Genomic DNA, 72,089 nt, shown 5'->3' on the forward strand with positions numbered 1-72,089 from the left:
CCATTTGAAAAATGGGTGATTGATTTTGTTGGGCCAATTTAGCCCCCAGTAAAGAAGACAGGTGTGCACTACATCATCACTGTAACGGAGTATCTAACTAGATGGGTAGAGGAACAAATGGTTATGTATTGTACAGGGGCCAAAACAGTGAAGTTTTTGTTTGAGTATGTCTTAACCAGATTTGGCTGCCCGAAACTGTTGATGAGTGATCAAGATACGCACTTCCTAAACAAGGCGATCAATGCGCTAATGGAAGAATTCCAGGTTTATCATCAGAAGATCACTCTGTATCACCCACAGGCGAATGGAACTGTTGAGGCCATCAATAATATTTTGGAGAATGTGTTGACGAAGATTTGAAACACACAATGAAATGATTGGGATATGCGCATACCTACAGTAATATGGGCATATAGGACTACTTGCAAGAAGTTGATAGGACAAACACTATTCATATTGGTCTATGGTGTAGAAGATGTGATTCCAATGGAGTATATCGTGCCTAGTCTGCACATAGCAGTTCCCATAGGTATGGCAGATTGTGAAGCCTTGGAAGAATGGCTCGCGCAACTGTTGGAGCTTGAAGAGGACTGATTCTTGGCTGGATTCCATCAGCAAGTATAGAATGAACGTGAAAACTCCTATCATGATCGTAACATCAAGCTTTGCACATTCAAGGTCAATGATCTCGTATTGATATATGATAGTAAGTTCACTAAATTTTTGGGTAAATTTCAAATGCATTGGTTAGGGCCATATATTATCAAAGAAATTAGAGATGGAGGCACAATTCAGCTCACAAAGTTGAATGGAGAACCTTTCTAGGAAGAGTAAACAGGATTCCATTGAAGTTGTATACAGGGGATCCTACATAATGACTATATGACAACAAGACAATCTTAGTTCTCCAGGCAGTTGCAAGGGAGCGCAGGACGATAAACTACACTGCCAGGATCGAAGGACTATGCAGTAGGTGGGTTGCGCAGAAGATGGTGGGGTTGCAATATATGAAACTGCATGAAGGAAGCTGTGCTATGGATGGAGACATTGCGTAGCACAATAGAAAAATGACCGTTGGAGTCACTGTTCATGATTTGACATCCAGAAGACGGTTAAGAGGACCGGACTAGTTGCATTTAAGGCCAAAATCTTTGAATATTTGCCGCCAAAACAACAATAATGGTTGAAATTTGGGGGGAATGGTCATATTTTAATTCAAGAACCCCTATAAATTATGCGTGCCAATCCAACAGAGAACAATTTGCACACTTGGAGATTTTGCTAATATTTTTTGTCTTTTACCTATGAGCTGATCATTTTGGGAGGAATTCTTTGCCCACATAGATGTTTCCTTGGAAGCCCGTGAGCTATTTATGGAGAGGATGAATTCCACCAACCCCGTATAAGCTTTTAGTTTGAAAGCCATTGTATGCACAACCCAGGCCTTGAAATAACCAGTGCTTAAGCTACACCTGCAGTGCCCACGACGCCGAGGTCGCCAAGGCTTAAACAATCCATGGAAAAGGAGAAGCAAAAGAAGCTGATATAGATATGCACTTCCCTAGGGAAGCATACCGCGACACCAGCAAAGAAAAAAGACAAGTAGCCGACAAAAGGAAAAGAGAAGGTTGTAGACCTGGAGGCAGAAGAAGGCCAGGGAATAAAATATGTTGATTCCGAAGTAGCAAAGCCCCTCACAAAGCTCCTTCAGTATATCCCTCCAAGGAAGGGAGAGACGAAGATTACAAAAGACTCAAACTTTGAAAATTTTATCATTTCCACACCCCCTGCTACCTAGGAAGGTGCCTTTTGAATGTCCACGGCTTGTGCAACTCCTGTTATTGAAGATGGAGGACTGGAACATAACAGATCACGCTAAGTTCCCACACTTAGCAGCAAAGAACTTTATGAAATGAGTATATTATGAATGCATGGGTGTGACAACGATGGAAACAGAGGAATGAGCCCTTGGTGTTGAGAAATCTGGGCTACTCAACTTGCTTTGGGTGCCACATTAGCACCGCACCCCAATTAGCACAACTTGCATACGCCAGCTGCTCACTCTAGTGCATGATGGGTGTTTATGGCTAGGAGTTCCTATACCCATCACACATATGCCTATCCATAGGATTACCCATATGCCTCATGAAGGTCTAAATCCGGTGAAGGAGTTTGGCAGAAAGATAAGAGAGAAGGAGTTTGATTAGCGCATGAAAAAAGATTATGAACTTGTGAAGAAGGCGCGAGGGTATTCCATCCTGTCAATAAATGACCATGTAGTTCAATTGGCTGTGCAAATATTGGGTGGCAAGGTGATGAGGAAGTGTCGCACGGATGAAGTTATTACACCCATCATTTCTCTAACAGCTCAGTGCCTGAAAGGTGTACTATTCAATTGGTCTAGAATCTATGCCAAGAATTCCTTGCAAATTGTCACGAAGCCCAGGATGAAACCAAGTTGTTCCATTACGCTTGGTTGTTGCTCTCCATTGTGTTGGTTTCATGGGAGTTGTCGGAGGACAACCAATTTCCTCCGTTGGAAAAAGGATTGTTGGAGGTGTGCAGTTCGCCTCCCTATCGGATATGAAGGACCCCACGTGCGTTATAGTGAATAAGATTTTTTAGGTCTTGATGGAAGCAAGTCTCTGTATGGCAGTTAACCAGTGTCCAAGGTTTTCCCCAACCTTGTACACGCAGTTGTCATCTTATGCAGCATTCACGACTGACTTCCATCGGGTCTATATCGAGCCTCGGAAGGATCTCACACAGAAGTGGTATGACTTTCCCTATTTGGTAATAGAGTCTGATGTGAAGGGGGTAGTGTCGTGCTAGCCAGCTGAGTGGCACGCCCCTTTAGATCTAGATGATGGGCATAGCAGAGGTGCATAGAGTGTGGCAGCAAAGAAAAGGAAGGAGGCAACCATGAAGGTTGGGTAGAACATGGCTACACAGAAGAAGAAAGATGATGCAGAAAAGGGTCAGGTCGAGAAAGAACACGCTGCCAAGGAGAAGGCAAAACATGAGCAACGTGAGACCCAAAAACATGACAAGTCACCCTCAATAACAACGAAAACATAAACAGGGCAAGGCAGTGGAGGCGAGAAAGGGCAGCGCACCCCGTTGATTGTGAAAAGGTGAGAATTGGAACAACAAGTTAGATTGAGGAAAAAAAAGAAGGCTCAGAAGACACAGGTTGACCCTGTGGTTCTCACAAAAGGCGATATCGATGAGATTGGTGATAAAGTCAGGGATGTTGCAACATGAGTACTAAAACAGTTGGAACAATAGTACATATGAACTTTAGGTGGAGTTCAGAAGGATCTTTGAGAGTTGCAGATTCGAGTAACCTAGATCCAAGTAGATGTTGGAAAAGTGAGCGCACAATAGGTAGTTTGGCATAGGGAAAAACTATGGATGCAGAGATAATTCCATGGCCATCGATGGATGTACGAGTCTTCCCCCTGCTTGTAGGTTCAGTCCACACCAACATCAAGGAGCAACATTCCCTCCTTGATAGGGTCCCAAATATGGACATAAACCTTGTCGGGATGCAACTAGATTCATTGCATGCACTATTACAGGGAGTCGTGGAGGAGCTTCACCTTCGGGAACAACGTGAAATTAGTGTTGTCAGCAAGATCAAGATTAGTAATTAGTAGTCGTTCACTGAGAAGACATAAATTTTGGAAGAAAAGGAGGTGCTCTAGGCACATAGTTCACGATTGGAGTCAGCATTCATGGGGTCATGAAGAACTGTGCCTGAACTCCATATTTGCGAGGATGCACAATTAGAAGCAAAGATTAGGAAATTAGCTGCTGGTGTGTGTGAGGAAAAATTTGATCTTTGTCAAGTTAAATTTCAACTCAATATGAAGATATCCAAGCTACAATTGAAGATGCAACCATCGACTCCATCGGAGGTCTGAGAGCAGAGCGGAGCTACGATCAAGGAAGGCCTGACAACTATGGATACCATAGTTACAAACTACACAACAGTATTTGAGCAGGCCATGGAATTGGTCACTAGTATGAAGGAGGTTCCAAACCTGTAGATACTGAATACTGAGATTAGGGAGCTGCAAAAGCAGTACGATGAAGTCAGGGAAATGACATACTCCATTTCACCAGCGCAGTGCCCAGCTAAGTTGTAGGAGGGGAAGCAACTCCTTGCGTAGGTAGAAGCATCACATAAAAAGGAGGCCTTTCTTAAGGCCAAGTTGGAGCCTTCATTGGAATAATATTATCAGATCATGACAAACATGCAAGATAGGCTCAGGGGTTTGAAACAGACACAACATATGATGATGTTGGATGCAGAAGGACCAGCTATAGAGCACTTAGTGGAAGAATTAAAGTAGGTAACTACGTAGAGCGCTACTGAGGTTATTGTAGTTCAGGTGGAGCTGGGGGATCTTCGCAGCAATATTGCAACACAAGCTGAGTGACTCGAGGGCGAGACATGATCTTTGTGTTGGGGGCTTGTTGGGATGGGGTCCCCTGGGTCATTTTTTGGGTTAAAAACCCAATTTTTGATGTAATTGTTGTCAATGATGTAAAGTCTCCACGATATGTGGATGTAGAGTGCATAGATGGTTAGGAGTCAAAGGGTGTTTAGCCCCTTGTTTATGTAAAAGTTGAGTTGGTTTTGAGATCCATCCATGGTCTACGGACCATGGGATTGTACGTAAAAAGCTATAAGTAGGTGTGTGTTAGAGAGTCTAAGGGAGATATCTAATGTAATGATGGATGTAATGGGTGAATACAAAAGGAGTCTTAGTGCAGAGAAGTGGGTCAGATAAGAGAGAAAGGATATGCAGCTGAGTGTGCAAAGGCCTAGGTAGAGTCTACGGGTGAGTGTGTGGACCCTTGCAGCTGAGTGGGTAGGGAAGTTTTGAGTCTGTATTATGAACTGGAAATTAATAAAGAATCTGTTTCTATAGAATATTGTGTATTACTATTTACTGATGTTTATAACTTATGTTGTTGATGAAATAACATGTTTATGAAATATTGATCTAATGATGTGCGATTCTATTGAATAATTGTTAGGTGATGTACGCAAGCATGTTTATGTAATTCCGTAAATACTTTGATGAATTATCAAATGTTTATTAATAACCCGAACTTATCTATGTGACCCCTAATCTAGAGTAGTTCTCTGGTGCGCGTAAGTGGATAGATAGACTATTAAGGTTTCGCAAGGATTGATCATGGACCTTCATGAGCCTCATAAATGGGTAATTATATGGGCTCATTTTACCTCCTAACCTAGTCAAATGAACCATTCTCTTAGCTTATTGTATGATTTTTTATTATATTTAATCTTAAGAGTGAGTTGAGTTAGTTATGATGCCATGTGGTATAATATGTGTTTAGTGCAGATTATTATTGAATTTTGAGGTCAAAGTCAAGGATCGAGTGGAAAAAAGGCAGCAATAACTCAAAGTGGACAAAAGAGAGGAATTATAGGAGGGAGTCCCCCTCATTTATTACTCCTCACTTCGAATTCCCCTTCATTCAGCTCAGTTTACAAGCAGCCAAGTCATGCACTAGAAGGCAGCCGAGCAAGTGGAGGATGTTTGATGATTATCTTGAGTTTCGGGAACCAAGCCTCCCTAATTTTAAGGAATCTATTGGTAGCTTAATTTGTATAAGTAGAAAGGCCTAGGTACTCACTAGGGTTGGATTTTTTTTGGAATTTTGTTGTACTTTTACTTATGTAAAATCTGTTCAACTTTGAGCTTATTATTTTTTACAGTTCCATGTAATATTGTTATTGTTTTGGAAATAAAGATGGAATTCTTTTTGAGTTAGCACTGAGTTACCTCAGAGGGCTAAATATCTTGGGTTAGGGCCCAATCCAAGAAGCCAAGCTCCTCTTTACTTGTATTTGTATGTTTTATTTCAGTTGTAGATTAAGTTGTTGTTAGATGTATCTCTTTTATGGTTAAGAATAGGTTGCTTTTGATGATTCAATAGTTTGCTTCCATTTGTGCTTTCTATAGAAAGTTAAACAATGGTAAAGAAAAGATTCAAAACACTAGAAATAGTTCCTTGGCCTCTCTTCCTCCATTTGGGACCATGATTTGAGGCAAACACCCTCTTGCTGCCCCAAAAACACAGATTTTCCTCATTCATAGGACTTCTAGTGTTTGCAGCTTTTTAATGGTTAATAGTCTAGTTTTTCTTTCCTTTAGAACTTCTTCATCATGCTCACTTCTTTATTTACAATAGTCTTATTTCATGCTTTCATTTCTTGCAGTATTTCTGAGCATTTCCTTTCATAGATCATAGTTGAGACTAGTTCGATGCAAAACTCTATTTTCCGAGATGCACTTATTTCATTGCTTTCCTGATCTTATCGATTGATTGTCAGTTGTTTATGCAGAAAATATCTTCTACCAGTAGGCTACCTTATCAACCATACCATCCTCCATCTGATCCATGCCCTACAGGTTGCCCAAGTCTCCCCTCAATTCTGCCTTAGTTTCCTGCATTTTGCATAGAATTTCTTCCTCTCTCCTTGAGCAAATCCAATCATATTTCTCTCTCCTGATGGTTCTTGGTAGACCCTAGGTGCCCTAAAACATCATTCCAACTCTCATCTACATTTTTCACCCACTCTCACACCCTCAAAATAGCCAAAACTGCTCTCGGCATCCTCCTATAGGCCTCCTGTAGAACGTTGTTTTTCCTCTTGTAGATTTCCCATGTCCTCCTGTAGATTTCCCTGTAGGATTTCTTTTGAAGGATGAGTGTGGGAAAAGCCTCTAGAAGGCCACCTAAGACCTCCTAGGATCCATCTACACCATCCTACATCCTCTCAAGTCCCAAAACCACACTCCAACACCACCTATTCGCTGCCACATTCACAAACAATAAATTACATGCATGTCAAATTCACATAAAGATACATAAAAATCCAAAAATATGTTTTTTTCTCATTTACTTCTAGAAATAGCTTAGTTAGATGTTCTTTACTTATTTGAATAGATAATGGCATTCTTTTCATGGTTTTCATAGTGCTTTCTACAAAATTAGGGTTAGTTGGTTAATTAGGATTTACTTGGTTTGCTTTACATTTCAGTCTTTCTACTTTCTGCAGTTAGAGTAGTATTTTTCTCCTTTCATCACGTTTAGAGCTTCTTCTGGAATCCATAGAATTTTTCTTGAGTTTCTAGTGATCTTGTGCCGGCCGACCATGTGAAAACCTGCAGTAAGAACTAGTACTTGTGCATACAACACTGCCACTTCCAAGTTTGTTACTAACTACCTGGTTGATAAGAGTAAAGTAGGCAGCCCCAGGAGTTGCAACATTATTACTGCAATATTAGTGCTCACCACTTTTTGGTGCCACTGCCAGGGAAGTGTCAGAATATTTTTTGATTACTGCTTTCTTCTATTTTCTTCTTGCAACATTCTGCTAATAGTTTATTTCAGCGAAAGTAGACTAGTCTTTTCTCTTCCTTCAATTTTGAATTTCCTTGCTTTCCTTTTGAATTCTGTAAATTTCATTTCAGCAAGAGTAGACTAGTCACTCTTTTCTTTCAAGTTTTGTTTTTCCTTGCTTTCCTTTTCAATTCTGCAAATTTCATTTCAGCAAGTTCACTTTAGCTAGTTGCAATTTGTTTTGTTCAATCAATTTCAGATTTGCAGGAACTATTAGTGTGGGAAAAAAGAAACAAAAACCAACCAAAAATATTTCCTTTCATGCTTCGTAGGAATAGAGATAACTCAGGAAAAATTTTTCCCAACACCCCCACTGCTTCACACAGCCAACCTTCTCTCTTCTTCGGTGGTTGCGATCAAGAAGAACCCTTAGGTGAACAACCAGACATATTTGAAGAACCTATAGGGGAGGAAGAAGAAGAAAACATTCCTTTGGAGCCAATGGCTAAACACAGAAATGCTAGGGGGAATGGAGAAAAAATAGAGGGTACCTTTCCCATTCGAGAGACCAATGGGACATCAAAATGAATAATATAAGCCCTTCTGCCCTACCTCATTTCCATGGTCCGACTACAGAAGATCTTGACACCTTTCTGTTTGAGTTTTTTGTTATTTGTCGAACCTATGACTATGCAGAATATGAGCAAAAGTTGAAATTGTTCCCTTATACTTTGAAGGATGCAGCATTGCTGGTTCATGAGATTACCTGGAAATAGCATCACAACTTGGGCTCAGATGCAACAAGCCTTTAACAACAAGTAACAAGACTATTGTAGGTCAAAAGATACTAAAGAAGAAATTTTCCGAATGCCTATAGGAAGTGATGAGTCCCTAGAAGACTACGAGGAGAGGTTCCAGCTCAGTTACAAAAGGGTTGGGTGTACACTTGACCTTGAGTCTCTGAAGTTGGTCCTGCTCAGGGGGATTCGAGAAGATCTTTTAGACACCCTCCATCTACTGGCTGGGGGAAACATTTACCAACTATCCTATGAGCACATAAAGAATATTTTTAGAAACCATTCTAGAGCAGCTAGAAAGAAAGGTAGTGGGAGTCAACCCATAACCAGTACCTCTTCCTCTAACTCATCCATTAAAGGGGAAATTGGAAACATGCTGGAAGACTGAGTGAGATGCTACAGACACTTGCCATGCAAATGGATACCTTGCATATCAGAAAGAAACAAGAGGAAGCAGGGAGGGCTTTGGCCATTTTTCTCCCTAGGTGCACCAGGAGGCATCCTAGGAATGAATGCCCATTAACTCTATAGAAGTTTGTTTAGTCTGTGAAGAAAATCATTCTACAGAAAAGTGTCCTTCCTTACCCAGACTTAAAGTTGTATATCAAGGGGTTGAGGGAGTCACTGAACAACTCTATTACATAAACCAAAGGAGGTCGCATGGACCTAGACCATATCAGCAGGGGATGCAAGGGACATCTCAGGCATACTACAACCCCAACCAAGTCACTTCCATACCTTCTTGGGGCCCCCCTACTCATCCTTCCTAGTCCACACCTCCTCCTTGGTCCTTCACATCTACATATCATGCCCAACTAGCCACCCATTCATTTCAATCCAATGCTCAGCCACAACCTTAGTGGAATGCATCTCATCCAGGGTGGAGGCCCCAATACAAATCTCCTCCCACTCTTTTGCCTCCACCACCTACCCAACCACAACCGTTACCTCCTGCTCCACTAAGGCAACCCCAAATGCCTGCCCAGCAAAATCAAAACTCGAACAATAGACATGATCAACAAGTGTATAGTGGGGAACCATCATGCCCAACTTATGCTTTGGAGATTTAGGAAATTAACTTGTGATCTAGGAAAGTTCTCCCGGATAGCCAGCCTCCACCTAGGGAGGTTGAGGAAGATAAAGAGGAAAGTGAACCTAAATCAATTCCACCCTTTCCTGAGAGACTATCCATGACAGTCCAGCCTACCCTAGAAGAAACTGAACTCTAAGGGGAATTGAAACATTTAAGTGTGAAGATACCACTTCTTCAAGCCATAAAAGATGTGCCTATCTACAATAGGTTGATCAAAGAGAAGTGCTTTATGCATCCAGGAAGGTGCAAGAGAGATGCCCCAACCATCAATGTCATAGGGCAACTGTCTGACCTGATGTTGGGTTAGGTAATATATCCAAAGTATCTGGACCCTGGAAGCCCAGTAGTTGATGTCCACATCAATGGCACCATGATCCCACACACCTTGATTGATCTGGGAGCTACCATTAATGTGATGACAAAGGACACAATGCTCAAACTCAACCTCCAGGGTTCCTTGAGGAAGACCACGACTATGCTACAGTTAGTAGACCGCTCCACCATGACCCCTGAGGGGATTGTGAATGATGTGATGGTATCCATTGATTCTTTGGAGTACCCTGTTGATTTCTTAGTTCTCCAACCAAAGGAAAATCTCACTAGGTATGCTTTCATTCTGGGAAGGCCCTGGTTGGCTACGGTCGATGCCTACATCAATTGTTGAGCTGGGAACATGACCATAAAGAATGGGCATATGTCCAAGTAGTTAATCCTATATCCTCCTGCCCAACCCTTGTTAGAACATGATCTGCCTCTCTGGTTGAAGGAGGAAGAGGAGGATGAAGTCTATTATGTACTGCTTTGTGCATTAGGAATGGCCATCGGGGCAAAACAACAAGATGAGGATGATATGATTGAAAATCTGATTCAAAATCCACCTCCCAGTGTATCACCATTAGAGGACATAGTAAGACAAACAAAAAAAAAAACCCTCAACTGATCTCTGTGCGGCAGACCCCACCTCTCTCTGTGTTAAGAATATAGAGTTTGGCCCAGAAAGAACCTTGAAAATCAATCCATCCCTATCCACTTCCCTAAAGAGGGAACAGTGTAGCTTGCTGAGAAAACACCTAGATGCCTTCGCGTGGAGTTATAAGGAGATGAAGGGAGTGCACCCTTCAGTATGTACTCATCATTTATACATCAAGGAGGATTGCAAGACAGTCAGGCAGCTTCAAAGGAGGATGAATCCAACACTTAAAGATATTGTTAAGGAAGAACTACAGAAATTGGTTGATGCAATATTCATCTATCCCATCTCAGATAGTGAATGGGTCTCTCCTTTGTTGCTAGTCCCAAAGAAAAATTATAAGTGGAGAATCTGTGTCAACTATCGGGAATTGAACAAAGCTACTAAAAAGGACCATTTTCCTTTACCTTTCATAGATCAAGTGTTCGACGGTCTGGTAGGGAAAAAGTTTTTCTCTTTCCTAGATGGGTTTAGCAAGTACAATCAGATTCAAATGAGCTTGGGGGACCAAGACAAGACCACTTTCTCTTGCCCTTGGGGTACCTTTGCACACTGGGTCCTTCCTTTTCGTTTGTGTAATGCTCCTGCCACTTTCCAAAGAGGGGTATTGAGTATATTCTTTGAATTAGTTCATGATGCAGCAGAGATATACATGGATGACTTTACTCCTTATGGCATTGACTTTCAAGAAGCCTTATCTAATCTAGGAAAAGTTCTAGACAAGTGTATTGAGATGAACATGTCCCTTAGTCTGGAAAAATGTGAATTTTTTATGACTGAAGGGAGCATGCTAGGTCATGAAATATCTCAACAAGGATTGCAGGTGGACCCCAACAAAATTTCCATCATCGAAAGGGTCCCACCTCCTCAAAAAGTGAAAGATGTCAGAAGTTTCCTAGGCTTAGCTGGGTATTACCAGAGATTCATTAAAGATTTTAGCAAGCTATCCTCTCCTTTGTTTGGCTTCTTAGGTAAAGATGTCAAGTTTATATGGTCGGAAAACTATCAAGAAGCCCTAGATACCTTGAAGAGAAAGCTTGTGACTGCCCCAATTCTGAGAGGCCCAAACTGGGCCCTACCGTTCCACATTCACACAGATGCCTCGAATAAAGCAATAGGAGCAGCCTTGGGACAAATTGATGAAAATTTGCCTTATGCCTTATATTTTATAAGCAAAAACTTGTCAAAGGCCAAGTTAAACTATACGGTGACCGAGAAGGAACTCCTAGCTATCGTGCATTCTTTAAACAAATTCAGACATTATATCACAGGTTATCAAACCTTTGTGCACACTGATCATGCTGTAATTAGATATTTAATGAACAAACCAGATGTGAATGCTCGCATTATTAGATGGTTGCTTTTACTGTAGCAGTTTGATTTGACCATTATTGATCAGCCTGGTAAAGAAAATGTTGTTGTTGACTTTTTATCTAGAGTAAATTTTCCTGCAGGTGAAGAAGGAATGGTAGATGACCAAATGCCAGATGAACACCTGTTTTCTATCTCAGTACTCTCTCCATGGTTTGATGATATAGAAAACTACTTGGTTTCATCATAGTTTCCACCACACCTGTCCTCAAAAGAGAAGAGCAAGATCGTAAAGAAAAGTGCCCCTTTCACCTGGATTGGGTGCAATCTCTTCAAACTTGGCCCAGATCAGATCTTGGGGAGATGTGTTAGGGAGGAGGAAGTCTTTGATATCCTCCTGACCTGTCATGATCGTCCTTGTGGAGGTGATTTTTCAACAAAAAGAACTGCCTTCAAGATACTTCAAGAAGGCTACTACTGGCCCACTCTTCATCATGATGTGAGGAGATATACTAGCCAGTGTGATAGGTGTTAGAGGATGGGGAAACCTACTCCAAAGTATGAGATGCCCATGAAACCTCAAGTGAGCTTTGAGCCATTTGAGAAGTGGGGCATGGAATTTGTGGGGCCTATCATCCCTCCTTCAAAGCAGAAGAAATACATCATTGTGTGCACTGATTACCTGACAAAGTGGGCAGAGACAAAAGAAATCAAAGCAACGACAAAGGAAAAAGTAGCTGAATTTTTGAGAGAGAACATATTCTACAAGTTCGGGTATCCAAGGGAATTGGTCACAGATCAAGGTAGTCAGCTTACTTCCAATCTAATTAAAGACCTGCTCACACATCAAAGAATCAAGCACAGGACTTCAACCCCCTACCATCCACAAGCCAATGGGAAGGTGGAGGTCACTAACAGAGCAGTGGAAGGGATCTTGACAAAGGTAGTGAGCAGCAGCAAAAGAGACTGTGCTGACAAATTAGTTGAGGCCACTTGGGCCTACAAAACAACATGGAAGACCACTATAGGGTTCACACCCTATGAGTTTTTCTATCGAAAGAAGGCTTTGTTGTCAATAGAATTTGAATTCAATAACCTGAGGATGGCAGCTCAGCTAGACCTAGACCTCAACCATGCACAGAAAGAAAGATTACTTCAGCTCAATGGATTGGATGAACACAGAATGTAAGCCCTTCTCCATACAAAGGTAGTTTAGCTTCAAAGAAAGATATGGCATGAAAAAGATATCAAGGAGAAGCAATTCCAAGAGGGAGATTGGGCACTACTCTATGATTCAAGATATAAAGGTTTCAAGGGCAGGCTAAGGACAAGATGTTTGGAACCCTACACTGTGGAGAAATGCGATGACAATGGTTTAGTTCTAATCAGAACCATTGATGATGAAGCCATCCCCATGCTTGTCAATGGACATCGGTTGAAAGTCTACAAGAAACCCCTCTCCAAGTGAGAGTTCATTGAGGATTTAAATAAGACGATGATGGCGGTGGAGCATGTCTTAGCCTCCACTTCACCCACTCACTAAAGACAAAAGAAAAATAAAAAATAAATAAGGACTCAAGTGAAAACCTCCATGAGGCGCTTGAGTCCCATAATTGGGTTGAAAACCTCTTCTGAGGCAGCCAAATGATGTCAAAAAAAAATAAAAAAAGAGAGATAAAAATAAGATCCCTAGGTGAAAACCTCCCTTGGAGGCACCCAAGGCAAGCAATTAAGGTGAAAACCTCCCTAAGGTGCCCTAGTTGTTTAAAAAAAAAAAAAGAAGAAGAAGAAGAGAAAAATGAATTTTCAGTTGCATTGTAGGTCTGCAGGAGGACTACAGGGAGCAGCAGAAGGTGCCAAGGGAGCCCTGAAACCAACCCCAGCACCTATCCTACCTTCCCACACCTTTCTCCATCATTCTTGGCATTTTTTTCACCTCACTGTGCTTCTTTTTCAAAAACTGTGTTTTTTATAGGAGGCTCTGTGTTTTCTACAAGAGGATCTTGTAGGAATTACAGAGAGCCAGAAATGGATATAAAAGGTAGTTTGAGGGATAGGGAAGCTTCATAAAAAAAAATCTATAAATCCTCCTACAATCTCCAAACCTCCTTGCCATCATTTCCAAGCCTGCATCACACCCCAAGCATCATTCTTCTTCCTGTCCAAGAAAAATACAGGAAAACAGTTCTTCAGGAAAAGAAAAGAAAAAAACAAAAATAAGAATAGGGAACAACACCATCAACCTCACCTAAAGCCCACCTATTACCACTCCATCTCTATATACATCTCTGGAATCATCCTCACAGCTCCAAGCATAGAAAGAAGCTAAAGTTTTGAAGGGAGAAGCAGCTAAAGGAGCTCTTGTAGGAATTCTTGTAGCAGCTGATCCCATTAAAATCTAGCATCAGCAGCAAGAGGGTGAAAATATGAAGTTTGAAGAAGACACCTGAAGCTCAGATCTAGCAAGAGGAGAACCTGCACAAGGCACAGCCACACAGTAGCAAGCAAACAACATGCAGCAAAAGAAACAAAGGCATGTAGCAGAGAGAGAGAGCCACAACACCTCACAGCAAATGCATTCAGATCCCAGGTAAGTAACTAACCTGCTCCTCTGTTTGCATTTGTGTAATTAGAAGGCATGCAATAACAACGCAATGTTTGAGGTTGAACGAGGGAAATGTGGCCAGTTAACTTGTCCACCTTCATCTAGTTGACTCCACTCATCCGAAGATGTCACCCACACGTGCGCACAGTCAACTCAAGAAAGATGTCAAGGACAGGTAGTGGAGGAAGTGTGAACTCTGATGTAGTCATGAGGGATGATTACGAGGAAAGGGCTATGATGACAAGGCAGGTGAGGACCAATGGTTTGAATATGTCCAATGTACACTTTGCCATCTCACCCTCCATCACCAGAAATATCCATAAAAAGTAATAAATACTCCTCCCCGAGCACTCTCACCAACTTTTCCTTCATTCTCTCCTCGAAACTCCACTCCTGCAAACATCCTCGTGCCCCCATAGCCTCATAACCATAATTCTCCATTGATCTCTCCCATATTCCTACTCTCGGTGTTCTCTACAGGAGCACTTACAGGAATTCTACAGGAGGACAGATCAGTCTTCTACAGGAGGGCCAGTGAGTTGTTTTGAAGGGGGAAAATATGGGTTTGAGCACAATTCTCGGGCTAAGGAGATAGCTTCCATGCATACCTCCATTGAATATCAAAATATGCAAGAAATGGTTTAAATTTGAGGGTGAAATCAAGCCTTTAGGTGGAGGAAATAAAAGAAGAAAATTTCTACTTATTTCTTTAAAAAAAAACACAGTCTCTCTGTTTCTTTGTTTTTCTTCAAAAATTGTTGTCTCCTTCTCCACATTTGGTTTCCCAAAGAAACATAAACAAAATGAAAAGAGGTTTTATGATGAAGGAGCCCACCAACTCCTCCAAGCTCCATGCACATCCTCAAGTAGTGGACATATTCACAAGAGAAAATTGGATGAATTTTTTTGAGAAATTTCGAGGGTTTGATGAGGATATTGCTCAAGAATTTTCCCACTCGTTGGTCCCTCACACCAGAACACATGCCACTGTCACCTTTAGAGGTCTTTCTATGGATATAACCCCTAAAATTATTAGTAGGGTCAGTACCCTTCCTCTTCGGCTGCCTTGGAGTAAGGATGAGAAACCGATTGGCCAGGCTGCTAAGAAAAACTTTTGCCAAAACAATGAAACCCTTGTAGAGGATAAAAATGGAATTAGAAGGACTAGCATACCATATCCTTGGGACGGGGTTAGCTACTAAATAATAAAATATATTTCCTATGAGGGGAGGTACAACATTCTCTACGGTTACCATTTTAGAATCCTTCATGAACTAAGGTATGGCATGGACACTCCAGCCCCTCAGAAGCTCAGCATCCCCTACTTCCTCCTGCAATCTCTCATTGACTCCAACACTAAAGTTCAAGCAGGAAATTCAAAGTAGCTAGCTCACCATGGTTTAATGAAAATTTTAGTGGAAGAAGCCCTTCATACATTTACACTCCCTATAGCATGGGAAATGTTCCGAAACATGACAGTCGAGGATGACATAAAGAACCTAACCTATGATATCAATCCTACTGGCAGTGACGAGGAAGAGTAGTAACGGGGAGAAGGTGAAGCAACTGGTGACTTAGCAGAATAAGAAGGGAAGAAGGAAGAAACTAAGATAGAGGAGGAGAAAGCTGAAGAAACAGAGCAGGAGGAAAGAAAGTAAACCAAGATAGAAAGAGAGGCAAAAAGGATAGAACAAGAAGAAGTGTCCCCTAAGACTCTAGGAAGAGAGGCAACAATTACTCTCACTGGCCTTAGCACCCCCATCAAGCCAAAACAGAAGAGGAAAAGGTAGGCCTCCATGTATTTTAGGGCTAGGAAGAGCACAAGAATCAAAACAGGAAAACCCCAACCTTCTTCAAAAGTGCCAATTATAATTTAAGATTCACCCTCTACCCAAGGAAAGGAATCCCCTTCTAAGGCACCTATTACATATGAAAGGGGGACTCCTAGATCTCCCACATGGAAAGAAAGTGTAGAACTAAAGGACCCAAAAACAATCCTACAAGAGGCACAGACAGTTCTATAGGAGACAATGTCAAAACTACAGGAGACCCAAAATCTTGAGAAAAGGGTAGAGGGATAGCCAAAGGGAAAGGAGGAAGAGATAGAGCTACAAGAACCCAATGCCCAGCCTAGTATTGGTTCCTACTACAATCTTCTTGAGGGAGGAAGAATAATTCCACAAAAATTATCAATTCCACTATTCTTTGAATTAGAGAAAGAGAGAATAAGAACACACAGGTGGATGCAAATAGCCAAATCCAAGGGATTTGAGGATATTGGCCATATGGAGAGCAAACTCAGAGAAATGGGTAGAGAGTTGAGTGATATCAGACGTAGAGAAGCAATTACAAGAAGCCAAATTGAAACAGAAAATGAATTGTTAATAAGGAAGCTGCAAGAGAAGAGACCCAACTTGCATGCATGGCTAGCTGGAGGCATTGCAATGTAGAACACCAGCAAAATCCTATGGCCTATATCTCAAGGACCAATGGTTGCAATTTCAGATAAATACTTTGGCACAAAGAGGCACAATGCCTTTCCAAGATTACAAGCAATTTATGGACCTATGTGACCAAAGCACCTCAGAAGATAAGGAAAAGATGGCAGAATTCTACCTACATAACATGGCCCTCACAGACATGAATGTGTGGGACCCCAATGCTAGGCTAGGGGACCTGCAACTAATGGCCATGGCCTCATGGATGAACCATGAAGAGTTAACGGTAGAAAAAATAATAGGGTTGATGATAAAGGACCAGAATGAGCCATTAATGATCAGAGTTGAGCCATTAGACCACATGGCACTCATCAGCACACATAAGCTGATTGCCAATAATCCTCAGATTGCCCCTAGATATAAAAGTGATCAGGCACAGGCCATAGCACACTTTGAGGATATGGAAAGGTTACTAGGGGATCACAGTGTGCATGCATGTATGAGGAGATGGAACACCGTACCACACAGTTTGCAGATTAGGGAATATCATTCCCCAATGAGGATGAAGGAGGCATTAAGGAGAGTGCCAATGTACAAGCGCTCCATGCAGAGGCTAAAGGTCAGTTGGATTGGCCTCAAATTGAGTCCCCCACTGCTACTAGGCATGCTGGAAGGTAGAAGAGAAGAACAAGAGCAGGAATAGTGGGAAGAGATAGACAAGAAGGAAGGATTCTATGACAAGGAAGAGGAGACCACATCAGAAGCATGGGATGTTAGGGAGGCCACGAGGGCCATAAAAGATGAGGAGATGGACTAAGTTGCTCAGAGGATGAGAAACAATTTCAGTAGGGGGTGATGATGAGCCTCATAAATGGGTAATTATATGGGCTCATTTTACCTCCTAACCTAGTCAAATCAACCATTCTCTTAGCTTATTGTATGATTTTATGATTATATTTATGCTTATAGAGTGAGTTGAGTTAGTTATGATGCCATGTGCTCTAATATGTGTTTAACGCGGATTATTATTGAATTTTGAGGTCAAAGTCAAGGATCCAATGGAAAAATGGAAGCAATAACTCAAAGTGGACAAAGGAGAGGACTTATAGGAGGGAATCCCCCTCATTTATTACTCCTCACTTCACATTTCCCTTCATTCAGCTCGGAGTGCGAGCAGCCAAGTCATGCACTAGAAGGTAGTTGAGTAAGTGGAAGATGTTTGATGATTATCTCAAGTTTTGGAAGCCAAGCCTCCCTGATTTTAAGGAAGCTATTGGTAGCTTCATTTGTATAAGTAGAGAGGCCTAGGGCCTCATTAGGTTCAGATTTTTGTTGTATTTTTGTTGTACTTTTTCTTATGTAAACTCTGGTCAACTTCGAGCTTATTATTTTTTACAGTTCCATGTAATATTGTTATTGTTTTGGAGATAAAGATGGAATCCTTTTTGAGTTAGCACTGAGTTACCTTAGAGGGTTGAAGCTCTTGGGTTAGGGCCCAATCCAAGCAGCCAAGCTCCTCTTTACTTGTATTTTTATGTTTTATTTCAATTGTAGATTAGGTTGTTGTTAGATGTATCTCTTTTATGGTTAAGAATAGGTTTCTTTTAATGACTCAATAGTTTGCTTCCATTTGTGGTTTCTATAGCAGGTTAAACAGTGGTAAAGAAATGATTCAAAAGGCTAGAAATAGTGCCTTGGCCTCTCTTCCTCCCTTTGGGACCATGATTTGAGGCAAACACCCTCTTCCTGCCACAAAAACACAAATTTTCCTCATTCATAGGACTTGTAGTGTTTGTAGCTTTTTAGTGGTTAATAGTCTAGTTTTCCTTTGCTTCAAAACTTCTTCATCATGCTCACTTATTTATTTACAATAGTCTTCTTTCATGCTTTCCTTTCTTGCAGCATTTCTCAGCATTTTCTTTCATAGATCATAGTTTAGACTAGTTTGATGCAAAACTCTGTTTTCCTAGATGCACTTATTTCATTGCTTGCTTGATCTTATCGATTGACTGTCAGTTGTTTATATAATAGATCTCTTCTAGCAGCATCGCAGCCTATCATCCATCCCATCCTCCATCTGATCCATGCCCTATAGGTCACCCAAGTCTCCCCTCAATTTTGCCTTAGTTTCCTGCATTTTCCATCGAATTTCTTCCTCTCTCCTTGAGCAAATCCAATCATATTTCTCTCTCCTAATGGTTCTTGGTAGACCCTAGGTGCCATAACACCTCATTCCAACTCTCATATACATTTTTCACCCACTCTCACACCCTCAAAATAGCCAAAACTCCTCTCGGCCTCCTCCTGTAGACTTCCTATAGAACGTTGTTTTTCCTCCTGTAGATTTTCCTGTAGGCTTTCTTTTGAAGGCCGAGTGTGGGAAAAGCCTCCAAAAGACCACCTGAGACCTCCTAGGACCCATCCGCACCATCCTACATCCTCTAAAGTCCCAAAAGCACACTCCAACGCCACCTATTCGCTGCCACATTCAAAAACAATAAATTACATGCATGTCAAATTCACATAAAAATACATCAAAATCCAAAAATATGTTTTTTTCTCATTTACTTCAAGAAATAGATTAGTTAGATGTTGTTTACTTCTTTGAATAGATAATGGCATTCTTTTCATGGTTTTCATAGTGCTTTCTGCAAAAGTAGGGTTAGTTGGTTAATTAGGATTTACTTGGTTTGCTTTACATTTGAGTTTGCTTTACATTTCAGTCTTTCTCCTTTCTGCAGTTAGAGTAGTATCTGTAGAGTAGTCTTTCTCTCCTTTCATCACATTTAGAGCTTCTTTTGGAATCCATAGAAGTTGGCTTGAGCTCCTAGTGATCTTGCACCGACTGACCAAGTGACAACCTGCAGTAAGAGCTAGTACTAGTGCATACAGCACCATCACTTCCAAGTTTGTTACGAACTATTGGGTTGATAAGAGTAAAGTAGGCAACCCCAGGAGTTGTAGCATTATTTCTGCAATAATGGTGCTCACCAAAACTTCATGAAGGTTTGAAGGCCGTTTTAGTAGAATTGCAGTATCAAGCCCTAGGGGCTTATAGATCTGTGCGAAGGTAGATCTAGGGCACTAAAAGACATCACACTCGTCTCTAGATGCAGAAACTTGGTTCTTGCATCCCCCCATACTGCTTTGGGTGAGATTGAAGCATGCACTAAGTGGGTTGTTTTCGAAAGGGCCAGTAGTGTAGGGATTGGTTGGCTAGCATAATTAACTCTTAACCTAGGTTAGGACCTACAAATAAAACAATTCTTGTGTTTTCTGATTCGATGTTGGGATGTAGATCGTCATATCTTCATCATCAAGAAAATCTTTCTACCGATTACTACTTTGGTAGATATTTATTTCATGATTGGATTGGTACCTCGTGGGGAGGTATAGTCATATCCCTTGAGGGCTAGTGGATATTCGCAGTTAGGAAGAGGTAGAGGGCCACTATGGGCCCAACCCTTATGATAAGGGCTGCATCTGAGTTTTGCTATCAGGGAACTCACTGACTAGGTAGCGCTCGTGATGATTATGCATCCGACAAGATCATAATCCCCTCACCGGGTATTGGGGCCCGAGATTGCAGTATTTTAGAGGCTCCAAACGGGGCACTTTTTTGACTGGGTTAGGTTTGTATATCGAGGGATGGCATCCTAGTTGATAAAGGCTCAACTGGCAGGGGCTCAAAGCTTCCTCTATGCGAGCATTCTCTGCAGTATTTTGTATGAGTGGGTCATGATGCTACGATATTTTTTTAGTGGTTCAACTAGGTCTTGTTAGGGACCTACAGATGTGACGATGGACACCAGTGATGCCACAGGATGGTGGCGGTGCTGTAGGTTGTTATTGGAATGACTAGGTGGAGGGTTTGTTCATTTCCAACCCTCAGATGATACTTGAGTACCATATCACAGAGTGGACTTCAAGGGCTATCTGGATATGGGGCTTCCTCCTAGTGATGCTTGGGGGCCCACAAGTATGTGATTTATGATTTCTGCATGTTTTGTGTTTCTTTACATGTATATTTATGATGAATATTTATGTAGGATGTCGATATCATGTATGTTTTCTTGCAAATGTGGGGCCCAGAAGACTACCATTGTCCTACCTAGTAGGAAATGATCCACGACGTATGGGTTTGGTCGGCGTGCCTGCTATACCACAACGATAGAGGGATGTTGAGGAGAAGGCAGGACCTAAGAGGCCATTACAGCGCCACAAGTTTGAGATTAGTGGTCCTTCTAGATGAGATGACCAGATTGTGATGAGCATGTTGAGTTGGTTGAGGCATGATCAACAACGTTGGAGGCGCAGTTGAGGGACTATGTGGACACCTGGGATTGGACAACCACCTTCATAAGGGGGATGCCTGAGGAGGCATGGGCTGGAATGGGGGAGGTGGTGGTGGAGACGGTGATGGCTCATGACAGGGCACTATGATTAATTCTTCGGTGCCTTATGATGGTAGTGGATGTGTTGCATCCCATTCTAGCTCCAGATGAGGTAGTGGATCATCAAGTGAGAGGTGGAGGGGCACAACCCTAGATAGACCTTATATGCATGTACCAGGGAAAGCACATGCTCCCCTTTCTTGATGACCTATTTTTCTTGGCCTTGAGTCAGTGGATGTATATTCATTTTTTGTACTCATATACACATTATACATATGTATCTAAGATGTGATTTTTGCGGCTTATAATGATGTGTCTTTTATGATATTCTTATACACATGTGATGTATTTCTAGATTTATGTGATGGATATTCAATTGATAATTCATGTTTCTTGATGGTGATATATATGTGAGACATGCTAGTCTAGGATTTGATTAGCTATGCGGTCAGCTATATGATTTTGAATTCTTGGGATATGTGTAAATGTGATATGATCAAAAATTCTGGCTAACATTTTTGCATGAAGATATTTTTGAAAGAGGGATGGATTATGAACCTTCAACACTCCATTCAACTATGATATGATAAGCTGTGAATCAAGGAATACATGTAGGTGACTGATACCTAGATGGAAAGCAATAGCCAAGAGGCCTGTGACAATTTCGACTTAGATTGATTGTTGGTTTCCAACCCTATACATAGTCCATTGGTGAGACATGGTGTGTGGTGGGGAGAGTATATGGCCCAGGCTACTGTTATAAGGTTTTGCAACCATCGACAAGCACCACTAGCGAACCCGTGGTGATAGGCTAGTGGATGATCCATCTATGACCGAATGAAAGAAGGATTTCAAAGTGAATCCATTATGAATTGGATATCATAAAAAAAAATCATGGTACATACATTATCATATTAGGGCTAGTTGCAATTTTATGAATGAAACTTCTTAATATAGAGCCCATTAACGAGATCTTTGAGAAAGGTCCCATTGGGCTCTGCTAAGATGTATGCCCCCTTGAGGAGGTAATGTTTAACAATGTAAGAGCATTTCCATAATGTCTCAAAATTCCCTAGTCCCAATGCTTCTTTAGTGACATTTTAACCAAGAACTAATTCCCCCTCAGTAAAGGACTGAGAGGTGACATTACGGTCAAAGGTGGATTTAGTACGGTTTTTGTGTGCTTTGTTATGATGGAGAGATCCTCGTCGACTCTCGTCAATGTGTTCCAAATGGATCAACCTTTTTTCTAAAGGTCAAGTGTCAGTGATAAGTTCGATGAATGAGTGCAAGGTAGGTGTCTCGTACTCAATGGGGAGGACTATGTCAGCCCCATAGACTAATTGTAAAGGCGTGAAACCTGTGGATCCTTTGAATGTCGTGTTGTATGACCGCAGGGATGAAAACACCATGTGATGCCAGTCTATTTTATGGTTGTTCACCATATGTTGCAACATAATTTTGAGGACTTTATTGATAATTACTTCCTGAGCATTACACTGGGGGTAGTATGGGGAATTGAAATCGTGAGAGAAACCAAGGTGTTGGGATAACTCCTAATTTTATTTATTTATTTATTTTTATTTTTTTTATTTATTTATTTTTATTTTTATTTTTATTACTTTTTATTATATATATATATATATATATATATATATATATATATATTTTTCTGAAATGTTTTCCGCGATCAGATACCAATTCCTTGGGAAAAATGAACGGTGTTATGATATGGTTCAATGAAAATCATGCAATGGTTTCTACAGTCTTATTGTATGTGGGCATGGTCTCTGCCCATTTGGTGAAATAGTTTATGGCAACCACAATTTACTTTTGGTTGTCGGATGATGGGGGGTTGAAACACATGAAGTCTATGCCCCATTTCCAGAAGGGGCTAGCAATGATTACCGGGTGTAGGGGAGCTAGTGGGGCTGGTGTCTTATGAGTGTTTCTTTGGCACTGCTCACATCTCTTGACTGCTTGAATATAGTCATGGAAAAGTGTGGGCTAGAAATAACCAACATGAAGGAAATTTTGACATGTGGCCCCACAAGCCCCATTGTGGAAATAATTTAATACCTATTTGGCTTTTTCGTAAGTAAGGCATCAGTGAAGTATGGTGTCATTGCCTATTCAATAGACGACATCCCCCAGAAGAAGGTACCATGGGGCCTGGTGGACTATATGCCTTCATTCGTAATGAGTAAGCTAAGGTTTGAACTTCTGAGTTCGTAAGAAGAGGAGTATGTTGTCGTCCTAGGTCTCATATGTTGATACTAATAACAAATGTTTATCGGGGAATGCATCATTAACGGGGGATTCTTGGGTCTCTGTGGGGAGATCAGTGATGAAATAAACAAAGATAAGGGCCTTCTTGCTCTTAGGGGAGGAAAACGGAACATCAAATTCTTGTAGAATAATGATCCATTGAGCATGTTTTTGGTTCATCATACAATGAGTTAGCAAGTATCACATAGGGTTGACATTTTCTATTTCAGTGGTAGCTCGTAAGATTATGTAATGTCAAAGGTTTTGTACTGAATGAATGAGGGCTAAAGCTATTTTTTTGGCTAGCTCATACTTCAATATAGGCCCCGAGAGGTTCTTGTTGATGTTGTAGATTATGTGCTCTCTATTATTAAGTCCTTCTTGGACTTTTACTCCAATGATGGCTACTTCAAATGTTGATAGGTAAATGCTATAGTCCTTTCTATGGTTAGGAGGGCTAATCAAAGGTTCCTGGGACAATGCATCTTTTAGGGCTTCAAATGAGTCTTGTGCTTCCTGGTCCCAGTAGAAAGGGATATCTTGTCAAAGAAGGTGCAAGAATCCTTGTGCACAAATGGCATAGTCAGGAACAAAGCGCTGTAAAAAGTTGGCCTTACCCTGCAAGATTTGGAGCTGCTTTAAAGTTTTTAGAGGTGGAATTTCCTTCATGAATTGGACTTTGAGAGGGTCAACTCTAATACCTTTTTGGGACACCAGGAATCTTAGTAGTCGTCTTGTGTTAATGAAAAAGACACACTTGAGAGGGTTCAATCATAGACTATATTGTTGAAATAATTGAAATACCAGGAGTAGGTCCTCCAAATGGTCAACGCGCAGTTTGGATCATACAGTAAGGTCTTCCAAATAGGTGAGAATGAGATGAGCTAGCAGATGGAATATAGAATTCATGGCTCATTGGAAGGTGGCCCAAGTAATTTTAAGGCCAAAGGGCATTGCCTGATAGGAAAATGTGCCCCATAGGGTTGTGAAGATTATTTTATACTGATCAATGTGATGAATTTGAATCTGATTATATCTAGAGAACCTATCCATGAAGGATAAGGCCTCATGTCCTACACAAACATCGATAACTTTATCGATGAAAGGTGTAGGGTAATTTACTTTAGGACATGCTTTGCTCATATCTCGAAAAGTAGTACAAACTCGTATGGTGCCCTATTTTTTCATGACAAGTACAGGGTTAGAAACCCAAGATGTGTAAGTGATTAGATAGATGAAACCAACTTTTTGGAGTTTCTCAATTTCCTTCTTGATCACTTCTATCATAGAGGGGTGTAATTGAAATTATTTTTTCCTAACGGGATGGGCATAAGGCCAAGTGTCAATATGATGTTCCACAATGGTGGGACTGATGTCTAGAATTTTATAGTAATCCCATGAAAATATATCCCTATATTATTGGAATAGGGAAATATATGAGGTCACCTTGTTCTTAGAGCAAGATGCCCCTAGTGAGATCTCTTCAACTATGCCAAGTTTATTTTAAATGTCAACCATAATGGTAGGTGAAATATTTTCCCTGTTCCCTTCCTCAAAAGAATCTAGTGTTAGGATGGGATGTTTTAACTAATCTACTTGTCTTGGAGGCATGAAGTCTTTTCATTCTGTAGCGTAAATATCAAGGCTAGGTGTGTCAGTAGGTAAAAATGTTTTTTTCAGGTAAAAGTATGAGCGATGACGCATGACATCCCATGGAAATTTAGGTTCTGTCATGGCTTCTAGAATATCTTCATTTGAATAAAAAAGATTATCAAGTGTTGAATTAGGTTGTTTAAGGCCTTGAGGTTGGGGTTGAGACCTAGTTGTGTTCATCAACAAGTAAGAATAAGATTTGATGGTTGATACCATAAAACCTAGTAAATTTGACATTGTGAAGATAGGATAGGGTTGCACTTCTAGTGAAGGTGCCACCGATATGGTGGGTTTAGTAGTCTCAACACCAAAAAATGATGAGAATACAACACGAATCATGGTTCCTATGGATGAGGAAATAAATCATATGTGATTATCTGTGTCATCGGCATTAGGTGGTAGTAGAATTCCCATAATGGCAGGTTGAAAATGAGTGGGTGGACGTTCTTGTACCCTGGGTGGTGTCTCGGGAGAAGAATTTTCGTTCTCCTGAGGAGTTTGACGAATCCTAAGTTGTCGAAATTTTTGTAACATATGATATTTCTAGGCACTATGAGAAGGATTGGTGCAAATACTACACACATGACTAGTACTAACACTAAAATTGGTGTGGGTGTAAATATCATCCATAGTGTCACAAGATGATAATTGATTGGGGTCATGAGGAGGGGAAATCCTGGGTGTCAGAAACCTCTAGATACTAGTATCATCATGGGTTGAATTCCTTTTGTGCATGGATCTCAATGCTGCTCTTGCTGCTCTAAAATGTGGGAGGTACTGACAATTCCATGTATGATGTGCTTGAGAGGAGATGTGACAATAGGAGTGTGTGAGTCTCTCTTGATTTGGGATATGGATTTTTGGGATGTGCAATAATAAGTGAAAGATGTCTCTTATCTTTCCCTACTCCTGACATTGATTTACTAGGTGGTTGGGTCTATCACACAGAGCACATGTGAAGGGTGATTTTTTTGTCCAGTCAGTCTTAAATTGTTTGGTCTTTTTGCTTGATCTAGAATGATGATGGTGATAGGAGATCTGTTTATGGGGGCCTGACTGGACTGCTAGCAGCCTTTTTTCCTCAAACACACATAAGATGGACCTAGATGCTTCATTCCCTTATGGTGTGGTGTGATCTGATGGTTCGGTATCTGATCCTACTAAATCAAAGTTCTCAACGATGAATCACCACATGAATCCCAACATAGAGTGGAATCGAGAAATATGGGGGGCAGTGTCACATGTGATGATCTCCTTCACAAATTTGGAAAGTATGTCGTCCGTGCCTGGGTCTAGTGTTTTAGGCAACGCATGTAACTTAATACAATCGGTTGAATGCCCTTAATCCAGGACATTGGTTTATCAAATGATCTGGTTTGTTACATAAAGCGCACGTGGAGGTATGTTGTAGTGTCACTGATATGGGTTTCCTCGGATCATGGCGAGATTTTGAGGGACACGAAGAGGGATAGGATCAAGAAGCTTCTTCCCTCATGACATAAAAATGTTCTTAGACCCATCCTCCATTGGTAGTAATGGGTTATTCATTTCGGTGAGTTCAACTAACACATCTCAATATCGAGGGATTTCAACGCAATGATGAGTGTAATACCCATATTCCATGCATATGGTGCATGAATGGTTGGTGCATAATGCCTTATAATGCATAGGTTTGTGCTTTTCTCCAATAGGGAGAGGAGGTTTAACTAGCGCTTTTGAGGCATGAAGAAGAGCTTTGAGCGCGTCTAAATCAAGGCACATGTTGGTGGGGTACACAACACTTCACACAAATCACAAGGTGGAGGAACCCTAGAGGAGGGAGTGTTTGAAGCTTCTACCTTCTTTCCTTTCTTCGTATCTCTTTCTCTAGCACTGGTTAGTGTTAGTGTAGACACTTCTTATTGCAGTATGTTATCCTAAGGAGGAATAGGACTGACGCCTGTTGCAGTGATACCTGAGCTTGCTGACATGGGTTGAGGGGCTAGATACCAGACTGGTATCACCAAATCCATATTAGGAAACTAGAGTGTTGAAATGGCTTCGTGTGAGACAAAACAAAGTGTGGGGAATAAGAACGGTGTTTAGGTGATATCATATGGTAAGAAAGTAGGATTGGTAACAACATCATTGTTGTCATCTGAAACTAGTTCTTGATCTTGAGGGGTGTTTGATGAACTCATTATGCACACCAGTGCTCCTATGGCTGTAGAAATATCCTCTATGATAGGTGGGTCTCTTGGGAGTGTCCCTAGGAGTGTTGATGGCTTATATTGGCCTAGGCCGAATTCAGTATAAGTGGTGATCCATTCGGGAGAAGATGCAATGAAAGGTAGCACACCATCAGGTGCAATTAATGTTTTCTTCACATAACATGTGAGTTGATCTATTGTAATAATTATCCCATCATTGGGGAACATAATTATCCTAAACTCAAAAAAGGCTACTGGTGACATTTCGTACATGTAACTTTGGCACAACACGATATTTTAATCCAATTGTGTGTCCAATACTTTGATATCTATTAGCACAATTTTGTTGGGTAGTTGTACTAGAATGCCTTGGTATAGGCTTATCGGAACTGAAGGGAACCCATCATACAATATAAGAGTGATGTCAAAAGGTTTGAGTTTGGGGGATCACAGTTTCTGCTAAACTGATTTGGACATTATACATGTGGATGCCCCTTCGTTGATTATGCAATGATGGATGGTGATATTTTGGACTGAGACTAGGATTTGAAAAGAAACGGTTTATGGTAGAATTCGGGTAGCTTTATCTAAGTCAAATACGATTAGGCGAGAATCGATAGGATCGATTTCTCCTAATGTGAAAAGTAAGGCTTTTCGTTTTGTTGGCATGATTGAAAAACATCCAATGCTAACATAGTTAAATGTGTTTGGGATAAGTCATCAACTATACTGTAGCTATGAATAACCTTTGACTTATTTTTTCTCTCTAAAATTTGATGATGTAATCTAATGTTATTTTATTATTTCCACTATTATTTTATAATTTCCTTTTGAGGCCCATTTTAGACCTCAAAATTCCCCAAATGTTAGGAACCTCCTCTAGAAGGGTTTTGGGAGTGGTCCTGCTAGGTATTTACCACTCCCTGGTGGGGGAAGGGATGTTTCATTAATGTAGTTTGTTGGTTTTGTCCCCTTGGCCCCCATTGTCTTTCATCCTTTTCAACTCATGGAGTTGAGGTGATGGGTGTAATGACCATACTCACCAAAAATGGCACAAGCATGGTTAGCCCATAGACGTGTATTCTTTTTTTTCCTTTGTGGGTGGTTATTGGTCAATTCCTGGTCTGGGTTCCAGCTAGGGTTTCCCCCAAATGGTTCCCAAGAAGGTTGTTGTTGATTTTTCCCTTGGCTAGGCTCCCCTTTTTTCTTACTCACTGGTTTTTTCTTACAAACATTAGGTGGGTTAGCTGAGTTCAATTTTTCCTTCGATTGTTGCTATTGAGCGGGATAAGGTTCCACTAGATTAACCCATGCATTTGATTTCATTGGAGGCTTATTCTGTTGAGGTGTGCGGAAAGGGAAATACTGGTTCCATTGTCCCTCACTGGAATATGAGTTATGGGAAGGAGGAATTGGTTCCACATTCCTAGGGGGTATGGGCCACCTTGCATGGGAAGGTATTGACCACTATGTGTAGGTTGGTATTGGTTAACATGCATAGCAGGATTCTAGATAGGCGTAGGTTATCCATGGTAATATGATGTGTGGTAAGGTGGTGATGTGGCACCAAATGGTTGGCCATTGTAGTTGTATATAGGGTACTCGAAAGTGTTTTGAGGGTGATTTTGGGCTATGGTCCCAATTAACACATCAACAACATTGGATGCACTTGGTGTCTCTTTATAAGTCTACAGGAATGGGGAATATGAAGCTCATGATAGAGATATCCAGACTAGGTTTATATAAGCTCTAATTGTTGATATTTTTTTATGGCCTCTTCCTCATTATACGGGGATGAATTTTCCACATTTATTGAAATTTCAGATGTGAGAGATCTCAAAAAGAGGTCAAAGAGGACTTTGTCTTCAAACTATGCTTTACACAAGCTACAATGTTTTCGACATTCATGGATGTTATCCGATATTTTTGTAGCAGGTGTTTGTTTGAAGTGGGTAAGGAGTTTTAAGCCTGAGCCATAACGAACTGAGATCTAGAATAATGTGAGGAATTTTGTAGCTAGGGAGCTAAAGTTTCCATGTGACATAAAAGGCTGGTCAATATATCATTTCATTTCTAGCCCAGAAAGGACGCATTTAAATAGTCATAATCGAATAGTATCGCCTGTGATACTATTAGATGAACACCACAGGCGAAAAGTTGTGACATGGTTTCCTGGGTCTTCTCCTTGTTTCCCTTAAAATTTTGGAATTTGAGAAGTGAGCTTGGTGGGCATGGTTGGAGAATTCTTCTCATGCACAATTGAGTCATTGGTTAGCTTACTCAAATCCAGAAGGTTTAAGGAAGCTAAGAAAAATATTTATGAGTTTTCCACCATTGCAAAATGATTTTGGACAACAATATGAATGGGGGTTCCATGATGAGTGTGATTACCATGGTGAGTGTCATGTGGATTCCCTAGAGGGGAGTTATGGGGGATCACCTCAGGGGTAGTGTATGGGTAACTTTGACAAGGAGTTCCATGAAAAGTTACATTGATAAAGGAAGATCCTATAATGGTAGATGATTGGTGTCTTGAATGCCTAAATGGCAAGAGACCTCACACTCCTCCTCGGAATGGAGAAAGATTTAGCAAAAATCTAGATCTATGGGGAGTTGTGAGGTCCCCTATGGTGTTAAGTAGAGTGTGTGCTACTTTGTGGGACTAAGGGAAGGAGATGATTCTTAAAGAAAATAAATCACATACATAAAACAAAGAAAAAATAAAATGATTACTTTCCCTTTAACTTTAGCGTATGTGATCAATCAAACAAAAATTGTTTCCTTTGTCTTTGCCTATGATAAAAGATCCTATGAACACCTATTTGTCCTTGTTTCTCTCAAAGTAATTGGGCCTTGTGAAGATATCTTCTAATGGGTACTGGGGAAATGTCCCAAAAGAACTGGTGACACCTTTTAGTAGTTGAAGAATCGACAAAGGTAAAGGATGAGGCTTTGATGTTGCCTACACCTCCACCTATAGGGATGGATGCCCTAAATTTTGGCCACTAAAGTACCTTTTTCCTATGTAAGAATCTGAGTCTTTAGCTACTTCATAATCATTTACCAGTACCAAGCACTATACGGGTAGGGTAGCCCAAAACAGTACCGCACACACTAGACCTAAGCTGAACCCCCTCTGAATCGGGTCTCTGTCATGCTCAGGTATTCTATTCCATGGGATGATTGAAGCATTTTAAGCTCCCTAAAAAGTAAACTGTTATATCTCAAAGATGTAGTGTGACTGTGTTGGCTTATGGGATGCCTTCCCCCATTGGCCCTAACATAAGCTATAAATTCTTTGGTGGCCATTGTGGGGAATTCAGCTGGTTCAAGTTATGGTTTCTTTTAAGCACCTTACTTTTCTTTAGGGTGTGATACGTAAGCTAAGATAAACTAAGTATCAAAATCTCTGAAAACTAGATGCCTTATAATACAAAGTTTATAGAAGCTTAGTGTGTGATGTGTAATCGTGTGCAAGTGATCAAGTGAGCATGTAAAATGTTAGAAGATGTGGATATTCGGTGATCGATTTCAATATCCTCTTGATTACACTAGATATAAATTATTCCTTGCATGAAAAAGAAATGATACGTGCGTAATGGGTCACTTACTCCTTATCCTATTACACTATGTGTGACTAAAGCGAGATGGAAAACACAAGTATGTTAAGAGTGTTTTCATATGCTACCCCAAGTTCACCTAAAAGATGCAAGGGAAAAAGATATTAATTTCTTTATGTAACGATACTTTGTCCTAGTCCCAAGATTAAATGAAACGAAAAAATTATTTGGTTAGTCACAAGATTTGTGGATGATAGGCCACTTACTCCTTTACTAATTAAGCTATGTGATTTGAAAAACCTGTCAAAATAAATTGAAAAATATGTGTAGAGTTTGGCCACTTACTTTTCCCCCTAATTAAGTTGTATGATAATTTCAAATAAAAGTAAAGGTAATCTAATTTCCCAACCAATTGTGATTAGTAAAGGAATTAAGTGATCTAAACTAATTGGAAAAATTTCCAAAGGTGAAGGCAATTCACTGAAAGGCCGCCAATCACTTGAAAAATAAAAAATTACAACGATTTTTTTATCCTTTTGGAAACCACGTAGGACTTGTAATGCACAAATGTGCAACCATGTTTGTCTGATAAAAATTCATTCAAAAAAAAACTTTGAATTAGCAAGCTTCTCGGCAAACAACAGGTTCAAAAGGTCATGCAAAAATTCCATAGAGATGTTGAACACCTTGTAAGTTCATTATGCAGATATAAGATCCTGCAAACACAACCAATTATATTAAAGAAAAGTAACTAGTGGAGTCACCATTCTTGTTGTAGTGTTTTTGTAGTAATGTTGTACCAAAAGACACCTTCTTAGTAGTAGGTTTTTACCTGCCAAGAAAAATAATCATTTTGGTTGTTGTTAGTGGAAAAACATGAAGAAACAAAGTATTCCAAATTATGAAGACAATACATACATAAACATAAACTAAAACAAATATATGAACACATAAAAAATGCTTAATGAAGCAAACAAGTCAACACAATTATGGAAATCCATTTATTGATGTTGGTGGTAGGAAATGAACAAAAATAATAGAATTCTAAATAGTTGAAGATAATTATTTGAGAAATGGTGCTAAAAATTCCTTAGTAAGGAGGTTATTCTCTTCACTCTGTTTGGAAGATTCTCCTCTCTATCCAAGAAGTATCAAGATTCTATCAATGGTTGAATCTTGTTTACACCAAAATGATGGACTTCTAAGAATCAATTCGCCACCAAAATAGTGCTTTACTACTTCTATTTCAACAAAGAAATGAAGGTTTTCTATAATAGCAATTTGGTCAACATAACATTGTCTCATATTTTGGTTCTCCCATGACCTATTTACATAGAATGTTTTGAATCCATCTTCCCTCTATTGGTTCATGAATGATAATGACTTGTGAGTAGGACAAGATGATTCCATTGAGGGTTGCATACCTTTAGGGTGGCTTGAATTTAGTAGTCCATGGCTGCGACCCTGTTACGGAATCATCTTCCAAGTGTAGAAAATGGTCCTGAATTGCAGAGTCGGTTATTCCTTTGATGACACAAATATCAAAGAAAATACCACACGTAGTGCGACTATCGATAAAATAGCCACGTTGACACTAATTTTTAAATACCATATACTTTGGACCTTAGGAAATATTAAATGTTTTGATATTTATAATGTCTTTAGCTGGAAAATCTTCACTTATGCATTTTGCTGGATGATCTTGGGTGTCTTTTGGATTGTACAAATATGTGTAGGGATTATACATATATCTTGTTAAATGCTTCCAACTTTTATAGTGTATGGATTAAATTATATATATATGGGGGACAAGATAATATATTCTAGAAAAATATAAATGCAAATTATTAGGCAAAGACATAATCTCACATCAATTAACAAATATTTTTAATTTTTAATTAGGTTAACCAAGAACTTAATATTAGTTTAACTATTTTTTTTAATTTTTACTTGTTTTCATTCAATAAAAAAAATTCCAAGCTTATACGTACATGAACATTTCATAGTAATAAATATTTAGTTGGTTATTTCTAAGTCTTTTTTCTCGTTTCAGTTGCATCTCCTTGACTTTGTTTTTAAACATTGCAGCTATGGAATGGCATGAGAAGAATGAGGATGAAGAAGAGTGTTTGAATTGGAGTACTTTGTTTGCACATAAAGGAATTTTAGTCCATCTCTACTTTACGCACAAAATGCATTATCCATATCCAATAATTCTATACTCACAAATAATATTATGGAGTGGGACAAACATTATATACTTTATGTATATATAGAATAAAGTTTTGTGGGATTGAGAACAAAAAAATGTTTATATTTGCATTGAGTATTTTGATCTTATTTTTAATAGTCTCATGTCTCTATTACATATACTTTGCTCTTATATTTTCAGTTTGTAAAGTATATATTTTTATGTTTATAAATTTTCCTTTAGATGTATTATTAGTTGAGATTTATTTGTAGGTATTATAACTCTATGAGAGACAAATAAACTTTCTTTTACTTTTATTCGAAAACATAATTTATTTGTATTTATTTATATTTTTATGATTAAAATTGATAATATATATAATAAATTAATGTTTGTCTTTCTAAACTTAGAGTAATTAGTTTGTATTTTAATACATAATTGTTTTACTAAACAAAATTTGTTAACATTTTCAACCTTTTTCTAGGATTCTTTAACTAACTATATAGATCAAACAACAACCATAAAAAAATGTTGTTGTTACTATTTTTTTCATTTATTATGTATAGAATAGAGAGAATTCATGCTCATGGTTATCTATTTTTCTACACAAGAGTTTTAATACTAACAACCATATTACGTAAGAAGAAAATGTCACTATTATATGTAACGATTATATTTTATCACAATTATTTTTCTGATTTGTTAATAACATAACATCATTGACATAAATTAACAATAACAAAGCATAACTTCTTATACACATATTTCCTTTATTTTTTATGATTCAATTTTCTAACTAATTTATATATAAGTCTATAAGCCAAATAGAGGAGACATTCTTATTCCATTTCTATTCTACTCTTGATTTTGGACAGACCTTATAATTTTATCATTTATTGGAATCCTCAATTTTACAATGAACTTTTCATATAAATATAAAGTAGCTCTTCTCCAGTATACTTGAATTACTACTTTCTCCATTATTTTTAAAATTTATTAGACATTGTGGCGAACTCCAGTATTGTAGCAATGATGTTGCAACTCCTGGGACTCCCTACTTTACTTTTGTCAACCCGGTAGTTCGTAACAAACTTGGAAGCGACAGTGCTATATGCACAAGTACTAGCTCTTACAATAGGCTATCACTTGATCAGCTGGAACAAGTTCGCTAGGAGCTTAAGCCAACTTCTATGAGTTCTTAGAAGAATATTTTAATTGTGATGGATGGAAGCTAACTCAAAAGAGGCTAGTCTACTTGCAGAAAGAATATGAAAGCTAAAAGGAAATGTAAACCCTAGCAAACCCTAGTTTTACCGACTAACCCTACTGGTGCAAGAAAAGAGATGTACAACTACTAAAATGGATGCCATGGGCTATTTCAAAGGTAAAATACATGCGTTTAAGCTAATTCTGAAGGAAAATATGGAAAAATCATCATTTTGTATCTTTGAGCAATTTTATACAGAATTATTATGCATGTGTTTTGACTATTTTTGACTATGCAGAGGTTTATTGGCGAAAGGAAATGGAGTGGGTGTTTTTAGGGGGTTAGGATAGTGTGGAGAGGACCTAAGGGGTCCCTAGCACCCTTCTGGAGATTTCCACGGCACTCATATCTCAAAAAATCACTCGCGTTATCTTCTACAGGAGGCTACACGGGATCTACATGCAATTCTACAGGAAGTTCTACAGGAATAGGCCGAAAGTGGTTTTTAGAGGGTTTATGGTGAAAAAATGGTGGGGAAGTGGAAATGAAGGATGGATAAGGATGTTAAGAGGTGTAGGACTTGGTATATGGAGTTAAGGAGTGATGAAGATGGTTGGATTTGTTCAAGTATGGAGAAAGCAATGTTGCAGAAAAATGTAGAAATTAGGGTAAGTTGGGAAAGTGTGGCGAATGAAGGGAAGAAATCTTGAGTGAGGGGCTGGAGCAGGCTGTATGATGGAGGAAGGGTAGGTAGGAATAGGTTACAAGTGTTCTGTACACTACTTTCCAAAAATGATCCAAAAAAAGACTAAAAACATAGATCTATCTATTTTGACCTAATCTGCCCTTAAAAACCAGAAATATGATGAGCAAAAGTTTATAGATAGGAAATCATGCAAGAGAGCCATGGAAACTGAGCAAGAACAGATCTAAACATAAAAACGCAATTGATATCAACTTTTCCAATTCAAAATCTAACACTAGCAATTGCATTAGAAGGCAAAAACAGTGTTTTTGTGGCAGTAAGTGTACCTTGGTCTCAATTCATGGTCCCAAAGAGGGAGAAATGAGATAAAGGACTACTTGGTGGCCTTTTTGTCGGTCTTTTCTGTTACCAAACTGTCAAATCAACCTGAAGCATGAATAGCTATCTAAATCATCAAAAACAACCTTAGTAATGAAGAAAGATTTTACCCCAAATAACATAAATTATTCTAGGAATGCAACGAAAACACATAAAAGTACACAAAGGAGGTACTAGCACTTGGTTTGGGCCTAACCCCAAGAGATACAGCCTCCTAAGAAAGATCAGAGCTGGTGCAAAGCTCGATTCATCTTCATTGATAAAAAACTAATAGTTACATCCCATAAACTGTCTAAAAGAAGAAGCTCGAAAATGTGTTGATACAGGGCTACACTAAAGTGTGAAAATGGACTAAAAAAATTAATAAACTACCAAAGCTTGAAGCCTTCCTACTTATGCAAATGAGGATCCCCAACAGTCCTCCTTAACGTTAGGAGCTTGGCTACCCAAAACTATAGTTAATCAGCCACTTCACTAGACTTGCTCGGCTGCCCCTTAAAATCATCTTTGGTGGGCTGTAGAACTTTGAGATGATGGTGGAGAACTCGAGGAAGGGGTCATTTAGTACAGTAGACATCCCTCCTACAGATCCTCAGCCTTATTTCCTCGTATTTGGCTACCAATCTACTCATAAATGCCTGATCTTGATCCGAAAATGTCCAAAAATATGCAATAAGCACGTATTAGACCTTGTTGTAAAGTGACTATTTCCATTCACACAATTAACATAAATATATTCAAAAGCATGGATAAAATGATGGAGAATGGTGGATTAAATGAGAATATTAGGCAAAATGAGCCCATATAGTTACCCATTTCTGGGGCTCATCATCACCCCCCTGCTGAATGTGTTGCTCACCCTCTGAGCAACTAGTCCAGTTCATCATCTTTGATTGATTTGACTACCTCTCTGAAATCCCAGGCCTCTGAGGTGATGTCCTCTTCCCTATCATGAAATCCTGCCTTTCTATCTACCTCCTCCCATTGTCTTTGCTCCTCTTCTTCCTTGACCCTTTCTAATAGCCCTATCAGTAGTGGAGGGCTGAACTTAAGGCCAATCCAATTGGAATTCAAGTTCTGCATTGATTGTTTGTATAGCAGTACTCTTCTCATGGCCTCCCTCATTCTGGTTAGGGAGTGGTATTCTCTTATTTTCAGACTGTGGGACAAGGTGTTCCATCTCCTTGTGCAAGCATGAATGAAATTATCACCAAACAGTCTTTCCATTTCCTCAAAGTGAGCGATGGCCTAAGCCTGACTTTCAACATAGTTAGGTGCGATGTGAGGGTTTTCTACAAGGTACTAATGAGAATATATAAGAGTTGAGGGATCTTCTAGTTCTGCCCTGATCATAAGTGGCTCATTGCGTTCCCTGGCCATAATCTTCTGAATCTCTACTCCCCTCTTCTCCTCATGGCTTAACCAAGAAGCCATGGCCATAAGTTGCAGATCTCCTAATACCATGTTTGGGTCCCATAGATTCATGTTAAGAAGTGCGAAATTGTGTAAATAGAATTCTGCTAACTTGGCCTTGTCTTCAGTTGAGCTACTGTTACACAATTGCATAAACTGATTGTAATTCTAAAATGGAGTGGTGCCCCTTTGGGCCAATGTGTTAATTTGAAATTGCAGCCATTGGTATTTAAGGTATAATGCATAAGATTTAGTAGGTTTCCTACATTGTAAGGCTTCTATTTCCCAATTGACCATGTAGGCCATTTGGGCTTCTTTTTCTTGCAACTGCTGTTTTAAAACTTGTATTTCTTTTGTTGCCTGAGATTCTTGTTCTTGCAGTAGTTTTGTTATCATCTCCACATTGTCTTGTAGATCTTCCTCTTTCTGCTATTTCTTGGTTGTTTCCTTGTCTGCTGGAGGTCCTTCTTGTTGTTGTTGCCCTCCCAAAATGGACAACCTATCTTCCTTGTGGACTTTCTATAGCTGCAACTGCTTTTTCAGTAGCTCAATCTCCTCTTGTAGCTGGGCTCTTTTGCAGCTTTCTACGTGCTTCACCATGGCTAGTTCTCCCCTTAATTATTTTAACTTATCCTCCATGTGGCCTATGTCCTCAACTCCTTAGACATGGCGATTTGCATCCATGTGTGTGTTATGATCCTCTCTTTCTCCAATTCAAAAAATAATTGTACAACAAAATTCTGTGGGATGATTTTCCCACCCTCTAATAGATTGTAATATGAGCCCAAATTAGGTTGAGGGGTAGGTTAAGGTATTTCTTCATTTTTTCTCTCCCCTTGTGATTATTTAGCTACCTTCTCCTCCAATTCCTCAGTCTCTTTTAACTTGGCTAGAGTTTCTTATAGAGATGTTTCAGCTTCCTGTAGAATGGCCTTTGAGTCCATCAACTTAATTTTCTCTTCCAAGTAGAGGCTTTTGGGCTTCCTGTTTCATAGCTGATGGATATATTTGAAGGAGACTCTTCCTTCTTTTTAGTGGGTGAGTCCTCAATGACAATTGGTTCCTTGGGCGGTGGCTTAGGTTTTCCCACTTTGATCCTTGTGCTTTTTCTGGCTTTAAAGTACATGGAGGTTTGCCTTTTTCTTTTTCCTTTTTGTTTTGTAGGTGTGCTTAATGCAACAAGCATAGCTGCTGCCTCCCTTGCCAACATTTCAAGGCATTTCTCTTTCTGTTTTATTTTTTCTTCACTTCGTGTAGAAATCTCTATGCCCTGTGTTTTTGCTTGTGCCCCTGATATCTCAGGGTGTGTCTCTTCTTTCTCTTCCTGGGTACCTGCCTTGGCTGTGGCAACCTTCTTTTGGGCCTTCTTGGCCTTTTTCTTTCCAATCTTTATCTTTTTTCCTTTCTTTGTTTTTGTTGTTTTCTCCTTTTCTATCTTAGGTTCAGCAGTCTTGTCAAATTCCTCTTTTTCCTATGTTTTTCCCTTTGCTTGAGTGTCCTGTACTTCCTCATCAATGTTCTTCTCAATTTCTTCAGTTTTCTCCCCCTCATCACTGCTGGATGGGCTGATGTTCTCAGCCAAAGTTCTGATGTTATCATCACTGGACATATTTCTGAAGATTTCCCAAGCTATGGGGATAGTATAGGTGTGTAAAGCATCTTCCACCAACAGTTTGATGAGTCCATGGTGGGCTAACTAATCTGGGACTCCTGCATTTAGTTTTGTACCACATTCAATTAAAGACTGAAGGAGGAAATATGGGAGGCTCATCTTCTTAGCTGGTGGCAAGTCCATCACATACCTTAATTCATGTAGCAACCTGAAATGATAAGCATAAATGATGTTAAACGTCACTTCACATGTGATATACTTCATGATTTGATAACTGACTTCACTCCAGAGAGGAGGCAAACTTTTCCTTCTAACCCCGTTTTTGATCTTCTATAAGATGCTCCTTAGGCAGAAAAAATGCTTTCTTAGCCACTTGTCCCAATGAATTCTCCTCTTTGCTCCAAGGGAGCCCGAATGGTAAACCGGTAATTCTACTTATGAAATCAGGGGTAAGTTCTAGGGTCAAACCCCTAAAACTAACTGTGGCATGTGTCTTCAAATGTGGTCTGAGGGACATCAAAAACTCTTCGGTCACCCTTGAAATCCTTGTACCTTGAATCATATAACAGCGCCCAATCCCCTGGCTGAAATTGCTTTTCTTTGAGGTGCCAATCATGCCATATCTTTCTTTGAAGTTGGATTACCTCTGAGTGGAGAAGGGCCTGGATTCTTTGCTCATCTAATCCATTCAGCTGAAGCAATCTTTCCTGTTGTGTATGGTTGAGATCTAAGTCTAGCTAAGCTGCGAACCTCAATGTGTTATATTCAGATTCTATGGACAACAAAGCCTTCTTCCCATAGACTAGCTCATAGGGTGTGAAACATGTTGAAGTTTTCCAAGTAGTGTTATAGGCCCAGGTGGCCTCAACCAAGCGATCTGCCCAATATGTTCTTCTAATGCTCACTACCTTAGTCAAAATCCCTTCCAAAGCTCTGTTAGTAACTTCCACCTATCCATTTTCTTGTGGATGATAAGGGGTGGAAGTTCTGTGCTTAATATTGTGATGAGCGAGCAGGTCTTCAATCAGATTAGAGGTAAACTGAATTCCTTGATCTGTGACTAATTCTCTTGGGTAGCCAAACTTGTAGAAGATATTTTCCCTCAAAAACTCAGCTACCTTTTCTTCTGTTGCTGCTTTGATTGCCTTTGTTTCTGCCCACTTTGTCAGGTAATCTGTGCACACAATGGTGTAGGACCTCTGTTTTGAAGGAGGGTTGATAGGACCAACAAAGTCCATGCCCCACTTCTCAAATGGCCCAAAAGTCACCTGAGGTTGTAAGGGAAACTCATCCTTTGGAGTAGGTTTCCTCATCGTTTGACATATGTCACATTGGCTAATGTATCTCCTGACATTGATCCAAATCAGATCCATAAACGAATGTCAAAGAGCCATGACTGAATCAGGTCAAAAAAATCCTTGAATAATATAAAACAACAATCGAAAACACCCTAAACCAGTGGCCATGGCAGCCGGCATGGAACGTCGAGGACCTCGGTCAAAGCGCGCTGACCGAGGCCCATGGAGACTGTGCAGGATGCCAAAATAGCCCCTAGGAGCCTCGGATCAGGAAAAGGAGCTGATTTTCGACGCATTGTTGGGCAAACAGGGCCAAAATGGGAAATCTTGAGCACCCAGTCGCATGGGGGGGACTAGAGGACCGCGGGCGGAGAAACGAAAAGCGCCAACGTACGAAGGTGGGACCCACGACCTAGAAATCTATGGTTCTGATCGGGGCACCCTTGAACGGTAAGAGGTTTTGGACAGGAGCAGAGCGATCCCATACACCGATTGATGAGTGGCAGCGGAGGTGAGAGGAAAGCCGCCGTTGATGCTCGTTATCAGTCGAGCAAGTCAATTGCGCTCGATGTGCGTATGACATCGGATCTTAAGGAGCCCAGATCAGACGGCTGATATTACACCCGATGAAGGAAGTGGAATCAACAGGGATTAAACCGAGTTCTGAAGATATTTGGAGTCTGTCTAACCACCATGGTGGAGAAAGAATGCATACATGATGTAATGGAAGAAAGGAACCGACGGAGCGTACTGGCACCAGTTAGATGGAGACACATGGCTACTTCCTCAGCATTCATCCTAATGCCAAATAGGGAACTCCAAGCACGCAGGCAGTAGGTGAATCGACGTAGGCGGGAGAGGAACCAAACAGGCATAGAGATCGAATGGCTAAAGCCATGAACAAAGACAGTCAAATTAAGAAGAGGAGGAATAGATATGAGTCCAAGTGACCAAGAGAGACAGTGAACAGTGAACCCTGAGAGGAGGACTAAACATAGAGAACAATAAAGCCAAGCAGAGGAGACAGAGGGCTAAAATTACCATAGGCAATGTTGAGCACCAGAGAACTTGAATATTCAAGCCTTTCCCTAAAGGAAAATATCCGGATTGAGCATCACATTTGGCTCTTTCCACTGTAGACCAAGGGTAACAGAGATGGTAGGAAGAAAAAGAGTCTGTGAACTCCGAGTGGCTTGGGGAATCCAAGAACCACCTATCAAGCAAAATTTGCTTCAGGATAACTCACATTGATTCCCTGTATTGTAATTTCTCTACTGTAAGACACAATAAAACAAGGCCACCACTGAAGCTGGACTGGAGATGTAGCCCTAGAGAATAGGGTGAACTCCTTATTAAAAAAAACTGTTTGTGTCTTTGTGTTGCTTACTATATTTCTCTGTTGTCTTTCTACTTATTTTCTGTGTATTGGCAATCTAATCAATCTGTTGCTTAAATAACATAGAACACACACCGTCACATGAGTCTGTAATACATTTTGTTTAATAAATCTTTAACTGAGGTCACTCATAGGGTGATTATCAGATCAAGTGGTATCAGAGCTCTAGGCCGTAAGGTTATACAAGCTTGTGTTGCTTTAGCTATGAATGCTCACTAGATCAAAGCTCAAATTAGGACAAGGAGAGTTGGTGGAAAATAATCTTGAAATTGGGAGAGTCTATTCTCGGAAGACAATGTCAGAGGAAGGTTCTACAGGGCCAGACCCTCAATTCATAGAAAGTTTCCTAGCTATAAAGTCTATGGTAGAAGAAATGTATAGGGACTTTAGAAAGCATGGGGATGAATATTCATCAGGCTCTAAACAAGATAAAGAAAAAGATGAATCTCATTTCCATGACCACTCCAAAGGAAAGGGGAAAGAGGAAAGCTTTCTCACACCTCCTAATAGCCATGTGCATAACAAGAAAGCATCTTTGATTAAACTAGATGTTAAATTTGATTTGCCTATATATGATGGAGAGCTAAATGCTAAAAAGTTGGACAATTGGATTAGACAAATTGATGTGTATTGTAGAGTATAGAACATAGACTCAGACAAGAGTAAGATTCAGCTAGCAAGCCTACGCCTAGGAGGCACTGCCTTGGTTTGGTGGGAAGGCAGAACCCAAGCTGATATGAAGAGGCATGGTAAGACCATCTCTGTCTGGAGTGAATTTGTTGCTGCAATCAAAAATCAGTTCTATCCATTGGCCTACATGCAACAAGCCATGAAGAGTTGGCAAACTCTGCGGTAGTTGAAAGGGAAAAATGTACAAGGGTATACTCAAGAGTTCAGAAAGAGAGAATTGATGTTGGGTATCACATTAGACTCACCAGAGACTCTTTTGAAGTACATTGGTGGTCTACATAGCTACATGAGGCATACCATCCTCATGTTTAATCCCACTAGTATAGATGAGGTATCTGTACAAGCTACTCATCTAGAAGCTAGAGGAAAGAATGGAAATCCAGAAGTCAGGGGACCATCCCAACCCACTGTAAGTAAGAGCAAGGAGAAAAGAAGGCAAAAGTGGAAAGAAAGGAAGGCTAACACTGCACAGAAAGGCAAAGCTTCATGCACTTACTGTAAAAAGGAGGGGCATGATGATGAGCACTGTTGGATTCTGCATCCAGAGCTGAGGCCTAAGAAGTCCGAGGGCAAGAAGAAGAAGTCTGCTGCAGCTATTTAGAAAGATTTGGGGTCAGACTCAGGAGATGAAACAATCATTGCAGCCACAGGTATAAAAGGTAAGAATTCTGAAGCATCTACTAGTAATTCTGCTCAATCTGTTATTGATGAAGAACATGAGAGAAAAAGGCATGAGCTTTTCCATATTCAAGTTGTTTCCAAAAATCAAAAGATTGATACTTTGTTTGATAGTGGCTCACAAGTAAATCTGATTTCTGAAGCAATTGTAAAGAAATTGGGATTAGCAACTACACCTCATAAGAAGCCATACCCATTAGGATGGTTGAATGATAAAGCACAACTACAAGTGACTAGACAGTGCAAACTCAAGTTTTCTTTTGGGTCAGTATTTGTAGATGAGGTTGAGTTAGATGTAATTCCTTTAGATATATGTGGAATTGTTTTAGGAAGTCCCTACTTGTATGATAAAAAAGCTATTTTCTATAGAGCTGAGAACAAGTATCTACTTGTTAAAGATGGAATCGAATACTTTGTAAGGGCTCATAAGCTCAAGAATAACTATACTCTCATCAACTCAGGACATATTAAAAGAATGATAAATTCATGCAAACAGTTCTTACTAATGGTTGTAAAGGAAAGGAAAACTGATAAAACCAATATATTTGAGGGTTGTAATTCTGATTAGCAAGCTGATATAGAAAAGATTGTTTCCGAGTATGATGTCTTGTTTCAAGAACCTCAAGGTTTGCCACCCAAAAAGGGAATAATACATGATATTATTTTGCAGCAAGATGTTCCTTTTCCTAACATTGGGATGTACAGGTTGTCTGCTTTAGAGAATGCTGAAATCAAGAAGCAGGTGCAGGAGTTGCTCGAGAAAGGGTTCATCAGGCCTAGCACATCACCATGTGGGTCACCCATAGTCTTGGTGAGAAAGAAAGATGGCTCGTGGAGAATGTGCATTGACTACCGATCACTAAATAATATAACAATAAAAAATCGTTACCCCCTTCCTCGCATAGATGATCTTTTAGATCAATTGAAGGAAGTTGTTTATTTCACCAAGCTAGATTTGCATAGTGGATACCATCAGGCCAGAGTTGCATAGCAAGATGCATGGAAGACTGCTTTCAAAACAAAGCAGGGATTGTATGAATGGTTGGTTATGTCTTTTGGCTTGACCAATGCCCCTGCTACTTTTATGAGATTAATGAATGATGTACTCAGACCTTTTCTTGATGATTTTGTTATTGTGTATATAGATGACATTCTGATTTTTAGAAAAATGTGGGAAGAACATTTAAAGCATGTTGAGCAGACATTAGATGTTTTGAGAAGAGAAAAACTTTATTTTAAACTCTCCAAATGTGAATTTGGGAAAACCTCTCTAAATTATTTGGGTCGTATAGTAGGGGGATGTGAATTGATAATAGATCCCTCTAAAGTGGCAGTCATCATAAACTGGCCTAAACCCAAGTCTGCTACAGAAGTGAGAAGCTTCCTAGGAGCAGCACAGTATTGGAGGAAGTTCATTTCAAATTTTTCCTCAATTGCAGCTCCCTTACATGCTTTTATAGGATTGAACAAGGTGTTTTAGTGGGGAGGCAAACAGCAGAAAGCCTTCAACACCTTGAAAGAAAAGATTAGTACAACACCTGTACTAGCACTACCAGATCTACAAAGACCATTTGAGATCCAAACTGATGCCAGTGACTATGCCATAGGAGCAATGTTGACACAACACAGTAAAACCATATGTTATCATTCTGAGACTTTTAATCCTGCAGTAGTTAACTATCCTACATATGATAAGGAATTGTATGCATTAGTTCAAAGTGTGAAAAAGTGGAAACATTACTTAATGGGAAAAGAAACAGTAATACATACTGATCATCAGCCACTTCAATACCTACACTCCCAAACTAAATTGCAGCAATCAAGACATTATAGATGGATGGGTTTTCTACAACAGTTTCATTTAGTCATCAGATATAAAAAGGGCATACATAACAAGGTTGCAGACATGTTATCTAGACCCATTATAAATGCATCTACCATACTTAAGCATAATTCTGTGTTGCATGAAAGCTACATAGAACAGTATGCTCAGGACATGGACTTTAAATATGTATATGCAACTTTGAGTCAAGGAAAAAGAGTAGAAAAATTGGACTATCATGTGAAGGACCGACTCTTATATCATTGTGGGAAACTCTGCATTCCACAAACTGAGAGAGCAAAGATAATTAGGGAAGCACACGCTTCTCTGATATCAGGTCACTTTGGGGTAAGTAAAACAGTTGCACAGCTGAAAAGGTTCTGCTATTGGCCAAGAATGAGTGAGAAAGTTTCTAGATATGTAAAGGGGTGTGCTATGTGTGCTAAAAGCAAGCCCAGTAACAAAAAACTAGGCTTATACACTCCATTACCAGTTCCTTCGCACCCTTGGGAAAGCATTTCCATGGATTTCATGGGAGGACTACCTAAATCTAGGAAAGGTCATGATTATCTATATGTTTTTGTGGATAGGTTCAACAAAATGTGTATTTTGATACCCTGTAGTAAACAAATTACAGCTGAACAAACTACAAAATTATTCTTAGAACATGTATGGGTTCATTTTGGATTACCCACTTCTATTATATCTAATCGAGACAACCGAATTGTGGGAAAGTTTTGGTCAGGTCTGTGGGAACTAAAGGACACCAAATTAAAGAAAAGCACAGCTTTTCATCCACAAACAGATGGCCAGATAGAAGTATTTAATAGGACAATGATCTAGTTATTGAGAGGATATTGCAAAAAACATCCTAAGCTTTGGGATGAAAACTTGTGCTATGTGCAGCATGCTTACAATAGAGCCAAACACTCTTCTACATAGAGATCTCCTTTTGAGACCTGCTTTAGTTTCGTATCGAGGTCTCCTTTGGATTTTGTCTTTGGTAAAGATACCATGGTTGATAGACACAGTGATGTGGAAAAGGCAAATAGGTTCATTGAACAGATCCAAGAGATCCACTAGGCAGTACAGGAACAACTGGAAAAGAGCTAGGCCAAGTACAAGGCTAGGCATGATAAGCATTGGATGGAGCATAGTTTTCAAGTTGGAGACCAAGTCTGGTTGTATATCAGCAAGGACAGGATGCAAGGTGAAGGTAAAAAGCTAAAACCTATCAGGTATGGACCCTTCAGGATACTTGAGAGGATTGGTGAAAATGCTTTCCTTGATCTACCAGCTTACATGCACATCTACTCAGTCATGAACATGGATTACTTGAGCTTGTTTGAACCTTCAATGATCGAGGACCCCAAAGAGCAGATTCAATTACCTTCTGTTGATGACCTGCTACCTGAATATCTTAATGAGTTACAGGAAGACACAGTGCTGGACAAGAAGGTAAGGATGACGCACAGTGGACAAGTGGAGTACCTCAGGATTGGGCTTAAAGGTTCGAAGCTGAGCAGTGCGAAGTGGATTGAGATTGGACAAGTGAGACAACAGTTTCCTCACTTAGTCGATGCTTGAAGAAAACCAGCTTTTGGTGGTCCAAAAGCTTTTTCAGTAAGGAGGCCGTGATCCAAATCGGATCCATAAACGACTGTCAAAGAACCATGACTGAATCATGTTGAACAAATCCTTGAAGAATCTAAAACAGCAATCGAAAACACCCTGAACCAATGTCCATGGCAGTCAGCGTGGAACAACGAGGACTTGGGTCAAAGCGCGCTGACTGAGGCCCATGGAGACTGCGTGGGATGCCAAAATAGCCCTTGGGAGCTCTGGATCGGGAAAAGGAGCTAATTTTCGACGCATCGCTGGGTGAACAGGGCCAAAATGGGAAAGCCTGAGCACCCGGTCGCGTGGGGGGGACCAGAGGACCACAGATGGAGAAACGAAAAGTGCCAACGTACGAAGGTGGGACCCATGACCGGAAACCAGTGGTTTTGATCGGGGCGCCCTTGAACGGTAAGAGGTTTTGGACAGGAGCGAAGCGATCCCATACACCGATCGATGCGTGGTAGTGGAGGTGAGAGGAAAATTTCCATTGATCATGTGTTATCAGTCGAGCAAGTCAACCGTTCTTGACGTGTGTATGGTGTCATATCTTGAGGAGCCTAGTTCAGACGGCTGAGATTGCGCCCGATGAAGGAAGAGGAATCGACAGGGATTAAGCCAAGTTCTAAAGAGATTTGGAGTCTGTTTGACCGCCACGGTGGAGAAAGAATGCATACATGATGTAACGGAAGGAACGAACCAACGGAGCGTGCTGGCACCAGTTAAATAGACACACGTGGCTACTTCTCGAGCATTCATGCTGATGCTGAACAAGGAACTCCAAGCACGCAGGTGATAGGTGAATTGACGCAGGCGAGAGAGGAACCAAACAGGGACATAGATCGAATGGCTAAAGCCATGAACAAAGACAGTTGAATTAAGAAGAGGAGGAATAGAGAGGAGTCCAAGCAACCAAGAGAGACAGTGAATAGTGAACCCTGAGAGGAGGACTGAACACAGAGAACAGTAAAGCCAAGCATAGGAGATAGAGGGTCGAGCTGACCACAGGCAGTGTCGAACACCAGAGAGCTTGAAGATTCAAGCCTTTCCCTAGAGGAATCTGTCTCGACTGAGCATCACATTTGGCTCTTTCCACTGTAGACCAAGGGTCACAGAGCTGGTAGGAAGAAAAAGAGTCTGTGAACTTCGAGTGGCTTGGGGAATCCAAGATCCACCCTATCAAGCAAAATCAGCTTCAAGAGAACTCACATTGAGTCCCTGTATTGTAATTTCTCTGCTGTAAGACAAATAAAACAAGACCACCACTGAATCTGGACCCGAGACATAGCCCTGGAGAATAGGGTGAACTCCTTATTAAAAAAAACCGTTTGTGTCTTTGTGTTGCTTACTGTATTTCTCTGCTGTCTTTCCACCTATTTTTTTTGTATTGGCAATCTGATCGATTTGTTGCTTAAATAACATAGAACACACACCATCACATGAGTATGTAATACCTTAGGTTTAATAAATCTTTAACTGAGGTCACTCATAGGGTAATTATCAAATCAGACATCTTAATGAAGAGTGGGCCAATAGTATCCTGCCTGGAGAATTTTAAAGGCGGTTCTGTTTGCTGCAAAGTGGCCTCCACAGGGCCCAACATGACAGGTTAGGAGGATGTCAAAAACTTTCTCCTCCCTGACACATCACCTCAAAATCTGATCTGGGCCAAGTTTAAAAAGATTGCCCCCAATCCAAGTCAATGGGGCACTTTTCCTCACGATCTTGCTCTTCTTTTTTGAGGACAGGTATGGCGGAAATTGTGTTGAAACCAAATAATTTTCTATATCAGAAAACCATGGAGAGAGTACTCAAATAGAAAATAGGTGTTCATCTGGGATTTGATCATCCACCATCCCTTCCTCACCTGCAAGCAAATCCAGTGTAGACAGAAAATCAGCAACAACATTTTCCTTACCTGGCTTATCAACAATGGTCAAATCAAATCGCTGCAATAAAAGTAACCATCTAATGATATGAGCATTTACATTAGGTTTTTTCATAAAATACCTAATTGCATCATGATTAGTATGCACGAATGTTTGATAGCCAGTGATGTAGTGTCTGAACTTGTTTAGGGAATGGACTACAGCCAAGAGCTGTTTCTCAGTTACAATATACTTTAACTATGCTTTGGACAAGTTTTTACTAATAAAATATATAGCATACAGTAGCTTCTCCTCAACTTGTCCTAAGGCTGCTCCTATGGCTTTGTTCGAGGCATTTGTGTGAATGTGGAAAGGTAGGGCCCAGTTTGGACCTCTCAAAATTGGGGCAGTTATCAGCTTACCTTTTAAAGCATCTATAGCCTCTTGACAGTTGTCATTCCATGTGAAATCAACATATTTTCCAAAAATACCAAAAAATGGAGAGGCTATATAACTGAAATATTTAATGAATCTTATATAATATCCCACTAACCCTAGGAAACTTTGAACATCTCTTACCTTTTGAGGATGTGGGACCCTTTGGATGATAGCAATCTTGTTGGGATCCACCTGTAAACCTTGCTGAGAAATTGTATGACCTAGCACGGTCCCTTCAGTCATTAGGAATTCACATTTATCATGACTAAGGGACAGGTTCATCTCAATACACTTGGCTAAAAATTTCCTCAGGTTAGTCAGAGCTTCTTGGAAGTTAGAACCATAAGGGGTAAAGTCATCCATATAGATCTCCATTGAATCATGAAACAGCTCAGCGAATATACTCATTACTGCTCTGGAAAGTGGCAAGAGCATTGCATAACCCAAAGGGAAGGACCCGATAGGCAAAGGTACCCCATGGACAAGTGAAAGTGGTATTATATTGGTCTTCTAGGTTGATTTGGAACTCATTGTACCCGCTAAACACATATAGGAAGGATAAGAACTTCTTCCCTGCCAGGCCATCTAACACTTGATTTATGAAAGGCAAAGGGAAATGGTCCTTCTTGGTGGCTTTGTTAAGTTCTTGATAATATAAATAGATTCTCCACTTCCCATTTTTCTTAGGCATGAGCACCAAAGGAGAAACCCACTCGCTCTCAGAGATGGGGTAGATGAATCGTGCATCCAGCAACTTCTGCAGTTCTTCCTTGACAATGTCCTTAAGGGTTGGATTCATCCTCCTTTGAGGCTAGCTGACTGGTCTACAATCCTCTTTGATGTAGATGTGATGGGTACATACTGAAGGATTGACTCCTTTCGTCTCCTTATAGCTCCAAGCAAAAGCATCCAAATGGTTGTTCAATAAGCTACACAGTTCTTTCTCCTGAGAGGTGGATAGGGATGAGTTGATCTTCAAGGTTCTTTCAGGGCCAAATTCCACATTATTAACTCGGAGAGAGGTTGGATCAGCCACACAGAGATCAACTAAAGCACTGGCTTGGGTTTCTTCCACCAAATCTTCTAATGGCAGCACACTAGGGGGTGGATTTTGAATCAATTTCTCAATAAGATCATCCTCAGTTTGAGGACCTCCCCTAGTGGCTTCCACTGTGTACAATGGGGCAGAGTAAACTTCACCCTCATCTTCCTCCTCCAACCAGAGAGGTAAGTCGTGTTGGAGAAGAGGTTGGGCAAGAGGATATAGGACTAGCTATTTGGACATATGTCCATTCTTGATGGTCATGATCCCATCTCGATAACTAATGTAAGCATCTGTAGTAGCTAACCAAGGCCTTCCCAAGATGAGGGGATACCCAGTGAGTTTTTCCTTTGGCTGAAGAACCAAGAAGTCATCAAGGTACTCCTAGGAATCAATGGAGACCATGACATCTTCCACAATCCCCTCAGGAGTCACAGTGGAACGGTCTACCAACTGCAGTATTGTTGAGGTCTTTTTTAGGGAACTCTGAAGGTTGAGTTTGAGCATAGTGTCCCTGGTCATTATCTTAATGGTAGCCCCTAGATCAATCAAAGTGTGGGGGATTATGGTGCCATTTATGTGGACATCGACTATAGGACTCCCAGGGTCCAAATATTTTGGACAGATTGTCTATCCCAACATCAGGTCAGACAGTTGTCCTATGACATTGATAGTTGGGAAATCTCTCTTACACCTACCTGGGTGCCTGAAACATTTCTCTTTGATCAACTTATTGTAGATTGGTACATCTTTTATGGCCTAGAGAAGTCGTATTTTCACACATAATTGTTTAAGTTCTCCAAGAAGTTCAGTTTCTTCTAGGTTTGGTTGAGTGGTTCCAGATAGTCTCTCAGGAAAGGGTGGAATGGCTTTGGGTTCACTCTCCTGTTTCTCTTCCTCCTTGTTATAGACATTTTTGTGCCTTACAGCTCTAAGCATGAAATGTCCATAAACCAAGGGATCCTAAGTCCCTAAAAGTGTTGTTCTTGCCCCTAAAGGAACAAGGTCAACAAATTACAGCTTCTCCCAGAAGTTGTCCACCAGAAACTGCTCAGAATCAGTCAAATCAGGATCATTTCAACTGCTCCACTAGCCAGCTGCGTTGAATAGCACCCTAGTACACTAGCTAGGTGCGTTGCAACGCACCTAAATGCACTACCAGGGTGCATTGAGTGGGAAATGACAAATGTCAGTGTCATTCCGCGAGGTGGACAGACAATGGAAGCTTCCAGAATCTTCCCCAATGACACTTGCCTCACTGAGTTCAACCAAGGATGAGTAAGAGGCTCTCAGTCTCCAAGTGGAAGCAAGAACTGACAGAGAGAGGCCACAAGTCAAATCATAAGCTGACTCATCCTCTTTGCATACATCTATATATGGATCCCTCATCCCAGAGATCCAGAGGTTGGAATTTTGTACTTTGCAGAGAATTGCTGTTGGTTTTGAGATAGAGATCAGTGCATTGGGTGATTTATGCTTTGTTGGAGGTGAAGAGGGGATTCCTTTGCTGGGGGGTTGATGTTGGATCAGGAATCATCGGTTGTAACTCCTCCTGGACCTTCTTGTTATATCAATAAAACTATTTGAGTTTCTCCTACATGCTTGTGTATCAATGATGTTTTGTTATATTTGCATGTTTAGCTTAAATCTGATCCTAAGCTATTTATGAATGTAAATCTATGTCTTTGTGTAGTTTTCCTCTTCTGTGATCTTGCAGGAACTTGGTGAAGCTGGGCAAGTAAGGGAGCAGGTAGCTGGAAGCTGTCAAAGAGGAGAGAGATTGGATCAAAGGACTAGCGCAAGACACAGGTTGGTTCATCCTATTCCTCTTCGTTTACAGTTCATAAAGAAGAATACGAAAGTAGTTTTCCTTGTTTGTTGCTAAGGCACTGTCACACCTTAGTGGGATAGGGGCGTTCTGAGTAGACACTTTTCCCAATAACAAAATGGCGACTCCGCTAGGGATCGTGTCTAGTTAGTTTTTTTGTGTTTCTCTTGTTGTTTGTTTCATAAACACAGAAGTAGAAATCGAACTGCATTTGCCATTATCAAATGCAAAGTAGACACCTGCTACTTCAATCCACTCACTGGATTTGTTTATGATTTGAACAGCTGATTCACAAATGATCTGATTACCCTTTGTGATAGCTCTTAGACCTCCTTTAAATCCACCCTCTGATTGTGCATTACTGATTGCTTTTACTCGGCCAAAATCCATAGATTAAACTGCAAACCGTGACCCAGAACCAGGATAGAAGTCTTGTTTCTGCCCCAGCACAGGCACAGTGAAGAGATTCTGCATTTCAACGCAGTTCCCGAGAGGACTACCTGCGCTGCAATTCAGTTTCTCTGTGTAACAGGTGCGCTGATCCGCCTTGCCCTATGCAGCTGAGGTTCTTTGCTTCATTTTTTCAGTTTTGTCTCTGATTTTGCAGCCTGTGATCAGTGTGTATCTGTTTAAAAACCCCTTTTCTTTGCCTTAATTCCGCCTCGTTTGTACAAAAAGACTGTAGATGTTCTTTGTGTGTTTGTTACATCATTTACAGTTTTCCATTGAAAGAGTAGAATAGTCATACTGTCGTCCTTGGATTTAGATCTGTCGTAAGTGTCGATTTTGATCTTAGGAGAAGGTTTGTTTGCTGTTGACAGTCGATTATGTTTTTACTTTTGCATTTGGTTTGAATTTGTCTCTTTCTAGTGTCGAAACGAGTGTTTATTTCAAAATCATAAAGTGTCGTAATCTTCTCTACCTTTTGATTTCGAAAAGAAGCTTGTTTGTGTTTTTCACTTGAAAGCGAATTCAGATTTGTACATCAACTTTCTTTTTAGGCATCAATATTAAGAAAGTGAAAACAAATACATGCATATGTACATTTGCATATTGATAGTCTGTTTGGCTTGATTTAGGAAAAGTGCATCTACAGTGTGCTCTTTTCTCTTTGAGAAAAGATTGTGTCTTTCTTTTCCCCTTGTAGCTAGGATTTTCATTGTGGAAAAGAGATAAAAGCTTGCTTATCATCTTTAGATTGCATTTTAGGAATTAAATCTACATCTCGTGGTGATCCCAAAAGGCAAACTTCTAAGAAAGATCAACTTAAAATAAATTTAATGAATCTAACAACGCTTTGGAACTTAACGCACAACATTTAGAGGTCTAGGCTAGAGACGTATTCCGGCGTCGTAAAGCCTGGCAACTGTTGTCCTCACTGATGGTTGGGTGATTCCTCCACTTTGAGACGATAAGTGCCAGTGTGGACTTGTGCTCCCACGTACTGTCGAGTATATATTGGGAGACCCCTATAGGTTTAAAACCTTTTATCCATAGGAAGTCATGTCGGCTGCCCTACTGATCGCAATGCACCGAACACAGCATTTGGGAAGATTGACTGCCGTACCGTAAAAAGTATTCTGCAGTTTTGCGATTGGTTTGGTACTCCCTCTACCTAGATCTCCAGAGCAGTCCCTTTCGTTCCTTTTCAGTCTCCTTAACAGAAAAGGTCCATCTGAGCACTTGTCACTTCAGGCTCATTAAAAATCGAAGGAGACTAGAGTCATCTTTTGTTTTTTCTCGACTCTTTAAAATTGAAAAAACAAGTTGTGTCAAAAGCGTCTAAAATTCATTTAATTCAGAAACATACTTCCCCTTTTTATTTTAGTTGATCAAGTAATCCACAATCGTGGAAGAAAGTCAATTGAAACCTCGTTGTTCGCGGAGGCTTACGAGTCAACCGTCTTTATCTCCAGAATCAAAACCAGTACGGACAAAGCGAACTCATTTAACCGGTTCGAAATCTCCTATTAAAGTTAGAACAAGTGTTCCAACAACATCTGAGATTCCGGTTACTACAAACATTTCTGGAAACCCTGCCTCTACAGAAGAAGTTCAATAGCCACAAAGGGACAGTGATACTGATCCTAGTCTGAGAGTAAACACTTGTGTTATTGAACCAGTTCCATCTACAACCGGTTCGGAGAGTCTTGCTCTTTAAACATCTATCGCTGTCGATTCCACCCCTTCTTCGGCACCAGAAATATTTTACGGACCTGACGGTCTTCCCCTTCCACCTGGTTTGATTGCGATTGAAGAAATTGTAGAAGATCCTCAAACAAGTACTCCAATGCACTTTGGAGTCGGGGTCACTCTATATCCTTCTTCATCAGAAGTTAGTCTACCACCAGTGGAAGTTCCTATAGAATCACTAGGTAATCTTTTGGATAGACTCCAAATGTCTGAACAACTATCAACATCTAGGACTGTGTCGACTGACACAACAACAGCAGAACTCCCTGCCGTCACTCCGACAATGTTTGCCGGCATACCATCTGTCCCAACTAGCTCTCAACCGCTAGAAGGAACCCACTCAGGGGCTATTTCGACAGTCTGGTCCGTTCCTGTTTGTTCAACCAGAATAATATCCGGAAACTCTTGTGTTGAGTCTCAACAAATTGATCCATTGGGAGGTCAATTTGGGCAGTCTAGTCCCCAAGGGCAAACAATCCCCTTGAGTTCTGGATTACCACCGTATGGGGGGCAGTATGCCCTATCATTATCCCCTCCGGGAGGATATCCATATGGGAGTTCACAACAATATTCAGGTTATACTGGAATTACCTCAAGTGGTTGGGTACCTATACTACCTCAACAACCAAGGGTTATGTATTCGATGCAACAATGTGTACCTATGTCGAATATCCCGACTACACCAGCTATTGTGACAGTGTCACAAGTTCAAACGCTACTTGTTGTATGTCAACCTCAGATTTCTCAGGTTGTAATGCAACAGCCCCTTGACCCTGTGACTCAACCACAATCGCCAACTAGTGGGGCGACATAGGTCCAGACGGGTACAATTACCCCACACCTTGGTCCAACGGTTAGTATAGCGCAACAGCACATGGCTTCTCAACCATGGCTGGTGCAATACCAACAACCACAATTCCAACAAGTATACCAAGGTTCTGAGCAGCAAATCTTTGCGAACAGTGGACAGCCGTACATTCAAAACGGTCAAAATCAACCATTTTACAATGGTCATGTCCACCAACCGTATCAGTCATACCAGCATCAAATGCATTATGCTGGCATGCAAAGACCAACTGCTCAGGCAATCCCATCTTACCCTGGGTATGCTTCACCTAATCTGAATCAGCAGTTACCATTCGTGGCAACTTTAGAGTTACCTGATTTAAACCGGTTAACAAATGATCCAATTGCTTATGCCCCTTGGTGGCCAACGATTCCTCATAAACTTCCATCAAATATTCCTAAATTTAATGGAAATCCGGGTGAAGACCCATCGAATCACATGATGACATTTCATCTATGGTGTTCATCAAACACCCTAAATGATGATTTGATAAGGCTTCGCCTCTTCCAGAGGACGTTAACGGGTCCAGCGGCAAAATGGTACATTGAATTTCCTAGAGCTTCGTTTGACAACTTCAGTACCTTAGCCACAACCTTTTTAACCCATTTTCAATTACCGATAAGGTATGAAACGGGAATAGAACTCCTTACCAACTTCAAACAGACAACAGCCACTCACATATCTGATCATATACATGAGTGGCGACGTCGTCGTAGGATGGTAAAAACGTACGTTCCCAATCAGCTATTAGCTGAATGGTTTATCAAGTCATTACTACCTTCCATTACGGAAGATGTTACACAGGGGGGAGTCGTAACGGAAGAGCAAGTTATCGCTCGTGCGCAATATCTGGACTTGATCTATACTCAGTCCGGCACGCTCTACGACAAAATACCTGACGCCCCTAGACCGGAATTCTCAATTCCTCCTCCTCCTAAATCGAACAATGACTCTCATGCCGACGATGGCGTGATTGGCACAACAGACACGAAATCGACAAAGGCTACATCTAAGAAGGCCCGTAAGATTTCAGATCAAAATGCAAAAGATGAACTTCTTGCTTCGGAAGTAAATGCCGTGTTGACAGATAAAGGCAAAGAATCCAAACAACCAGGAAGCAAGAAGAAAGGCAAAGGGAAGAAGAAGAAACAGGATGAATCATCACCTGAAAAATCTTCTTCAAACCCTCCTGGAAATAGGAAACCCCCTGCAGGGTGTCACATATGTGATGAGGATCATTGGACAAAAGAATGTCCATACAAAGCTGAGCTTAAGAGGTTCTTTAAAAGTTCGAAAACCTCAGCTGTATTAACTGATCCGTTTCCAAATCCAGGAGCAAACCTGGTTGAAAGTGGAAATGCTTCCTCGTCTCAAGTGCTAATGTTGTCGATTTCGAAACAACAGAATGATGCTTTGATTTCGACAAGGACCAAAGATTACGGGAATCCGCAGCTGTCGAACGACAAGGATAAAGATCAACCAAGTAGTTCGACAACAACTTCGACAGAAGTTATACCACCCATCATTCCTAAATTAACAATAAAACTGCCGAAGGGAGTAGTACACAAGTCGACATTTAATCCCCGCGCTAGAGCGGCGCAACATTATAACATAGTGGAAGATTTGGCCCAATCGCCATCCACTATGTCGACTCTTGAAGTACTACAAAATTGCCCATCCCAAAGGCAGGCTTTGTTATCAGCCATTGGTGGGATTGACCCAAAGGATTCCAATCTTGTATCCTTCGACCACAAAGGATACGATCCTCAGTTACCAGCTCAACTAGCTTTCCTTGTTCAAGTGAAAGCCCTCAACAAAACTGTTCACCGAACAATTATTGATGAGGGGGCATCTACATGCATTATGTCAATGAGTTGCTGGAAAACTTTAGGATCTCCAACCTTGTCGTGGTCTGCGACGACGTTAAAAGCATTCGACGGAAGGACATATACCCCATATGGTATCCTAAATAACTTGAAAGTTGAACTAGGGGAAAAAACGGTAGAAATAGATGTTGAAGTCATCGATGGGAATCTTGATTACAACATCCTACTAGGAAGACCATGGATATATGCCATGGCAGCTGTTGTGTCGACCTATTTTAGAAAGATTGCATTTTCCTTTCAAGGAGGGATTACAATTGTCGATCAACAAAACTTCCTCCCCAATGGTTCTCAAGTTACAGGAAGCATTTCCATGATCCATGGAAGCCCCCATTCACTTCAGAATATCGGAGTAGGCCTACTAAAAGATCCTATACTAATGGGAACTTTCGCTCTTCCACCTCCAATCAATCTGGCGGAAGTAGCATCGATAGGAACCTGCAATATGATATCTTCCACAAAGATCTCAGAAAACGATATCAACATGGATCATGCAATGGTTTTGCCCCCAATCTCAATAGAAATATTATAGCAATAAATGTTTCTAGCATGGGAGGCAAACCCAAATCAACGCTCATCGAGCGTTTGGATAGATAGGTCTAGAGAATATGGCACCCCTTCAGATCCTTGGTCGCAAGTGCATGTCACCGACGAAGGAATTCTCCAAGCTATGGTAGTTGAAGGAGCACCATGGAATGATTCCCACCATCGTTCCCTTCTTCCGGATTGTGAAGAAGAGACTCAACATGACCTTTATCATCCATCAGTATTTAATTTCATTTCAAATACTGTAAATACGGTGGATTCCAAGCGAAACTTATCCAACATTGAAGAGACTATAGCCATAAATATCTCGACTAAAACAGATGTTGTAGAGAATATTTATGTTGGCAAATGTTGTTCTCCTTCAGAACTGGAAATATATAACGCTCTTTTTCACGAATTCAGAGATCTCTTTGCTTGGTCATACAGTGAAATACCAGGCATCGACTCGAGTATCGTTGAACATGAAATTAAGATGTATCCAGATGTCAAACCAGTACGACAACGGCTCAAGCAGGTGCACCCCAAGAAAGCCGCTGCCATTAAGGCAGAAGTTGAAAAACTTCTCCATGCTGGTTTTATCTACCCAGTTCCTTTGACCGATTGGGTATCAAATATTGTCCCTGTTATGAAGAAACAAGGGACAATTAGAGTGTGTGTCGATTATAGGGATGTGAGATCAAGCTTTTCCAAAAGACAACTAACCTACACCCTTCATCGACCAGATAATTGATGAATGCGCCGAATGCGAAATCTTTTCATTCATGGATGGATTTTCCGGGTATAATCAAATAAATATCCGCCCACAGGACCAGTCAAAGACTGCATTCATTTGTCCGTGGGGCACATTCGCATATCGAAAATTACCCTTTGGTTTAAAAAACACGGGAGTGACATTTCAGAGGGAAATGAATTATGCCTTCCATGACATCAAAAACATCGTTCAACCATACCTTGATGACCTTCCGGCTCATTCGCGAAAGCGGACTGATCATCCGCAGCATTTAAGAGCGATATTTCTACGTTGCCGACACTACAAGATACGACTCAATCCACACAAATGTGTATTTTGCGTTATTTTTGGTCGTTTACTTGGATTTTTAGTCTCCAAGGATGGGATTCATCTCGACCCGTGCAAGGTCCAGGCAATCATAAATTTGCCTCCACCTTCAAATTTGCTTCAGATTCAGAAACTCCAAGGGAAAGCAAACTTTCTGAGGAGGTTCATTCCAAATTATGCCGAACTTGCTAAAGGTTATACACGTCTTTTGAAAAAGGAGGTACCCTTTGTCTAGGATCAGGTCGCGCAAGCTTCCTTTGATGCTTTAAAAGATTCCCTAATGAAAGCATCTTTAATGTACACCCCCGATTATCAAAGAGATTTTAACCTATATCTGGCTGCAGCAGATACAACCATCGCAATGGTTTTAGTTCAAGAAGTCGATGGAATTGAACATCCTATATATTATTTAAGTAAGAACTTAAATGATACAGAAATCAAATATTCTTATGTTGAAAAACTGGCGCTTGCAGCCGTTCAAGCGATACAAAGATTTCGACACTATGTCCTCTTTCGGAAAACTACCATTCTGTCTGATTGCAACCCCATGACTTATATATTGTCGCGACAGTTGCTGGGGGGCAAATATTCAAAATGGATAGCGATCCTTCAAGAGTTTGATCTGGAATTCGTAAAATCCAAATCAAAGAAAGCTCTAGTTTTTGCAGAATTATTATGCGATCTCCCATCGTCGTCCAACGATGAAACATCCGAAGAACCAATCGTGGATGAAAATTTGTTTCTGATATCTACAAGCAATGAGTGGTATGGAGATATAATAATTTATCTCCAAACCCAAAAGTTTAGGCCTAACACCTCACACTCTGAACAAAAACGTATTCGATACCAAGCAAAAGACTACATGATCGTCGGTGATACACTTTACTGTCGTGGTATCGATACAGTTCGGAGAAGGTGCCTCACAAATGAGGAGGCCGAAAAAGCCCTGAATGAGTGTCATTCAGGGGCCTGTGGGGGGCATCAATCTGGATATGATACAGCACAAAAAATCTTACGAGCAGGATACTTCTGGCCAACAATGTTCAAAGATTGCATAACCGCAGTCAGAAGTTGCCATGCTTGTCAAATTTTTGATGGCAAAACCAGAAGACCACCCACACCTCTACAACCAATAGTTGCTGTTGGGCCGTTCGCCAAATGGGGCATCGATTTCATGACATGTAACCCCACCTCGACCGGGGGGCATGGGTATATCATAGTCGCAGTTGACTATTTTACCAAATGCGAGGCGATGCCTACATTAGATAATACTGGTGAAACAACTGCCCTTTTCTTTTTCAATCATGTAGTCACCAGATTCGGCGTACCACAGGCTATAGTCACAGATCATGGATCGCATTTTCGCAATCACATGATGCTCGAATTAACTGCCAAACTAGGATTGTCTCACGACAGCTCTACTCCGTATTATCCGCAAGCCAACGGACAAGTTGAAGCGATCAACAAGGTCCTGAAGTGCATTTTTGCAAAGGATGATAGGAGTTCACAAAAGAAGGTGGCACCTAATCCTATACTCAGCCTTGTGGGCTTACCGAACATCGGTAAGGAATGCAACCGGGTTCACACCCTTCCAACTGGTATATGGCCTGGAAGAAGTCTTACCAGTCCAGTGCGAAATCTCATCTCTTAAACTCGCAATCGATCTCCTCCCCGGAACTTCAGAAAAAGAGGCTCGTTTCTTGGAATTAATCCAATTGGATGAAACCCGTCGTGATGCCACTTTGGCTAACGAAGCCCATAAGAAACAAGTCAAGGCGCAGTTCGACAAAAATGTCAAACCCCGTGTCTTCTCAGAAGGTGACTTGGTCTTGCCTTACGACCAAGAATCCGATAAATTGGGAGCAGGTAAATTTAAGTCTTTATGGATGGGCCCCTATATTGTTAAACGAGTGTTAGCAAAAGGAGCCTATGAGTTAATGGATTATGACGGAATTCCACTGGCACAACCGTGTAATGGGTTGTACCTCAAGCGTTACTATGCTTAAATAGTAACCAATATGATTTTGTTGTATTTTGTTTTCGCTAAAGTGTTCATTTTGGTCGAGTAATCCACCTTTTTACATTTATTGCAGATGTCAAACCTTTTGGAGACATGTGTTGGATATGCCGACGGAGCGAGTCGTAGTTCGCGGAACCTGTCCTCCGCAGCCTGGGCCATTTTTTATCCAAGCGGCGAGTTAGTAAGTTTCAGAGGTGTACGTATTGGTCAATCAACGAATAACATCGCTGAGTATAGCGCGTTGATAGAACTTCTCTCTGATGCCATCACCCATGGTATACGCCGACTAATTGGCAGGCTAGACTCACAACTCGTAATACTACAACTCAATGGTATATATTCCGTCTGAAACCCAGCTATTTATCGCATGTTCCTAAGGGTTAAGATTTTGGAAAGACAATTTGATCTTATTCAATACCAACATATTTCCAGAAACTTAAACACATTAACCGACTCATTAGCAAACTATGTGTTAGATAGACATTTGCAACATTTATAAAAAGAAACATATCATCAATGTTTTACATGTGGATCATATAGCTCAACCAGAATAAAACCCCGAAAATCAAAATATATATATAGTTGTTTATGGTTTACATATAATGTTCTGTAACCAAGACAAAATCGGTCACATGACCCAAAAAACTCAAAATGCTAGGGGGCACCCTAGTCTAATGATGCTCGTGATAGCAAGTCACAACCTGTGCGATCATGCGTAAGAGACGAGTCCATCGTCTAGGCACACCAGTAGTATGCCGCTGTAACTGCAAAGGTAGCTCGTCGATCCTCACATCTGGAATACCGAGAGTAAGGCTCTCAACCTGCTCCTGCACAGTTGTGAGAGTCTCGGCCACATCAAGGTCACGAAGAATAACCCTCCCGGCGGCCTCTCCTGCTGGGGCAACGGCTGGCACTCTCAGGCGAACTACTGGACGAACAGGACCAACATCTGCATGTACACATGAGTTGGATTAAAGTCTTGATAGAATAAAGCACAAGGACATTATAAGGAAAAAACAGTAAACAATGATATGGTCAAAGATTTTATCAATAGCACCCCACTGCTCGCTATCCAGCAGTACTAAATCTGGATCACCCTGGAAGTCCATGCCAGCATATGGATACTCGACATAAACCATCTCCTGACGATAAAACCACCTGAAGAAGGTATCAGAAAATGAAATCTGAGACTGGCCAGCATGCCTAGACATATGGTCAACCCATCTCTGCATACGTGGTTCAGTAGGAGAAGGTAAGTCGAGTGCAATGTACTGCGGCTGCATGAGTGGTATCTTCTCCAAGGCAAAGGCGGTCAAAATAGAACCGAACCCAAAGTTCTTCAACCTCCCGTCCTTTATCTTGGTCAACTGATTTTTCATCACAAGAAGTACTGCATCGCACCAGTTGAATATTTTCGGTTGGAGGCATTCCAAGGCATGCTGCATATAGGATCTGTTGGCTACATGAAGAGACACACTACAGGCCATCCTACCAAAAGTAAACAGGATAGACCTAAGGGACCTGTCAGTGACATCATGGATGATGATCTTGCCGTCTTTACTCGGCTGAGATCCTTCCCTACAATACTGGCGGACATAATCTCTCACAGAGTCACTTCCTCGGGCCGAACCTGACAAAGAGATGGGGGCACCCCGCCTCGACAAGCCAGTCAAGAAGTAAATGTCTAATGCAGTCAAGGGGATAGATTTTCCTCTAATCTGGAAAACTTGATTGATAGGATCCCAAGCATCGAGCAAATACTGCAGTAGGTTGATCTGTTGTCTCATGCTAGAGATGCGGAAGAACTTCAGCAAGCCACAGTTCCGCAGCGCGTTCACTGTAACCGGATCATGTAGGGCAATCATGTCCTCTTCTTCATGTTCTCGTTCTCGCCATGTAAGGGTCATCTTGCTCTGAGATCTCTGAAAAATAAACAAGAGAGGAGTTAGACCCTGATTTTGATGAGAAATAGGCAAAAATTTTCATCAAAAATTGTGCAACAAATTCCTTTTCTACGCCCAACGCACCTGCAGCAGTGTTCCACCTGCGTTGAATGTCAAAATGCCTTCATACTGGCCAACATTCAGCGTAGGTTTCAATGTACCCAGGGTGCGTTGATGGAAGAACGAACCCATCAAACCCCAGGGGCTCAGAAAAGCAGAGAATGAAGCACAGAATGCAAAAAGGAAACCATGAAATGAAAGAGCTCGGGTTTAGCCCCTACCTGGTCCAGACGGCACCGAGAATCGTCCGCAGAATCTCCCGAAATCAGTTGATGAAAATCAAGGGGGAAAAGGCACCTCCAAAGCTCCAACAAACCAAGTTCAAATGAAATGGTAAAATGAGAGGTAAAAACACTTTTTAATTGCTTTTTACGTAGTTCAAAGTAAAATATTAGCGTTTTAATCTCATTTTGAAGCAAATGTTGTTCATTTCTAACTAGTTTGATGAAGCAGTTGAAAATACAGTACTATCTTTGGAAAGACGAAGCTATTTATGGTAAAAAATCAAAACAAGACCATCTAATCGAGCAGTTTTAGCACATAGTTCAAGCTCGTTAAAAAATAAACATAAGACATGAGCAAGTGTTTCCACCCGCGTTTAAGCTCATTAAAAAATGAACTATTCCCCCGGTAAATAACCACCGTGAATGAAGATTTCAGCCATTAAAGCCTTGGTCGTGTTTGCACCGTCACCTCCACTTTTCCATTGGCCGATCATTCACCTCCATTTGATTGTTTACCCATTTTGAGGAACAACTGCGAAGAGTGATTTCACTAGCCATCCTTGTGACACTGCCGTGATTGGAAAATTCCAACGATTACCTGGAATCAGCTGCTACCCTTTTTATCACTCGTTCCTCAAAAGACGAGTCTTCTTTAAGCTCTTTTCAACTGACTCGTAAAATATGAAAAGATTGCCGAGTTTTGGCCTTCCAGCTCGTTAAAGTGACCGGAAGTTCTATCCCTCCTCTAGATTTTAATCTTTTTGGACCTGAGGGATTATTTCACAAAAAGATCGAGCGCTTGTTTTTTTCGGCTCGTTAAAACTATCGAAAATTCATCCCTTCTGTATTGTTTTATACTTTTTTAGACTTAAGGGATTAGATGACGAAAAAGGAATTTTGGAGTTACCTTTACGTACCTTTTCAGACTCTCTAAAAATGAAAAGGACCGAGTTATCTTTGTCGTTAAACTCGTTAAAAAGATTAATAGCGACAAACTTGTCTTTAGACGAGAACGAGTTTCACTATCACTAGGCTCGTTAAAACATAGCGATGGGTTTGCCCGAAGGGCAAATTATAGAACAAGCATATGTTATCCTCCTCAAGCTTGACAAAAATAAAGAGGTACTGGTCAGCAATGACTGGGGAAAAATTGGGAAGAAACTCAAAGAATCTTTATTGGTAGCAAGTCGCTCTTGAACATGACACTTCCTCTCCGTGCCTGAGTCGGGTTGGGTTGTTTCATTCACCAGTCACATCACCATGGTCACGCCATACCATCTAAATTTGGGGTAAATGATACCAATCCATCACATCAGTGTCGCCGACATGTTCAAGAGAAGTCATCCAGAGAAGTCACCCATGTCCCATCCACTACCATACATTATACTTCATTCCTTCATGACCGCCATCCTGAACCATGTATCATCAGATCGTTTTCACCTCCATCAAAATCATTTGCTCCATTCCGTGTCATTGATGTGGGATTCATCAAGGCCCTCCTTTGACGGATCGCTTCTTTTCGACACCAGCTCATTATCCAAGAAGTTGATCTAGGAACACCCCATTCAGTACTTTGAAGCTTGCATGCCTCAATGGCAAGTTTCTCACTTCCGATGATAGGTATACATCAATGACCTTCGACCAAAAGATTTTGCGTGGTGTTTGACGCCAAGTCCTTTATTCACACCACGTGAATTGTACTGCAGTACCTTGAGGGTCATCATCATTATCAGTGATTCCTCTCACGCTTGTTAACAGTTTACATCATCGACTGGTAATCAAGCGATGTCTTTCCATGTTCGACTTCAAAACATTTCTCACATGGATCGACTTGTACTTCGAGTGAAGATCGGACGAGATTGAAGACCCTGGATATAGTTTCATCCATCCGGGTTGCGATATACATTCCGGAAAAATAAAGACATTGACATGTACAGCATTGCAGCACAGATAATCATCCTACCAAAAGGATGATGACTTCATCAAAATCATCAGTCTACCATCAGACGATTGTCTGTCCTATGTACATAAAAATGAATTTATAAAGCTGAGCATGGGAATACCCGCCTCAGCTAGATCATGAAAACAGTATGAAGATAATGTATTGTATTGTATCTTATTACAGGTCTCCTCCCAGCATTGAAATAACTTCGGATCCTCCTAATAAAGCATTTCACCCGATAAACAGCCTCATACTTTAGGGGGCAACTGTTATAGACATTTTTGTGCCTTACAGCTCTAAGCATGAAATGTCCATAAACCAAGGGATCCTAAGTCCCTAAAAGTGTTGTTCCTGCCCCTAAAGGAACAAGGTCAACAAATTACAGCTTCTCCCAGAAGTTCTCCACCAGAAACTGCTCAGAATCAGTCAAATCAGGATCATTTCAGCTGCTCCACTAGCCAGCTGCGTTGCATAGCACCCAAGTACACTAGCTAGGTGCATTGCAACACACCTAAATGCACTACCAGGGTGCGCTGAGCGGGAAATGACAAATGGCAGTGTCATTCCGCGAGGTGGATAGACAATGGAAGCTTCCAGAATCTTCCCCAATGACACTTGCCTCAATGAGTTCGACCAAGGATGAGTAAGAGGCTCTCAGTCTCCAAGTGGAAGCAAGAACTGACAGAGAGAGGCAACAAGTCAAATCATAAGCTGACTCATCCTCTTTGCATACATCTATATATGGATCCCTCATCCCAGAGATCCAGAGGCTGGAATTTTGTACTTTGCAGAGAATTGCTGTTGGTTTTGAGATAGAGATCAGTGCATTGAGTGATTTATGCTTTGTTGGAGGTGAAGAGGGGATTCCTTTGCTGGGGGGTTGATGCTGGATCAGGAACCATCGGTTGTAACTCCTCCTAGACCTTCTTGTTATATCAATAAAACTATTTGAGTTTCTCCTACATGCTTGTGTATCAATGATGTTTTGTTATATTTGCATGTTTAGCTTAAATCTGATCCTAAGCTATTTATGAATGTAAATCTATGTCTTTGTGTAGTTTTCCTCTTCTGTGATCTTGCAGGAACTTGGTGAAGCTGGGAAAGTAAGGGAGCAAGTAGCTGGAAGCTGTCAAAGAGGAGAGAGATTGGATCAAAGGACTAGCACAAGACACAGGTTGGTTCATCCTATTCCTCTTCGTTTACAGTTCATAAAGAAGAATACGAAAGTAGTTTTCCTTGTTTGTTGCTAAGGCACTGTCACACCTTAGTGGGATAGAGGTATTCTGAGTAGACACTTTTCCCAACAACACTCCTCCTCCTTAGGAGTAGGTTGGCTATCTAGGAGGACCTTCCCATATCGGAGAATGATCTCCTTAATCTCCACATCATAGGTAGGGCATGTGGTTTCTCTAGTATATACCTGTTGGGCCTGTTTTTTATTGGGGTTTGGGTTTGGTTGAGCAGGTATCTGAGGTTGTCTTGGAGGAGAAAGAGGTAATGGTTGTGATTAAGCAGGGGGTGGAGGCAAAAGAGTGATAGGAGAGTTGTATTGGGGCCTCCACCCCTGATGAGGTGCATTCCACTGAGGTTGTGGCTGAGTGTGAGAATGAAACAAGTGAGTAGCTGGTTGAGTATGGTATTGAGGAGGATATGACCAAGGAGGGGGTGTGGACCAGGAAGGATGTGCAGGGGGACCCCAAGAAGGCATTAAAGTGGCTTGATTGGGGTTGTAATAAGTCTAGGATGTCCCTTGCATTCCCTGCTGGTAAGGTTTGGGTCCATGTGGTCTCCTTTAGTTCACGAAGTAGAGTGGTTCAGTGGCTCCTTCAGCCCCTTGGTACATAGCTTTAAATCCAGGCAAGGAAGGGCATTGATTTGTAGGATGGTCTTCTTCATAGACAAAACACACTTCTACAGAGTGTAATGCACATTCGTTCCTAGGATGCTTTCTGGTGCACCTGGGACAGAAGATGGCCAAAGCCCTCTCAGCTTTCTCTTGCTTCTTTTGGGTTCGCAAGGTATCCATTTGCATGGAAATGGTCTGCCTCATCTTACTTTTTAAATCTTCCATCTGATTTGAAAACTCATTTTTAAGGAATGAACTACATAAGGGGGTACTGGTTAAGAGTTGACTTCCCCTGCCTCTCTTTTTGGCTGCCCTATAATGGTTTCTAAATACAATATTTATGTCATCATAAGGTAGCTAGTAGATGTCTCCCCCGACCAGCAAATGGAGAGTATCTAGAAGGTCTTCAGGGACTCCTCTGAGTAGAACCAACTTCAGAGATTCGGGGTCAAGTGTGCACCTGGCCCTTTTATAACTGAGTTGAAACATCTCTTTGTAGTCTTCTAAAGATTCATCACTTCCCATGGTCATTCGGAATATTTCTTCCTTTGTATCCTTTGACCTACAGTAGTCTCGGTATTTGTTGTTAAAGGCTTGCTGCATTTGAGCCCAAGTTGTGATATTGTTTCTAGGTAGCCCCATGAACCAGCAGAGTGATGCATCCTTGAGGGTAGAAGGAAAGAGTTTCAACTTTTTCTCATCTTATGCATAGTCATAAGTTCGACAAAGTACAACAAACTCAAACAAAAAGGTATCAGGGTATTCAATAGTCAATCCATGGAAGTGAGGTAAGGCTGGGGGATCGATGTTTTTCATTTTTGTGTCCCCATTGGTCTCTCGGATGGGAAAGGTACCTTCTACTCTCTCCCCATTCCCTCTACCGTTTCTATTTTCAGCCATGGTCTCCGGAGGAATGGCTTCTTGCTCTTCTTCTGTTATAGGATCTTCGTATATCTTTGGAGGTTCACCTATAGGTTCTTCAGGATCACTACCACCAAAGAAGAGAGAAGGGTGACTCAGTGATGTGGTGGGGGTGTTGGGTAGGAATTTTCCTGAACTGTCTCTATTCCTACGAAGCATGAAATGAAATCTCTTTTCTTTGGGTGATTTTTGTTGTTTTTTTCTGCTTGTACCTGAAAAAACTAAAATAGATTGAACTGCAACTAACTAAGATCTATCTTGCTGAAATGGAAATGCAGAGTTGAAATGAAAGCAAGAAAGGTCTAGTCTATGTTGCTGAATTGAAATTGTGGAATTGAAAGGAAGCAACTACTCTACTGTTGCTGAAATAAACTACGCAGCAGAATGTTTACAGTAGAAAATAGAAGAAAAGCAGTAATCACAAAATACTCTGACACTTCCCCGGCAACGATGCCAAAAAGACGGTGAGCTCCAGTATTGTAGCAATGATGCTACAACTCCTGGGACTCCCTACTTTACTTTTATCAACCCGGTAGTTCGTAACAAACTTGGAAGTGATGGTGCTATATGCACAAGTACTAGCTCTTACTGCAAGCTGTCACTTGATCAGCTGGCACAAGTTTGATAGGAGCTTAAGCCAACTTCTATGAGTTCTTAGAAGAAGCTTTTAACTTTGATGGATGGAAGCTAACTCAAAAGAGGCTAGTCTACTTGCAAAAAGAATATGAAAGCTGAAAGGAAATGCAAACCCTGGCAAACCCTAGTTTTACCGACTAACCCTACTGGTGCAAGAAAAGATACGTACAACTACTGAAATGGATGCCATGGACTATTGCAGAGGGAAAATACACATTTTTAAGCTACTTCTGAAGGAAAATATGTAAAAATCATCTTTTTGTATTTTTGAGAAATTTTATACAGAATTATTATGCATTTGTTTTGACTATTTTTTACTATGCAGAGGTTTATTGGGGAAAGAAAATGGAGTGGGTGTTTGTAGGGGGTTAGGGTAGTGTCGAGAGGACCTAAGGGGTTGCTAGCACCCTTCTGGATATTTCCACTCCGCTCAGATCTTGAAAAATCGCTCGCGTTATCCTTTATAGGAGGCTACAGGGGATCTACAGGCAATTCTATAGGAAGTTCTATAGGAACAGGCCGAAAGTGGTTTTTAGAGGGTTGATGGTGAAAAAAACGGTGGGGAAGTGGAAATGAAGGATGTTAAGAGGTGTAGGACCTGGTAAATGAAGCTAAGGAGTGATGAAGATGGTTGGATTTGTTCAAGGATGGAGAAAGCAATGTTGCACAAAAATGTAGAAATTAGGGCAAGTTAGGAAAGTGTGGTGAATGAAGGGAAGAAATCTTGAGTGAGGGACTGGAACAGGTTGTATGATGGAGGAAGGGTAGGTAGGACTGGGTTACAGGTGTTCTGCACACTACTTTCCAAAACTGATTCAAACAAAGACTAAAAACAGAGATCTATCTATTTTGACCTAATCTGCCCTTAAAAACTAGAAATATGATGAACAGAAGTTCATAGACAGAAAATCATGCAAGAGAGCTATGAAAACTGAGCAAGAATAGATATAAACATGAAAACACAACCAATATCAACTTTTCCAATTCAAAATCTAACACTAGCAATTCATTAGAAGGCAAAAACAATGTTTTTGTGGCAGCAAGTGTACCTTGGTCTCAGTTCATGGTCCCAAAGAGGGAGAAATGAAATCAAGGACTACTTGGTGGCCTTTTTGTGGGTCTTTTCTGTTACCAAACTTTCAAATCAACTTGAAGCATGAACAACTATCTAAATCATCAAAAACAACCTAAGTAATGAAGCAAGATTTTACCCTAAATAACAGAAATTATTCTAGGAATGCAACGAAAACATATAAAAGTACACAAAGGAGGTACTAGCACTTGGTTTGGGCCCAACTCCAAGAGCTACAACCTCCTAAGAAATATCAGAGCTGGTGCAAAGCTCGATTCATCTTCATTGATCAAAATATAATAGTTACATCCCACAAACTATATACAAGAAGAAGCTCGAAAATGTGCTGATACAAGGCTACACTAAACTGTGAAAATGGACTAAGAAAATGACTAAAATACCAAGGCTTGAAGCCTTCCTAATTATGAAAATGATGACCCCCAACAATCCTCCTTAACTTTAGGAGCTTGGCTGCCCAAAACTACAGCTAACCAGCCACTTCACTAGACCTTCTTGGCTGCCCCTTAAAATCATCTTTGGTGGGCTATAGAACTCCGAGCTGATGGTGGAGAACTCAAGGAAGGGGTCATTTAGTGCAATAGACATCCCTCCTACAAATCCTTAGCCTTATTTCCTCGTATTTGGCTGCCAATCTACTCATAAATGCCTGATCTTGATCCAAAAATGTCCAAAAATCTGCAATAAGCACATATTAGACCTTGTGGTAAAGTGACTATTCCCATTCACACAATTAACATAAATATATTCAAAAGCATGCATAAAACTATGGAGAATGGTGGATTAAATGAGAATATTAGGCAAAATGAGCCCATATAGTTACCCATTTCCAAGGCTCATCACATTGTATGATCAATTTTAGAAAATCCAAAGAAGCATTAATAAGTATTGTTTTTTCATCTCTTTTGAAAAACATTGACAAGTTATAAGATGATCAATGGTTGAATGCTTAGGCCAAAGGAAACCCAAGAAAAATCCCTCACAATTTTCATGTTATTAGTCCTTTCCTAGGAAGGAGTCTAGCATCATGTTAAGTTCCATGCCAAATTGAGCAACATTGTTGTATCTATTTCTCAAAGGAAGTTCTTGGCTATGAAACTACACTGAGAAGCCAAATCGACCAAATTTTAAGTTCAAGCTAGCCCTCCAACCAAAGGGGGTTGACTTAAGTGTTACAAGGCTTTTTAATGTTGTTCATTGTCACTGGAAAACATCACATGAAGAAGAATGGCTAGGTATAGGTGGTTGTTGATGAGTCCTAAATGCCTGCTCACAAATAAATTCCTCTCTTGCAGAGGCGTTATCAAAGTGCCAATGTTCATTTATGGAAAAACAACATAGCTTGAAAAGTTGATGATAGAGGAATGGAGCAGAAACTAGAGAATTAGATATCCTCCCTTAATACCTAATTATTTATTCAAGAAAAGAAGCATGTAGAAGGATCTCTACAACAAACAACAATATATCTAAGAATTTTTATATAAGGAACAATCTATTTATTTAAAGGGATCAATAGTGACATATTGTCACCATGATCTACGTAGTAAAGAACATAACACTATGATAGGATCTCATGGAGGTTGAACTCAACCTAGCCTTGCCTAGTGTCTTATACATCCCTAAATATATGCAGAAAAAGATATGTAATACTAGAAAGAACATACATCAAAAACAAATTTTGTCATAAAACCACAGCCAAAAAACTTCGATTGAAAATTTTATAGTAGAATTCATTCCAGAATATGTTAGGGTCTTGGAATTAAAATCCAACCCTTTCTTGTTAGAAATCAAATAATACATAGAGGTAAATACAACCGTGAAGCTGTTACAAGCTCTTAGGGATAAAATACTGACAATTAAACTAGAAATAAATATAATCCATGATTAGTTGCAAGCGACCTGGAAATGTTCCCTAATTTTCTGCTATTTGTTCACTAGATTATTTTAAATCTAATACGTTTTTTATTCTTCTGATCCTTTCCACTTGTTTTCCAACTGATCTTTCACTGACCAAAATGTGCTTGAAAATAGTAAACAAAAATATTCATTTGTCACCTATCCCTTGAAATTTTCAAAAGTTGATTTTCTTTTGCTAATGTGGATCTGGTAAACTTGATGCGCTAAAGTGTTTCCAACTATTAAGATTTGAGCAATAATTTTCCTCCAAATAATATTATACCATCTCATTTTATTAGGATCTCGACGAGTCAATTCTAATTCTGAAGATAATAATGCATATCATGTTATTTGGAAATAAAAGACTCCTACAATTCTTTTGTGAGCATTCGTGTTCCATATCTCCAACAATTTTTTACAACCAACCAGTTTCTCACTGATATAGAGACCCTTTTCAAGTTTTGAAAGTTGTGATTGTTGGATAACGATAGCCAACATCAACTACTCTTTCAATATCATGATTCTTTTTTGTTGTTTACCACATACAGAAAATAAATTGATGCTTTAGAACACTTGGTTTTTATAATCCATCCAAACCTGTAAGCTTCATCACTTGAGAAACATTCATCTCAAGTTTCTAAAGAGAAAAATATTCAATCATAGAATTTGTTCTTGCATCTTCACTAGGCACAAGATTCTCCTTATTAGAACCAAAAACTAAGATTGTAGGAAATCCTTACACACATAACTTTTTCATAAAATAATCTTTGAATCACAGTTGAATTGATCCATATTCACAATCTATTTCGTCTATGTGTTGTAAAACCTTCCTAACCTCTTATCATTACCCTTCAACACAAAGAAAACTCACAAGAATATGGCAGATAACCTCACCTGGATCATAGTTATTCTCTAGCATGTTGTTCAAGAGATTTGCAAGATGCTCTGTTTTATTATTCTCACATAGACACACAAGTAAATTATTGAGTATGTTCAATCAACCAAGTGACCTTCCCCAACATTCTCTTAAATATTCGCATTGCATTATAAACTTGCTTTTAATGTTCAGACAATGCACAAAAATATTAAAGTTAATGAAGTTGGGATTGTAACCATTGTCCAATAAACACTGGATAATGCCTTTGACCCTTTTAGGCTTGTCTTCATGGTACATACAACAAACAATTGTATTGTAAATAATAGAATTAGAACTGTGACCAAGTCTCTTTTAGTTTGAAAATTCTTACTGCCTCCTGTATGTTTCCCTTTCTATCGAAATGATTTTATCAAGGATTTTAGAGTAACGTTGTCGATGGAGCGAGCTTTGTTTTATATCCAATTATCAAATAACACAAGGGAATGGAAAATGTTTTTCCTTCTCATTGATTCTATATTGATATAATTTTCAATAATTCATGTCAGATCATTCTTAAGTAAGACACAAGATTTATTTTATGTTGTCATTAACGAAGTGCCAATATGAGCACTTTCTGAATAGATACTTCATTTCTGCAAACATATAATTTTGATTAAGCATTTTTTAATTGCTTCCAATAGACCTATGGTTTCAGCTACATTTTTTTTTTTAGTTGTCTCTTTGGTAGTCCATGGTGGAGACCAAATATTATCATTATTGAATCATCCAATTTTGCATACATGATCAGCATTTCCATCATTCTCAATTATCTGAGATCTTAATGCCTCTATAACACAATCTACATTGTTCCTTCCTCTTGAATCTTCATTTTCACTTTTACAAGGGAGGACATAAAAAATACAGGTGTAGAAAATCATTGCAATACAAACTTCTCTTCTTTGGGAATTGAATTTTATCTTCCTTAGCTTCAAGTGTTCCCAAAGCACTTTGAATTGAGTTATCTTTGAAGTGAGACAAATCTAAAAGGTGGCACTTTGATTTGTTGCAATCAGCCAATTCCTTCTAGAACATGAGATCAATCTGCCTTAAATTTCAATGAATAAAAACTATGTTCTTTAAACGTATTTCCCAGTTGTATGTCTTGTAAAAATGTATTGAAAGAGAATGGTTGATGTTTTTCTTTTGTTGGTTTCTCAACTGCAACCTTTGCAAGATTGCAAAGAGAGACTACAACTACTACCTCGTATCTACTCCAAG

This window comes from Pinus tabuliformis, chromosome 5_2 (genome assembly GCF_031772625.1).
Source record: "Pinus tabuliformis cultivar Carrire ecotype Pingquan chromosome 5_2, CPIR1, whole genome shotgun sequence".
NCBI lineage: Eukaryota > Viridiplantae > Streptophyta > Pinopsida > Pinales > Pinaceae > Pinus > Pinus tabuliformis.